Below are 60,948 nucleotides of genomic sequence, written 5' to 3'. Positions count from 1 at the left end.
TCTGAGGGCTGTCTTTTCACCTTACTTATAGTTTCCTTTGTTGTGCAAAAGCTTTTAAGTTTCATTAGGTCTCATTTGTTTATTTTTGCTTTTATTTCCAATATTCTGGGAGGTGGGTCATAGAGGATCTTGCTGTGATTTATGTCAGAGAGTGTTTTGCCTATGTTCTCCTCTAGGAGGTTTATAGTCTCTGGTCTTACATTTAGATCTTTAATCCATTTTGAGTTTATTTTTGTGTATGGTGTTAGAAAGTGTTCTAGTTTCATTCTTTTACAAGTGGTTGACCAGTTTCCAAGCACCACTTGTTAAAGAGGTTGTCTTTATCCTTGCCTCCTTTGTCGAAGATAAGGTGTCCACAGGTTCATGGATTTATCTCTGGGCTTTCTATTCTGTTACATTGATTATATTATATTTCTGTCTTTGTGCCAGTACCATACTGTCTTGATGACTGTGGCTTTGTAGTAGAGACTGAAGTCAGGCAGGTTGATTCCTCCAGTTCCATTCTTCTTTCTCAAGATTACTTTGGCTATTCGAGGGTTTTTGTATTTCCATACAAATTGTGAAATTATTTGTTCTAGATCTGTGAAAAATACCGTTGGTAGCTTGATAGGGATTGCATTGAATCTATAGATTGCTTTGGGTAGAATAGCCATTTTGACAATATTGATTCTTCCAATCCATGAACACAGTATGTTTCTCCCTCTGTTTGTGTCCTCTTTGATTTCTTTCATCAGTGTTTTATAGTTTTCTATGTATAGGTCTTTTGTTTCTTTAGGTAGATATACTCCTAAGTATTTTATTCTTTTTGTTGCAATGGTGAATGGTATTGTTTCCTTAATTTCTCTTTCTGTTTCCTCATTGTTAGTGTATAGGAATGCAAGGGATTTCTGTGTGTCAATTTTATATCCTGCAATTTTACTATATTCATTGATTAGCTCTAGTAATTTTCTGGTAGAGTCTTTAGGGTTTTCTATGTAGAGGATCATGTCATCTGCAAACAGTGAGAGTTTCACTTCTTCTTTTCCTATCTGGATTCCTTTTACTTCTTTTTCTGCTCTGATTGCTGTGGCCAAAACTTCCAAAACTATGTTGAATAGTAGTGGTGAGTGTGGGCACCTTTGTCTTCTTCCTGATTTCAGGGGAAATGCTTTCAATTTTTCACCATTGAGGGTAATGCTTGCTGTGGCTTTGTCACATATAGCTTTTATTATGTTGAGGTATGTTCCTTCTATTCCTGCTTTCTGGAGAGTTTTTACTTCTGCATAGTTTCTTTTCTCTCTAATATCATCTTCCTCACAAGTTGGACTTACCATGATTACCTCTCAAGTCCTCAACATTAAGGACTTTGATTTTTTCCTTTTGCTTATTTTCCTTTTTGGTTCCCAACATCAATAGCCTGATTATCTCCACTATACCTACTCTTGGGCTTCCCTAATAGCTCAGTTGGTAAAGAATCCGCCTGCAATACAGGAGACCCAGGTTCCATTCCTGGATCAGGAAGATCCTCTAGAGAAGGGATAAGCTACCCACTCCAGTATTCTTGGGCTTCTCTTGTGGCTCAGCTGGTAAAGAATCCGCCTGCAATATCAGAGACCTGGGTTTGATCCCTGGGTTGGGAAAAATCCCCTGAAGAAGGGAAAGGCTATCCACTCCAGTATTCTGACCTGGAGAATTCCATGGACTGTATAGCCCATGGGGTTTCAAAGAGTCAGACACGACTGAGCCACTTTCACCTTCACTTCACTTCACCTCATACCCAGTTTCATTCAGTGTGAGGGAAAACATGTCTCTCTTTAGAAGAACCAATTGGATTGGAATTCACTACTATTAAAATATCTTTAAAAATTACATTATTTTTAAATTATATTTAAGAAAATAGGTGGCCGTTTCAATCACTGCTTTAATGGATTTATTATTTGTTTTATGAGATGCTGAGAGCACTGGTTCTGGACCCAACATTTTGAGCTATATCTTGACTTTACAACTTACTAGTTGTACAATTTTAGGTAATTTGCTTAATCACTATGTGTCTCAACTTCTTCCCATGTAAAATGGGTACATTGATAGTACAGCCCTCACAGATTTCTTCTGAGGAATGGATTGATTAGTACCTGTAAATAGCTGAAGACACTGTCTCAAATATGGTACACACTAAAAGTAGTGCTATGTTATGAATATTGGATTAGTATCATAATTTTTTGTGTAGTCCAAATTAACCTGATGACATATTCAGAATTGCTTTAATGGCAATAATATCATAACTGCACAAGAAAATTAAAATCTAAAAGCCTGACACTGAAATAAATAACAGAAAAATTACATTTTATTACACATCCATTTCCATATGTCATTATTGGTGAATTCCTTTATGACTTTTTCTACTTTTATATGCACATTCCCGTATATATTTTATACCTTAGCTTTTTTTTATTATTAGAGTATCTGCAACATACACCATTTATTCAGAAATACCTTTTTAAGAAAAATAAACTGATCACATAACATATATTTTATGATGTATCCCAATGTGAGAAATGTTGAAATTTTAAAAAAATTGATCCTAACATAGAATAAGACAATTTAGGTCATATGATATATGCAGTTAGGATCTCTGGCATTTTGATGCCTTTCTCTAGGCACGTTTGTATTCCATATAATTGTATTTCCACCATACTTCTGGTGGTTCTCAGGTGTTAGTGTGCATTAAAATCTCTCAGAGGAGCATGATAATAATGTGTGTTTTGGGGCCCAGTTGGAAGTGGATTTGACTCATGAAATCTGGACAGTACCAAAGTCTGTATTATTAGCAAGATTCTGAAGCAAGTAGTCTTTGGGAAATGCTTCAAAAAATTACTGATACATACTGACAAGGACTCCCTCTTGGACCAAAATTTTACTCAGGCTTCTCTGGCTTTGTCTTCAATGAGGCCTTGTCCTTGGTTCTGGTTTTGGCCTGCTAAGTCCAGTTTTAGCAAGAAATTCTGGTTAGGCAATTTATCAAGAATTCTCCCAACCTTGATATCTAATCAAGCTTGATACATAACCAAGTTCCTTTTCATAATTTTTCATCCTTTCCTGCACCTTTCCCATTGACCATAAATCCCTACCTGTCCCTGTCGTACTTACAGCTGAGTTTAATTTCTCTCCCCTATTGCAATAGTTTTGATCCTTATTACAATAATCTTGAGTAAAGTATTTCTTGCTGTTTTTAATAGGTAAAAGGAAGTTTTCTTTTACAATATAACAGAAAATTTTTGTTCATGTTTTAATTTGCTGTGTCATACTACCCCTGCTAGGCTCCTTGGGAAAGTCAAGTCTTTGACTCTAGAGAAATGAAGTGACTTGCCTGTTATTCTTTAGTCATGGGTAGAATTAGGCTAAGGACTTAAGAATCCACACAGTCATAATGGCTACTTTAAACATTTATTCAAGATATATCAGAATTTCTGCTCCTGACCAGGATAAAGTAACTTAGAGTGTTTCATTCTGAAACAAACAAATTGCCTTTCATTCTATGAATGAACTGTTCAAGACATTCTAAGAACTGTCCTGTTCAAGACACAGGACTTTAAGCAACAGAAGTCAGTGATCCCTAGAAGACTGGGAACAAATGAGATAATTCTTATGATTGCCCCAGCCTACTTCCTGAAGAAAGTTTTCAGGCCACAGTGTAGAAAGTGAGAATCCATGGAGAGCCTGGTGGTATCCTACAGATTAGGATAAGAAGGGAATCTGGGGAAGCCAAGGTGGCTAGAGATTGCAAGACAGAGTACCAAAAAGGAAACAGCCCACAGAGAAAAAGTTTTGGAGATTTACAGAGAGTCTCCCTTGACTACAGAGAAGGCAATGGCACCCCACTCCAGTACTCTTGCTGGGAAAATCCCATGGAAGGAGGAGCCTGGTGGGCTGCAATCCATGGGGTCGCTAAGAGTTGGACACAGCTGAGTGACTTCACTTTCACTTTTCACTTTTGTGTATTGGAGAAGGAAATGACAACCCACACTACTGTTCTTGCCTGGAGAATCCCAGGGACAGGGGAGCCTGGTGGGCTGCCGTCTATGGGATTGCACAGAGTCAGACGCGACTGAAGCCACTTAGCAGCAGCAGCAGCCCTTGACTATCTATCTGAGTACTAATTACACACCTGTGAGCAAATGATCCCAGATCAGGAAAAGAATCACCCAAAAGGATTAAAGAGAATAATTTCTTAAGTACACACAAGTTTGGACATAGTGCCTGCTCCTACCAGTCAGATTTGAAGATCTCATAATTCACAGGACATCAGAAAGAGTGTTTGGAAGAGTTTTTCATCATTAATGGGGTACAATTAATCCTAAACTAAACACTACTTTGTTTTCATCTTACAAAGGTTAAAATAAAAACCTAAAAAGATCAAACTGTTTACAAGTAACTTAGCTGTGTTCCAGAGTAAAAACCGTCATATTTACAGGGATACAAAACTATGTAGCACTCAAGAGGTAAAACTCACAATACCTGGTATCCAGTCAACAATTGCCAGGTCAGCAAAGAGTCAGGAAAATCTAACCCATCATGAGGAGAAAAGAAATCAATCGATCAAAACTGACCAAGAAAAGATAAAGATGGTACAATAGACAAAGACATTAAAATAGATATAACTGCACTATCTATGTTCAAGAAGCTGGAGGAAAGACTGAAGATGTTTAGTAGAGACATGGAATACAAAAAATATTAAAAAAAAAAAGACCCAAATTGAACATCTAGAGATTAAAAACTACAATGTCTGAAATGAAAAATATGTTAGATGGGGTTAATGGCAGATTAGATGTTACAGAAGAAAAGATTAGTGAGTTTGAAGACATAGGAATAAAAACAATTCAAAATGAAATGCAGAGAGAAAAGACTTTAAAAATGAATAGATCTCAATTCCATACCCCTATTTTTACAGCACAAAGAATTATAGCCATTACCTTATAATAACTTTGAATGGAGTATAATCTGTAAAAATACTGAATCACTATGCTGTGCACCTGAAGCTAACATAATATTGTAAATCAGTTGTGAAATGAAAGTCGCTCAGTCGTGTCTGACTCTTTGCAACCCCATGGACTATACAGTCCATGGAATTCTCCGGGCCAGAATACTGGAGTGGGTAGTCGTTCCCTTCTCCAGGGGATCTTCCCAACCCATGGATCAAACCCAGGTCCCCCGCATTTCAGGCAGATTCTTTACCAGCTGAGGCACAAATTGTACTTCAATTTAAGAAATGAACAAGCATTACTGAGTTGTGGGACAACTATATTGATAATCACTTTAAATGAAAATTGTCTAAGCTCTCTAATGACATGATAGAGATCGTCAGAGTGAATAAAAAGCAAGACTGAGCCCTTAATATCTGAATGTTATGGAGAAGAGAGGGCTTGTTGCACACACAACAAACCATAGACACATACTGAGAAAAAGAATTTTTTTTTTCTAAAAATATACAACATACCATGGTCCAAGCATCATTAAGATAGTACTCACCTAAGCTAGTACAATTCTAAGTCAGGTAGAGGATCTTTATGCACAACTCTGTAAGAGACAAACTGGGACACTGAGGTGTCCAGAGAAATCTGTAATAATGGAGGGTGGAGGTGGCTCACCACAGCAGAGGAATGGAGTGGGCTTTGTGACACTCAGTTTGGATGCTACTTCCAGCAATGGAGCGGAATCTGAGGGACTTGGATTCTGCCTGTGCCAGCTCACATGCTCTTTACCTATTTTGGTTCTGACAGCAGCCATGGAAATTATTATCTCCATTTTACTAATAAATAGAGTGAAATAACTGAGGCATTGTCATAGTAAAAACCACTGTTTATATTGCTAGCTTCTTCCCACGTGGCTCAGGGGTAAAGAATCTGCCTGCAATGCAGGAGATGCCTCTTGCACCGGATACACAGGTTCAATCCCTGGCTCAGGAAGATCCCTTGAGAAGGAAATGGCAACCCACTCCAGATTTCTTGCCTGGGGAATCCCATGGACAGAGATGCCTGGCAGGCTACAATCCATGGAGTCCCAAAAGAGCTGGACACAACTTAGTGACTAAACAACATATTGCTAACTAAATGATTCAAAAGTATTTTGAAATTCATTATTCTTGTTTGTTGATGCTTTTTCAACAAGTTTTTCACTGTCTTTAAGTTGACTGATACATTTAGTTTGCTTCCTCTTGTTTTTTTTTTTTTTGGCCATGCAGCATGTGAGATCTTAGTTCCGGACCAGAGATCAAACCTGTGCCCTCTGTGGTGGAAGTGCAGAATCTTAAGCATTAGACAACCCAGGAATTCCTGCTTCCTCTTTTAAAAATCAGACTTTAATCAGAGATTAAGTAATACTTGCTAATTTAGGAAAACTAGATAAAAACTTTACACATGTAATTTCAGTAAAGGAAACATGGTGTTGAAAGCAAGATTTAAAATTTGTCTTCTTAATATAGTTTATCTTCTGTTCCAAAGCAACAACAACAAAACCACTTTAGGAGGCATATTTTACAATCAGAAACATAATAATGCTCTTTCCATTTGTGGGAACTAAATGGAAAATATTTTCCATTGGCTACATGGGAAAGAGTAAATTTCTAAACAGGCTAATCATAACTTTTAAAACAATGTTTGAGCAAAAATTAAAAATACAAATAAATGTTAAGATTTTCAAATTTATAGAGATGCCTTATTTATTTAGTTATGTATGTTTATATTACTTAGAAAGCATTTTGACTGGTTACACAAGACAGCAACTACATTTCATGCTATATGCATGAAAATTTTAAAATGAGATCATTCTAAACAAAATCAGCACATTTATTATATGAAATACGTGATATTAGGGAAGGAGACAGGGAATAGACACAGGATTTTGTCCATTTCATTCCTGTAATCAGTCCTTTTTCTACTCACAAGACAACTTTTAAATTTCATATAGAAATAAATTAGTTCTATTAACTAAATGTATTCATGTAATGTTCCCAAATTTGCCCACTGAGAGTGGACCTGCTGAAACATGACTGTTATTTTCAGTTTTGAAAAACAGGAGCTAATTGAAAGTTTTTATTTTCTTGGGCTCCAAAATCACTGCAGATGGTGACTGCAGCCATGAAATTAAAAGATGCTTGCTCCTTGGAAGAAAAGCATGATAAACCTAGACAGTGTATTAAAAAGTGGAGATATCACTCTGCTGGCAAAGGTCCATATAATCAAAGGTATAATTTTTCCAGTAGTCATGTACAGATGTCGGAGTTGGACCATAAAGAAGGCTGAGCACCAAAGAATTGATGTTTTCAAACTGTGGTTCTGAAGAAGACCCTTGAGAGTCCCTAGGACTGCAAGGAGATCAAACCACTCAATCCTAAAGGAAATCAAGCCTGAATATTCATTGGAAGGACTGATGCTGAAGCTCCAATACTTTGGCCACCTAATGCAAAGAGTGGACTTGTTGGAAAAGACACTGATGCTGGGAAAGATTGAAGGCAGGAGGAAAAGGGAGTGACAGGCATGAGGTGGTTGGATGGCATCATCAATTTATGGACATGAGTTTGAGCAAACTCTGGGAGATTAGTGAAGGACAGGGAAGCCTAGCATGCTGGAGTGCTGCAGTCCATGGTTTTGCAGAGTCAGACATGACTGAGTGACTGAACAACAACTGAAAGTAGGTCAAATATGATCCAATTAGCTTTGAAGAGTGGTGAGAAGACATAAAAAATAAACATAACAAGTTAAACGTGTCTCCTTGGCAGGGGCTGTGAAAGAGGCAATATTTCTCTTAAGAGATCTAATTGTGATTAAGTTTAATCATGAGTGGTTTAATTATGACTAAACCTGGTTTAATCATGACTAGCATAGGATGATAATAAAAAATTTTACAATTTTTGTAAATTGTACTTTCTTTGGATAGTTGGATTATGGTTTTGTTTATATTTTTCTTTATATTTCTGCATAATCCAAATATGTCTAATCACCTTGTATTACACAAATAATTATAGAAAGTATTTCATCTTCAAATGTTTCTCATAGAAACTTTTAAAACGAGTGTAAAGAAATAAACAACTCACAAAGACCCAATGTTAATTGTTGTTATAAAAAAATTGCTAAAAGCTTTAATAATAATAAAGTGCATTATTATGTTATTAAATATCTACATCAGACACTGCTGGAAATTGAGCTCCAGGGTAATTAAGACAAAAGCATTGTTACAAAAGGGCACAGGCTTGCACAGAAAAGATAATGCCTAATTTATTTAATAGTTATATAATTATTATTAATAATAAACTATAATAGTGCATTAACTTAACAGGATATTTGGAAAGGTAAAAAAAAAAACAGTACTGGTTTAGCAACAAGGTCCTTCTGAACAGCGCAGGGAACTATATTCAATATCTTGTGATAAACCATAATGGAAAAAGAATATGAAAAAAGAATGTAAAAAAAGGTACTGGTTTAAATATAGACATACATTGTTTGATGCAATTCCAATTTTGGAAAGATTAAAATTTGGAAAGGTACATTCCTTGTGAAATTAAATAAGCAAATCAGATCACAATGTTTGTAAAATGGTGTCACCACTGTCAGTGTTTCTCCATGCCTATGCTGGCAAAACTCAGATGCATCAGAATCACCTGCATGTGTGCTCAATCGTGTCCAACTTTTTGTGGCCCCATGGACTATAGCCCACCAGGCTCCTCTGTCCATGGAATTCTCCAGGCAAGACTACTGGAGTGGGTTGGTTGCCATTTCCTTCTCCAGGGAATATGCCCAACCCAGGGATCAATCCCACAGCTCCTCCATTAGCAGGCGGGTTCTTTTACTGTTGAGCCACCAGGGAAGCAGAATCACCCGAGGAACTGTCAAAACAGTAGTTAATGATCAGGTGATTCAAGGAATGACAAGGGGTTGGGACTGGGAAGGCACCCAAGTGAAAGCATTTTTTAACATTTCCTTCAGGTGATTGAGCTTCCCTGATAGCTCAGTTGAAAAAGAATCCGCCTGCAATGCAAGAGACCCTGGTTCAATTCCAGGGTTGGGAAGATCTACTGGAGAAGGGATAGGCTACCCACTCCAGTATTCTTGGGCTTCCCTTGTGGCTCAGCTGGTAAAGAATCTGCCTGCAATTGGGAGACCTGGGTTCGATCCCTGGGCTTGGAAGATCCACTGAAGGAAAAGGCTACCCACTCCAGTATTCTGGCCTGGAGAATTCCATGGACTGTGTAGTCCATGGGGTCACAGAGAGTTGGACATGACTGAGCCACTTTCACTTTTCACTAGGCCACTTAATTAAGGACAGTCACTTAGGAACAATGTTGAGCCAGTTTCTGAACTCTATTAATGAATCAGTTAAAATAATTAAATATCTGTTGGAGCTTTCCATGTGGCGCTAGTGGTAAGAACCTGCTTGCCAATGCAAAAGACGTAAGAGTTGTGGGTTCGATCCCTGGGTCAGGAAGATTCCCTGAAGAAGGGCATGGCAACCCACTCCAGTATTCTTGCCTAGAGAAACCCATGGACAGAGTAAAACCAAAAGGGTCTTGTTCAGAACCAACGTTAAGAACAAGAACTATGGGAATGGTACTCACTGGTAAATGTAACTCCAAAGTGTGGGAGCCTTCTCCCACAACTTTTATAGAAGTCAAAGGGGGGATTTATCTCACCAGGGACTACAGAGAGATCAGTGGGCTTTTGTTAGCTTGTGGACTCCAGCATATCGGCAACATGAACTGAACAGTGACAGTGATGACACAATTTTACAAACATTGTGATCTGATTTGCTTATTTAATTTCACAAGGAATGTACCTTTCCAAATTTTAATCTTTCCAAAATTGGAATTGCATCAAACAATGTATGTCTGTATTTAAACCAGTACCTTTTTTTACATTCTTTTTTCATATTCTTTTTCCATTATGGTTTATCACAGGATATTGAAATAGGAGCCAGCAGAAGGGGAAAAATGCCCAACTGACATGCCAGTAATCAGGAACGTAGGGGTACTGCAAATATGACTGGAATGACAGAGTGGAACCCACCTATTTTTCCTCTTGTGAGCCTGGGTGAAAACTCCCCTTAGTAGTGCCCAAGGATCTGATGAGAGTCAGAGTCCTGTTAAATACTGAGGAGTTGCATAGGAGGCAGGCCAACAGTTCCACACCTTATGTATTTCATTTGGCAGCCCTCTAAGGCAGACATTATTTATCCCATTTCACAGAAGAGAAGACTGACTCTTTACAGGAATGTATCTGTAATAAAGGGAGGGTTTACTTTCAATTAAGACTGGAAGATACTTAAAGTTCACTTTTCTTTAAGTTTGCTGAACCAGTAATTATGTTCATTCACAGATTCATTGAAAAACTGTTCTCAATGCTTCTAAAAATCCCAGATAATAAATGAAAAGAAGTCACGTATTATCCAACCCAGAGAAATGTGCTCCAATTACCATCCTGGGATATGTGATTTCAGATTTTTGAAGGGTTCATGTATTTTTTTTTCTTTAATGAGACAATGATAAATGTGTAAATTGCTTTTTAATTACTTTATTAACTTTACATTTTTCCATGCAAATGGGTGAAACTTTACTGTTGACAGAAACTTAGATTGGGTGCCAAGGCAATCTGCAGTTAGAAGCTGGTAACACAGAACCCACCTGACACACTGAAATTACATAAGGTTCACAGCAAACGGATCAGTAAAGGCATTATCAGGAAAATGCAAGGAAAAACAGAACAACAGTGGAAATCACAGTATTAATCTCATGGAAATGGCAGGAGTCAAGGCATAAGGCAAAATTCGTCATGATGGTCATGGTGATTAGAGAGCTCCCCCATAAGGATACGCAGACAATTCCTCAACTGCAGCTCCCTAAGTTTTCTCCTGATTTCTCTCATCTCCTCCATGAATATTTCCATATCGTCTCCCTCTCCACCCATCCCATCATTGACCTGCCTATTGGGTATGACCCATCGGAAATTAGGGGCAAGTCGGCGAGCCTGTCCCCGTCTATGATTTCTTTCTGGCTGGTGGCCTTCGCCCCCTCCCAAAGGGCGGTCTTCCTCTCCGTTCTGCACGGGTTGCTCCATTTCTTCGTTTTCCTGGTGGATATTAGCCATGATGAGATTTTTTCCCCCCTGTTATTTTTCTTTGAACAACAAGTAAGACAAAGGCAAGGTGAGAGACTGAATGCTTGGTGCACTGACCAGCAGGATTCAGAGTCCTGATAGCAAAGATTAAAAAAAAAATTTTTTTTCCCACAACAGGCGCTTCGTGCGCCTTCTGGGGAGCCTTCAATTTGACCTCTTTCCCAGCTCTCTCCTTTTTCCTCCCTCCCTCACACCCAAAGCCCACCATTTTTCTTTTCCCAGGATTCTTTCCCAGAGCGCAGCAGGCACCAAAATGGAGGACGGGGCATGGGGTCTGGGTGAATTAGCAAGGAATCTCAGGCTGGGCTATGGACCAGTCCCTTCCTCCCCTGCACAGTTCCCGGCACTGACCTGGGCCTATCCTCGCTGTCTCCTGCTCCTTCCGATCCTCGCCACGAGTGCGCAGCCGCCACACTTAGTTCGGCAGACCTGCAAAGGGCCAGGGTGGGGGCAGGAGGCTGCTGCAGCTGGGCTCTTGGCACCTTCCCGACCCCGCGTCCCCCACTCCCACCAACCCCCCTTTCCGCGCCTGGCCGCCCCGAGCCCCCCGCCCCCACCCTCAGGTGCCCCCATCCCCGCCCCGCTCCCAGGTTCACTATTGCCTTGCAGGAACTCAGGGATGATTTCCCATCGCTCTGAGTTGCTTTCCTGCCTTCCCTGGAACCCTGCACCCCTGCACCCCCCCACCCCAGGGGGCCACTATTTCTGTTCCCAGGAAAGCCGGGGTGTGGAGAAGGCTGGCCCGGACTCGTCGCGCTGAACCCCTGTGCTGGCCTTTGGGGTTGGCTGGCAGCTGCCTCCCTGGCGTCAGCGCGCGGCCCCGGAGCCCTTACCTGCTCCGCTTGCCGCGGGCCCGATGCCAACCCGCCGTGCGCGGGGGAGCGGGAAGCTGGTACCCAGACAGAAGTGACGACTGCACCGAAGGCTGCGTCGCTCTGCAGCTCTAGATCACGTGAGCACCCCCACGTCACCGCCGAGCTCGCCCCCAACTCCGGCGGCCAGTGCAGCAGGAGCGCCCCACTTCCGCCTCGTGCACCGGCACGGACAACCACCTCCGCCTGTTTGTGCGCTGGGTCACAGCGCGCACCTCCCTGTCAATCAATCATCTCGTTCTTCTCCAATCTGACTGCCCACGAGTGGCATCACTTCCCTGGTGTTGGAGTTTGCATTTCTCTGGTTATAAGGGAGGGTCTACAACACCTTCTACCCGCTCTCCGCCCCTAGGCCTTGGCGTTGGTTTTTTTGCTCTCTTTCCTCTTCTCACTGACCAAAGCCTTTCCCCACCCCGCCCCGCCATTGCCCACCAAGTGCCCGGAATTCATACTCTTATAGGACATTTAGGTTGAAGGTTAGGGTGGGGAGGGAGCAAGAAACTTGTCAGACAGAGAGGCGAGAAGGTAGAGTGGGTTGTATATATCCTTCCTAATAATTTCTCTTTATTTCTTTTTTTAAAAAAGTCAGCATGCCATCAAAAAATTAAAAATTACAAGGTTTCATTTTTTAAAGAAATGCTGCATCCTGTGGAAAGAAAAAGCCTAATTGTTTGATTTTGTTTGTTCACCGGTACCACTCAGAAAATATTTTCTTTGGACTCCACCACACAACATCAACAACATTTTGGAAACATTTTATTTTGAAATCTTCTTTTGAAAAAATACAAGTATCTTCCTGAATACAGTTGTTTTCAAAATGATCTGTAAAGTAAATCTTGAGGTTGAAGTCCAGTTGTCAGACCTTGACCATTTTATGTAAATTTATGTGATGTTTTTGATACCATAGTCTTTGGAGGAAAGGAGCCTTTAAAAAAAAAGGAGGCTGTTTATTTTCTGCTTTCCTTTCCAAACTTGGGAAGGCATTCCTACACATACTTCCTTAGAGTGATCTCAGAAATTAAGTATACAACTGGTAAAAGTTAGTTCCAAAGACATGTTTTTTTGTAATGTGAATGTTTCCAAAAAATATTAGAAATAGGCATGGGGTATGTGAAGCAATTAAACTTGAAACTCATTTTGAGTATAACTGTTCATTTTTTCAACTTGAAATAACTGAAAACTATTTTTAAAAATCATGGTTACAAAATAGAGATGCCTTTAGGAAAATGGCATTATTATTTAAAAATATTAAGTGTTGGTTGTGTCCAAGGAACCAAAAGAGTTATATGTACTGAGGCCAGACGGGCCAGGCAAATGCTAACTGCTTCTAGTTTTGCTCAGGGGCTTCAGTTGTGTCTGACTCTTCGAGACCTCTTGAACTGTAGCCTGCCAGGCTCCTCTGTCCATGGGATTATCCGGGCAAGAATACTGGAGTGTGTTGCTATTTCCTCCTCCAGGGAATCTTCTCAACCCAGGGACTGAACCTGTCTCTCTTGCGTCACCTACATTGGCAAGTGGATTCTTTACCACTATGCCATCTGGGAAGCCCTTTGGCTCCAAAAGCCTATGTAATCTCCCACCCTGCTAAACTAGCTGGGACACTGAATAAAGGAAGAGTATATGCCTACTGCATATGTAGTTTGAAATATATAAAATTATGTATATATGCATGCATGCTCAGTCATGTCTGACTCTTTTTGACCTCATGGACATGTCGAAACAATGACAACCTCATGGACTTCTCATGGAGCCTGCCAGGCTCCTCAGTCCATGGGGTTTTCCAGGCAAGAATACTGGAGTGGGTTGCCTTGCCCTCCTTCCTCCAGGGGATCTTTTTGACCCAGGGATAGAACCCATATCTCCTGCATTACAGGTGGATTCTTTACTGCTGAGCCACTGGGGAAGCCCATGTATCTATCTATCTATCTGACATATATGTGTGTTATATATATATATATACACACATATATATTTCACATATATATATACTAATTTTAGAGATATAAAGAAATATTGATATATTGCTCCAAAAGCTCAAATTAAAAGTAATTGTCTTTTAAAGGAATGCTAGTGATTCCTGAATTCTCTCTCACAATTAACAACTCTTCATATAGGTAGCTCTATTAATGATACCCATTGGAATCATGCCGATTAGAGGCATGAGTTGTGGTATCAGACATGTCTGGATTTAAATCATGTTTCTGCTACTTGTACTGATGTATGACTTTGGGTCAGTTACTTATCAGGGTCTCTGTGCTTCCTCTGTGAAACAGGGATTATTAGAAGTAAATCACATATTTCAAGTAAGTACCATAGAGCCTAAAGAATCATCAGTGAAAGTTGATTCATTACTTTTTTTTTTTTTTTTTTACTATTATTAGATGGTTTCTAACAAGGTTTAAAGAGTGGGCAAAGCATAGTTCTGTTCTTAGCTAGATACACTTGTCTTTAAAATCTGTGAGGGTCCCAAACTCATCTGCTGTCTTCTACTTTGCAAAGTCAGTGACTTACAGAATTCTTTGTACCAAGTAGGTGATTGGTGAATGTCGGGAGCCATTATGGGAGGTCCCGCCCGTGACGAGGTCATGAAGAAAATACCTGGCAGGCAAGGCCGTCCGGGACCCCATCCATGACGAGGTCACGAGGAAAATACCTGACAGGCAAGGCTGTCTAGGATAAGGGACCCTCCAGTTGGCCTCAGCCTCTACCCTACCCTATATCCTCCCCCCTTTTTTGCTGTTGTTCTTGTTTGCCCTGCTGCGGATTCTTGTGTTGCCTGCCGAGAGCTCTCCTGCTCCTCTTTCACTGAATGAAGACCAACTTAAAACCTTAATTAATAAATCTCCTGGACACTGGTACCCTATGAAGGAGCCAGGGATGAAGGAAATGCTTCAATTCAAACCCTTTTGCTGGCATTCTGGCTTATTTCATAAATGTGTGCTCTCATTGCACAAAATGTTCATGATTGTTCTAAACATCCTAAGCACAGTACGCTAACAAAAGAAACTATTAAGCATAGGTCCCTCTGCGGGGTGAAAAAAGCCCCACAAATATTATAGCCACATATACACCTAATAGAAAATAGTTTAGATAGAGATCAGCTGGTGACTTCTTGCAGGTAATTAACTTTTAGACTAAGAGCCTGTTTTGTGCCATATCTGCTGTTTTTGCAATCCTTTGCATTTCTGTTCCATGAAAATGTAATCCTATCTAGTTCCCTTGGAGATGACACCTAATAGAAAGAATATAGATTAACCACAAAAAAGACAGGGTCGGCTACTGAAGTTGCTTAAAGTTGCACCAGGTGCAAACCATAAATTGTCAACAGGCCTGAAAGCCAAAAGATATTATACATAGAGATTAACCTTAAAAAAGGCCCTAATAGGCACAGAGCCCTTTGGGGGGTGAGGAAGCCCTATTAGAAAATACAAAAAATATTGTTTTATTTATTTATTTATTTATTATTAGTTGGAGGCTAATTACTTCACAACATTTCAGTGGGTTTTGTCATACATTGATATGAATAAGCCATGGATTTACACGTATTCCCCATCCCGATCCCTGCTCCCACCTCACTCTCCACCCGATTCCTCTGGGTCTTCCCAGTGCACCAGGCCCAAGCACTTGTCTCATGCATCCCACCTGGGCTGGTGATCTGTTTCACCATAGATAGTATACATGCTGTTCTTTGAAATATGCCACCCTCACATTCTCCCACAGAGTTCAAAAGTTTGTTCTGTATTTCTGTGTCTCTTTTTCTGTTTTGCATATAGGGTTATCGTTACCATCTTTCTAAATTCCATATATATGTGTTAGTATGCTGTAATGGTCTTTATCTTTCTGGCTTACTTCACTCTGTATAAGGGGCTCCAGCTTCATCCATCTCATTAGGACTGGTTCAAATGAATTCTTTTTAATGGCTGAGTAATATTCCATGGTGTATATGTACCACAGCTTCCTTATCCATTCATCTGCTGATGGGCATCTAGGTTGCTTCCATGTCCTGGCTATTATAAACAGTGCTGCGATGAACATTGGGGTGCACGTGTCTCTTTCAGATCTGGTTTCCTCAGTGTGTATGCCCAGAAGTGGGATTGCTGGGTCATATGGCAGTTCTATTTCCAGTTTTTTAAGAAATCTCCACACTGTTTTCCATAGGGGCTGTACTAGTTTGCATTCCCACCAACAGTGTAAGAGGGTTCCGTTTTCTCCACACCCTCTCCAGCATTTATTGCTTGTAGACTTTTGGATAGCAGCCATCCTGACTGGCGTGTAATGGTACCTCAGTGTGGTTTTGATTTGCATTTCTCTAATAATGAGTGATGTTGAGCATCTTTTCATGTGTTTGCTAGCCATCTGTATGTCTTCTTTGGAGAAATGTCTGTTTAGTTCTTTGGCCCATTTTTTGATTGGGTCATTTATTTTTCTGGAATTGAGCTTCAGGAGTTGCTTGTATATTTTTGAGATTAATCCTTTGTCTGTTTCTTCATTTGCTATTATTTTCTCCCAATCTGAGGGCTGTCTTTTCACCTTACTTATAGTTTCCTTTGTAGTGCAAAAGCTTTTAAGTTTCATTAGGTCCCATTTGTTTATTTTTGCTTTTATTTCCAATATTCTGGGAGGTGGGTCATAGAGGATCTTGCTGTGATTTATGTCGGAGAGTGTTTTGCCTATGTTCTCCTCTAGGAGTTTTATAGTCTCTGGTCTTACATTTAGATCTTTAATCCATTTTGAGTTTATTTTTGTGTATGGTGTTAGAAAGTGTTCTAGTTTCATTCTTTTACAAGTGGTTGACCAGTTTTCCCAGCCCCACTTGTTAAAGAGGTTGTCTTTTTTCCATTGTATATCCTTGCCTCCTTTGTCAAAGATAAGGTGTCCATAGGTTCGTGGATTTATCTCTGGGCTTTCTATTCTGTTCCATTGATCTATATTTCTGTCTTTGTGCCAGTACCATACTGTCTTGATGACTGTGGCTTTGTAGTAGAGTCTGAAGTCAGGCAGGTTGATTCCTCCAGCTCCATTCTTCTTTCTCAAGATTACTTTGGCTATTCGAGGTTTTTTGTATTTCCATACAAATTGTGAAATTATTTGGTCTAGTTCTGTGAAAAATACCATTGGTAGCTTGATAGGGATTGCATTGAATCTATAGATTGCTTTGGGTAGAATAGCCATTTTGACAATATTGATTCTTCCAATCCATGAACACGGTATGTTTCTCCATCTGTTTGTGTCCTCTTTGATTTCTTTCATCAGTGTTTTATAGTTTTCTATGTATAGGTCTTTTGTTTCTTTAGGTAGATATACTCCTAAGTATTTTATTCTTTTTGTTGCAATGGTGAATGGTATTGTTTCCTTAATTTCTCTTTCTGTTTTTTCATTGTTAGTATATAGGAATGCAAGGGATTTCTGTGTGTTAATTTTATATCCTGCAACTTTACTATATTCATTGATTAGCTCTAGTAATTTTCTGGTAGAGTCTTTAGGGTTTTCTATGTAGAGGATCATGTCATCTGCAAACAGTGAGAGTTTCACTTCTTCTTTTCCTATCTGGATTCCTTTTACTTCTTTTTCTGCTCTGATTGCTGTGGCCAAAACTTCCAACACTATGTTGAATAGTAGTGGTGAGAGTGGGCACCCTTGTCTTGTTCCTGATGTCAGGGGAAATGCTTTCAACTTTTCACCATTGAGGGTGATGCTTGCTGTGGGTTTGTCATATATAGCTTTTATTATGTTGAGGTATGTTCCTTCTATTCCTGCTTTTTGGAGAGTTTTAATCGTAAATGAGTGTTGAATTTTGTCAAAGGCTTTCTCTGCATCTATTGAGATAATCGTATGGTTTTTATCTTTCAATTTGTTAATGTGGTGTATTACATTGATTGATTTGCGGATATTAAAGAATCCTTGCATTCCTGGGATAAAGCCCACTTGGTTGTTTTAAAAGTGGTTATTAGATCAACGTTTGATTGATGTTAATGTGCTGAGGTTGTGCAGTGGAAACTATTGTTAATATAGTTAAAGATAGAATAAAATAAGAGTTTAGCCCTAGTGTAAAAACAATAAAATAATTGTTAATTTTACCCGGGAGTGCTAAACAGGGGCTGCCTCACCGGAGCTGCAGAGTCTTTGTGTGCTAAACTTTTTAGATAAATTTAGCTAAGAATTTCTGCAAAAAGACTGACTTTTATGTTAACAAGATTGTATTTCTATTATGTTGCAACCTGCTGTACCATGAGACTGCCACTTTTCTGTTTTCTGCTAACCTCAAGGCCAGAAGATAAGGTACAAAAAATCTATGGGAAAAGACTCTCGTAAATAAAAAATATACAGAGAACACCTGGTTTCGTGAGGGACAAGCTGATGTAATGTTAAACTGAGTCTGTATGCTTATCTGCCCCTTAGAAATGTACCAACTTAGGGTATAAAGGCTACGGTGAAAAATAAAACAACTGCCAGACTCTGCTGCATATTCCTGGTTTGGTCTCTTTCTTTCTCTCTCTCTCCCCCTCGCAGACTTAGCCCTATCAAGGCCAGTCCTACGTGTCTCTCTCTCGCCGACACCGTTCATCCTGAGGGTTCCCCTGGATCCTGCTGGGGCTGGACCCCGGTAGTTGAATATTTGTTGACTGATATATCCACTATTGAGTTAATGGGGCTTCCCAGGTGGCACTAGTGGTAAAGAATCCGCCAGCTAGTGCAGGAAACATGAGACAATCCCTGAGTCAGGAAGATCCCCTGGAGAAGGAAATGGCAACCCACTCCCATGGACAGAGGAATCCCATGGACAGAGGAGCTTGGCGGTTACAGTCCATAGGGTCACAAGGAGTCCAACACAACTGAAACGACTTAGCATGCAGCATGCATACTGAGGCTAATAGGTTGCTCTTCATTCAGGGGACTATATTTACAGCAATATAGAAAAACTTTTATGAAAATTAGAAATTACCTAGAAAGAATCCCCTGAAAGTAGGCAAATTGCTATGACATAACCATTGAATGGCCTCCTCAGATGATGCTTGTGGTAAAGAACCCGCCTGCCAATGCAGGAGATGTAAGAGATGCAGGTTCAATCCCCGGGTTGTGAAGATCCCTGGAGGAGGGCATGGCAACTCAATCCAGTATCCTTGCCTGGAGAATCCCATGGACAGAGGATCCTGGTGGGCTGTAGTTTATGGGGTCACAAAGAGTCAGACATGACTGAGAGACTGAGCACACATGCAACCATTGAATACAAAATTTGAAAAGTAGATTTTTGGTTCTCTCAGTGGCTCAATTTTTTGCTATTATCTTTTTGATCCATCTTGGATTAGTCTTTTGCTTGAAACCACCAAATTTTCTTGGATGAAAACATGCTTTTGTGTATTTTTCCAAGATTAGAGTTTATGCTACATGGGATGTTGGTTGTAATGAAGTGATGTTTTACAGATAGGTGAACTATGGCTGATTCATGTTGATGTTTGACAGAAAGAAAACAAAATTCTGTAAAACAATTATGCTTCAATTAAAATAAATTAGTTAAAAATAATAAAGATAGGTGAAATTTGTCCTTGTAATGATGTTGTCTTCACTAAGGTGTTGAGGTGTTGATTGAGATCTTTTCTTGTCCTTGGTGTTTTCTGAGGAGTTGAAAGTAGATAACAACCTGTTGAGAACAAAATTTTTTTAAATTTCTAAGGCTGAGTTGGAAGGATGTAAGAGTCTTAGTTTGGAACTCATGTGCCCTGAAAGACAGAGAGGGTGAAGAGTAGTGTAGTACTGGGAAGGAGGAACCTGTGTTCATGTTTGGGGAAGTGCAGTATTTGTGAAAAGAACCTATTTCCTTTCCTTATCTCCTATAATTATAGTGGAACCAGCCACTTGATCGGTTTCCTTCACCAAAGCCAAGGAGATGGGACCCCAAAAGAATAGTACATAAAGTTTAGGGATATCTACAAGATGTTCAGTTCAGTTCAGTCCCTCAGTCATGTCCAACTCTTTGCAACTCCATGGACTGGCACACCAGGCTTCCCTGTCCATCACCAATTCCCAGAGGTTGCTCAAACTTATGTCCATGGAGTCAATGATGCCATCCAACCATCTCATCTTCTGTTGTCCCCTTCTCCTGCCTTCAATCTTTCCTAGCATCAGGGTCTTTTCCAATGAGTCAATTCTTCCCATCACTTGTTAAGGTTCACTTATTCCTCTGCTGGATATCTGCATTACCATTGGGATTTTGAGCTACCTAGATGCCATGGGAGCCTGGAAAGAACATTTTTGAAAGATGATGTTGTGGTGTGGCCAGGTAGAGAAAGGGCTAAGATTAATCCCCTACCAAAGTTCCCAATTCTGGATAAGCATGAAAAATAAATCCTACCATGCTTACAAGTTCTAGAGTTGGAAAGAGGGGAGTTATTGAGATATAGATTTACCAGAAACTGATACAGACTAGGACAAAGAGACCTATGAATTATAGGAATTCCATGTGAGGGTTATGAGGTAAGAGTCACATACAAGATATGGCCCAGTCTTCCAAGGAAACACTTGAAAGGGAGATGCTTGGATGTGAGTCCTTAGCAGCAGGTTCTCTAGAAATCAAGCTTGAGCTTCAGTGATGATTAATTATGTGGGATAGCAATCTTACCCTCGGTATTCACATAAAGAGTTGTCTTTATATCCCTCTTCTTCAAACTGTCAAGTCATTTGCGTAAACCAGGGAAAAGGGTGTGATTGTTAATTTTATGTATCCAAAAGGCCATTGGATGCCCATATATCTGACTGAATAATATTTCTGAGTGTGTCTGTGAGGATGTTTCTAGAAAAGTTTAGCATTTGAATTGGTAAACTGAGTAAAGCAGATGGTCTTCCCCAATGCAGGTAGACATCATCTAATACCACTGAGGGCCTAAATAAAACAGAAAAGCAGAAGGTCGAATTCACTCTCTGTCTGATTGCTTGAGCCGGTACTTTGATCTTCTCCTGCCTTTGGTGTTCCTGGTTCTCAGGACTTCTAATTCAGACTGGCACCTACATGTTAGCTCTCCAACACTCAGGCTTTTAAAGTACACCACTGGCTTTCTTGGCTCTCCAGCTTGTAGACAGCACATCATGGAACTTCCCAGGCTACATAATCATGTAAGCTTATAGGCTTACAGTCAGTCTATAGACCTTATAATTGGTAACTGATAGATAGATAGACTCTAGATAGAAAATTAGGTCTCCTAGAGGGATGAGGAGGATTCTGAATCAAAAGTGATATCAGTGTTTTAAAATACATAGAACCAAGATGCAAATTGGTATATATAGAATGAATAAGCAATAAGGCCTTGCTGTACAGCACAGGGAACTATATTCAATACCTTGTGATAAACCACAATGGAAAAGAATATGCAAAAGAATGTATGTAATATATATGTATAGCTGAGCCACTTTGTTTCACATCAGTAATTAACACAACATTGTAATTCAACTATATTTCAAGAAAAAATAAACTTTAAAAAGACATAGACCAAACCTTTAACAGTTTAACTGAAATATTTTAATAAGCAAAAATAACTGAAAAGTTGGGGAACAGGACTGAGCTACAATTAAAGAAGCTTATTATCCAGTAGAAAGTGGAGGGTGGGGATAATAGAGCACTGTTGAGGAGCTATTGGAAAAATAAGACTCTTTTGTGATTTTGCCTCAACTAGCTACCTTTCAATCAAACTGTGGTGATATCAGGTTAATATTCTATCAGAGGCAACTCATTTTTGCTGAGATCTTTTTGCATATTGCCATGATATATAGCTCACATGTATTTGGCTGGAAAGGTACCCAGTTGGATTGTAGTTATTGTCCTGTTTTCCTCTCATTGTACTCTCATGGGTGAGTGCAAGGATTGAAAGCAGATAGTCTGGCACATGGTGGGCTCTGTGGGTGTGGATATCTCTGTTCCTGCCTAGAATGGTTCTCTATGGGTCATTCCAATGCTTCAGTGCTTCAGTCTTATTGTGCTTCTCTCTTTTTTCCTAAATGTAAGCACATATTAACAAATTGAAGCCAGATATTAAAAATCTAGGAAATTATGCCTACTTTAGCTTCCCAATAAGCTATGGCCATTATAATTTTGATGCCAAGAACTTTGAAGAACTGAGAACAGACGTGATAAAATTTTAAAGATGTTACTTTAAGAATTTGGAACATTTGAAAGATAATGTATTCAATATTTCATTCAAGAAATCTTGTATTATATAATTACAAAGCCATAAGGCTAAGACATCTGAGTGTGAAATCAACAAATATTCAGGACCTCACTATCTATTAAAGATCCACGGGATTTCCCAGGCAAGAATACTAGAGTGGGTTGCTGTTTCCTTCTCTAGGGCATCTCCCTGATCCAGGGATCAAACCCACATCTCCTGCTTGGCAGGTGGTTTCTTTACCACTGAACCATGAGGGAAACCCCAAGTTTATCTATAACTAAACAGTAAGCTAACACATACTCTGTCTCACACACACACACACACTCACACACTCCTCCCTTCCTCCGTTCCTCCTCTCCGTGTTACACCCCTGCCCCAGTTCCTGAGTCAGGGGCTACTTTTCCCACCATGAATCTAGGACTTAGGCATTGTAGCATGACAGTATCTTGAGCCATATTTTACACTTAGAGACTTACGTCTGGTGACTTGATGACCCCTTCCTGCACTCCCACTCCTCCCTCATCCCTTCCCATTTATTGTACTTGTCCTCATATTTGAGATTAAAAATGTTTTTCTAATGCTGGACATCAAGTGGTGATTACCTCTATCTTCTAAATTATCTCAGAGGACAAGGTATTCTTTTTGTAAGTAGAAGGGAAAAATCATTAATTATTTTTCTTTTAAATTCAGGCTATGAAATAGTATATATAGAATTATCCTAGTTTCCTTAAAAATACATAGTGATGAAAATGAAATAAAACAGCACTTACATAAATGCTGGTATATATCAAAAAGTGTTGTATATGTATATTCATTATTCATTTTATTCTCCTCCAAATTCTATGAGGTAGGTGCTAATATCATCCCCTATTTTACAAATAATAGTATTGTAGGACAGCAAGGCTATGCAACAGATAAGAAGTGGTAGAACAGGAATTCAAACACATACAGTTTAGTTCTTAGAGTCCATGTTCTTGCCCTCTACTCAGTTTCATTTATTAATAAGTCCCAGACTTCCCTGGTGGTCTAGTAGTTGAGAATCTGCCAGCCAGTGCCAGGGACAGAGGTTTGATCCCTGATCCAGGAAGATCTCACACACCATGAAGCAGTTAAGCCCATGTACCACAACTACTGAACCTGCATGCTGCAACTACTGAGGCTCATGCACCTAGAGCTTATGCTCTGCAGTAAGAGAAGCCACTGTAATGAGAAGCCCATGCACCACAATGAAGAGTAGCCCCTGCTCTCTGTAGCTAGAGAAAGCCCACGTGCAGCAACAAAGACCCAATGCAGCCAAAACATAATAAATTAAATAAATAAATAATTTTTAAAAGTCCCAAATCTATTTCTCATTCTTTCTTTTATCCATCTATTATTTGAGGCCTTTTCTGTGGCAGGCACTGCCTGCCCATTTCACATCTCAATCTCAGTACTGTATTTACATTTCTGATTTCTAGGACACAGTTCTTTCCATTTAATTAAAATGTCAGAAATATACCTTTCATTCAATCATAATTTATTAAGCATCTACTATGCTCTAGGCCCTGGAGATATAAAAAGCAATAAGACAGATACAACCTTCATATTGCTATGTAGCACATAGTTTAGTGAGAGGAAACAAGGAGAGTGCGATAAGTACTGAAGGGGAGATTACAGCACTGAGTAAGAGGACCTAACTCAGTTGCCAGTGAAGTCTTCCAGGAAGAAGGAATGTCTAGGAGGTCAATTTCTGCTATGACAATGTGAGGATCTCTGTGGATCTGCTTTCCTGTGAAACTAGTGAAATTCATTAAAAAAAAAAAAAACAAGCAAAACAATTTAAAGGCTTTAGAAAGGTTTTAAGGGAAACCATTAAGTGGAAAACTATTCAAGAAAATCTATAAAAACTTCACAAGAAATATGAGTCTGTGGTATTTGAACCTAGACCTCTCCCTTTTCCCTTTACATTACATTTGTAATATAATGTAAATGTAAATAAAGGAAGCAAAATTGCACTCCTAACTATCAGCCAAGAACACAGGATATCCTCTTCCTGCAGCTCACAGCCATGGTGATTTCTTTCTCAGAAGAGGAGTATATCAGTATTTCTTATCCTGTTTCAACTACTGAGATTGTGAGGTTAGGCTCCAGGTGAGTGCAATTGAGAGGAACCAGCCCTCACTAATAGAATGGAAATTGTCCTGTGGGTATGGTACCACTGAGAATACTGGGGTCCTTATCACTCTTGGTTTGGCTGTAAGGTGTGGTTCCACACTATGAGAAGCAAGGTGAGAGAACATCAGGCTGTTGTTTCCTTTCTGCCTACTTTAACACATCAGGTACTAAAGCACAAGTGTCATTCAAAGATAAAAGTGCTGTTGTCTCCACCCCCAGATCCAGAGCCCTGGCTCAGAGATTTTGCCTGGGGAGAGAAGAAAGTCATGAATCATATAGGTGCTAAAATTTCCCCAATGGAACTTACTTTATTTGCAACAAAGCATGGAGGCATTCAAGCCAAAGTTGCTCTAAAAACAGAATGGTTGTTGTGGAGGCAATTGGGAAGTGATTCAGGGGTTTGGTGAAGATACCAGGTAGCCGTAAGCTGGCTAGATTGTTTTAAAAAGTCAGGTAACATTCTTTTAAAGGGAAAGACAGTACCCTTCAGAGAACTACGAGGAAAAACATCTTCCCTAGCAGAAGGCAAATTAAAAAGTTTGCAGTTGTTCATTTCACTGGGTAATAGTTTGCATTTGGAGAGTGAGGGCTCAAAGCCTGTCTTTTCCACTTCCAGGCTTAGGCAAATAAATACCATGAAGTATTTTTATACACGAAGTCTCTTTATCTCTACTTCTTTAGTTGGGACAGGATGATGAGAGAGGTGTTGGGATTGCATATTGTCCTTCCCGCAGGTCAGCTAGGCTCTGATAAAACTCAATTCAGTTCAGTTCAGTCACTCAGTCATGTCCGACTCTTTGCGACCCCATGAATTGCAGCACGCCAGGCCTCCCTGTCCATCACCACCTCCTGGAGTTTATTCAAACTCATGTCCAACGAGTCAGTGATGCCATCCAGCCATCTCATCCTCTGTCGGCCCCTTCTCCTCCTGCCCCCAATCCCTCCCAGCATCAGGGTCTTTTCCAATGAGTCAACTCTTCGCATAAGGTGGCCAAAGTATTGGAGTTTCAGCTTCAGCATCAGTCCTTCCAATGAACACCCAGGACTGATCTCCCCTAGGATGGACTGGTTGGATCTCCTTGCAGTCCAAGGGACTCTCAAGAGTCTTCTCCAACACCATAGCTCAAAAACATCAATTTTTCAGCACTCAGCTTTCTTCACAGTCCAACTCTCACATCCATACATGACCACTGGAAAAACCATAGCCTTGACTAGATGGACCTTTGTTGGCCAAGTAATGTCTCTGCTTTTTAATATGCTATCTAGGTTGGTCATAACTTTCCTTCCAAGGAATAAGCGTCTTTTAATTTCATGGCTGCAATCACCATCTGCAGTGATTTTGGAGCCCCCAAAAATAAAGTCTGACACTGTTTCCACTGTTTCCCCATCTATTTGCCATGAAGTGATGAGACCAGATGCCATGATCTTAGTTTTCTGAATGTTGAACTTTAAGCCAACTTTTTCACTCTCCTCTTTCACTTTCATCAAGAGGCTTTTTAGTTCCTCTTCACTTTCTGCCATAAGGGTGGTGTCATCTGCATATCTGAGGTTATTGATATTTCTCCCCACAATCTTGATTCCAGCTTGTGCTTCTTCCAGCCCAGCGTTTCTCATGATGTACTCTGCATAGAAGTTAAACAAGCAGGGTGACAATATACAGCCTTGACATACTCCTTTTTCTATTTGGAACCAGTCTGTTGTTCCATGTCCGTTCTAACTGTTGCTTCCTGACCTGCATATAGGTTCCTCAAGAGGCAAGTCAGGTGGTCTGGTATTCCCATCTCTTTCAGAATTTTCTACAGCTTATTGTGATCCACACAAAGATTTTGATATAGTCAATAAAGCAGAAATAGATGTTTTTCTGGAACTCTCTTGCTTTTTCGATGATCCAGCAGATGTTGGCAATTTGATCTCTGGTTCCTCTGCCTTTTCTAAAACCACCTTGAACATCTGGAAGTTCACAGTTCATGTATTGCTGAAGCCTGGCTTGGAGAATTTTGACCGGGAGCTGACTGTGGCTCAGATCATGAACTCCTTATTGCCAAATTCAGACTTAAATTGAAGAAAGTAGGGAAAACCACTAGACCATTCAGGTATGACCTAAATCAAATCCCTTATGACTATACAGTGGAAGTGAGAAATAGATATAAGGGACTAGATATGATAGGCAGAGTGCCTGATGAACTATGAACGGAGGTTCATGACATTGTACAGGAGACAGGGATCAAGACCATCCCCATGGAAAAGAAATGCAAAAAGGCAAAATGGTTGTCTGAGGAGGCCTTACAAATAGCTGTGAAAAGAAAAGAAGTGAAAGGCGAAGGAGAAAATTCTAATTAGACTCTGGTAAAAAATAGTTCTTCTTGACTATTAAGAAGAATAGAACACTCTGGGTACACTTAAAAATGCCTACTTTCCCTTTCCCCTTCCAGAAGGACAAAGAGGTTTTCTCTAATATTCACTGTGAAAAGCTCATAGGTCTCTAAAAGTGTGAGCGCACCCCTTAAATTGGGCCTCTCTGGAGTTTTAAATCTCAGACTTGTCCACATTGAGCTTCTAGCAATTCGTAAACTATAGTTTAGGTTTTCCTATATCAGTACTGGTTCCTGGGGAAGTTTCTGTTTATAGATTTTACTCTAGCAAATTGTGATTCTGTGTATCTGCCTGTCTGCCACCTGTCTGGAGCAGGGATTTGCTTTGTGACTTCAATCATTTAATGGATCTAAGAGGAGTTCTTGATTCTCAGTTTATTCACCTCTTTACTTATTGTTACAATAGAGTAACTACTTCTAAGTTTTTTCCATGCCAAACAAAAAACTGGAAGCAAGAGGGAATTTAATGATAAAAGAGTTAACATATAAGTAATATATGACAATTATAAATATATATGCCCCTAATAACAGAGGACCAAAATGTATGAAGCAGAAACTGACAATAAAAAAGGGAGAAATAGATAATTCAATAGTAATAGTTGGAGACTTTAATAACCCACTTTTCATAATAAATAGATCAATTTGGCAGAAGATCAACCAGGAAATAGAAGATGTTAGAACACCATGCACCAACTAGACCTAATAGACGTATAGAATACGCCACCCAACAACAGCAAAATACATATTTTTCTCAAGTGCACATTGAACATTCTCCATGGTAGACCATGTAATAGGCCATAAAACAACCCTCAATAAATTTAAATGATTAGAAGTTAGTTATAGAAGATATGTTCTCTGACCACACTGAAATAAAATTTCATATCAACAACAGAAAAAAATTTAGGAAATTCACAAATATCTGGAAATTAAGCAAAACACTCCTAAATAGCCAATGCATTAAAGAACATTTGTTCTTTGGATATCTGAAAATGCTTTGAAATTAAAGAAAAATGAAACATAGAATACAGCATACCAGAACTTATGGTGTGGAACTTTGGTATTTAGAAACACAATGTACTCAAAATGATGGGATAGAGCTAAACTTGTATAAAGGGAAATATATAGCTTTAAATGCCTGTATTTAAAAAAGAAGAAAGATCTCAAATCAACATCCTAACTTTCCACCTTAAGATACTGGGAAAGAAGAGCAAACTAAGCATAAAGCAAGCAAAAGGAAGGAAATAATAATAATTAGAGCAGAAATTGATGTAATGGAAAATAGAGAATAGAGAAAACTAATGAAACCAAAGCAGATTCTTTGAAAAGATCAACAATGTTGACAAATCTTCAGCTAGACTGATGAGACAGAGGGTGAGAGGGAAAGAGAGAAATGTGTGTCAAGTTACTAGAATTGGAAATGAAAGAGGGGTTGGTATTACTGACCTTATAGATATGAAAAAAGATTATAAATGAATAATATGAAATATTACATGCCCTTATATTAGATAACAGAAGAAATGGACAAATTCCTAGAAAAACACAAACTACCAAAACTATCTCAAGAATAAATAAACCATCTGAATACACCTATAACAAATGAAGAGATTGAATTAGTAATACATTTTTTAAAACTACCCACGAATAAAATTCTAGGCCACATGGCTTCACTGCTGAATTCTATCAAATATTTAAGGAAGAATCCTTCACAAATTCTTCAAAACAAACAAAAACAAACAAACAAACAAAACAGAAAAGGAAACACTTATCCTCTTATTTTGTGAGACCAGTATTACCCTGATACAAAATCCAGACAAAGATATGACAAGAAAAAACTACAAACCAGTATTGCTTATGAATATGGATGCAAAAATCCCCCAACAAGATACTAGGAAAACAAATCTAGAAACATATAAAAACAATTATACATTATGACCAAAAGAGGTTTATCCCAAAATGCAAGCATGATTTAACATCCCCAAACCAGGAATTCCCTAAGCATAATAAAAGTTATTACAAAAACCCTCCATGGACATTATGTGCTGTGCTGTGCTTAGCCTCTCAGTCATGTCTGACTCTTTGCAACTGCATGGAGTGTATGTAGCCTGCCAGGCTCCTCTGTCCATGGGGATTCTCCAGGCAAGAATACTGAAATAGGTTGCCATGCCTTCCTCCAGGGTATCTTCCTAACCCAGGGATCAAACTCAGGTCTCCCACACTGCAGGCAGATTCTTTACCATCTGAGCCACCAGGGAAGTCCAAGAATACTGAAGTGGGCAGCCTCTCCCTTCTCCAGGGGATCTTTCTGACCCAGGTATCGAACCAGGGTCTCCTGCATTGCAGGTGGATTCTTTACCAGCTGAGCTACCAGGGAAGCCCCCCACTGACATTACACTTAATGCTAAAACAATGAATATCTTTTCCCTATTATTAGGAGCAAAAACAAAGATATGTGCTGTCACCATTTCTATCCAACATTACAACTGGAGGTTCTAGCCAAGAGAGTTAGGCAAGAAAAAGAAATAAAAGGCATCCAGATCGAAAAATAAGAATTAGAACTATATTTCCAGATGACATAATCTGATGTATAGAAAGTCTTATGGAATCCACTGATAAACTAACAAAACAAACAATTCAGCAAGGTTGCAAGATGTAAGATGAATATACAAAGATATTTCAATACAACCATATTTCTATACACTTATAATGAACAATCAGAACAAGATAATTAAGAAAACAATTCTACTTATAAAAGTATCAAAAAGACTGAGATATTTAGAAATACATTTAATAAGGGAAGCACAAAATCGATACTCTGAAAACTGCAAACTACTATTGAAATTAAAGAAGAAAATTAAATGATGCCATTAAGAAATTAAAGAAGATGCAATTAAATGGGAAAAAAATCCCATGTTCATGAATTGAAAATTTTAATAGTGTTAAAATGGTAATGCTTCCCAAATTGATATATAGATTCAATGCAATCCCCTTCATAATCCCAGCTGATTTCTTTGTAGAAATTGACAAGCTTATTCTAAAATTCATATGCATTGCAAGGGACCCTAAATAGCCAAAACAACCTTGGAAATGAATAAAATAGGAGGACTCATGTTTCCTGGTTGCAGAATTGCTTCAAAGCAATGGTAATCAAAGCAGTGTCATCCTGTCACATGATAGACATATAGGTCAATAGGACTGAATTGAGAGTCCAGAAATAAAATTATGTTTCAGCTGATTTTTGACAAGGATGCCAAGACCATTCAATGGGAAAAAATAGTCCTTTCACAAATAGTCCTGGACCAACTAGACAGCCATTTGCAAACTAATGAAATGAGACCCTTATCTCATACCATATACAAAAAATTAACTAGAAATAGATTAGAGATTTCTAATCTAATCTATTTCTAAATGTAAGATTTAAAATGATACAACTCTTAGGGGAAAAATATATAGGGACAAATCTTCACGATCTTGACACCAAAAGAATGAGCAGAAAAATAAAAAATATATATTACTCTTCATCTAAACTAAAATTTGGAGGGCATCAAAGTATACCATCAGGACTTCCCTGGTGGCACAGTGGATAAGAATCTGCCTGCCAATCAGGGGACACAGGCTCAATCCCTCCTCTGGGAAGATTCTACATGCCACAGAGCAACTAGGCCTGGCACCAGGACTACTGAGCCCATGCTCTAGAGCCTGCAAGCTACACCTTCTGAGCCTGCTTCCTGCAACTACTTAAGCCTGTGCACATAGAGCCGGTGCTCCACAATAAAAGAAACCACTGCAGTGAGAAGCCTGTGCACTGCAACCGAGAGTGGCCCCCACTCACTACAACTAGATAAAGTCCACCCAAAGCAACAAAGACCCAGCTCAGCCAAAACTAAATACATAAAATAAATAATTTTCTAAAAGTATACCATCAGGAAAGTAAAAAGATAACCCACAGAATGGGAAAAAATATGTACAAATCATGTATCCATGGGATTTATATTCAGAGTATATAAAAACTCTTACAGCCAGACTCATCAAGAAACAAAGGGAGAAAAATCAAATCAACAAAATTAGAAATGAAAACGGAGAGATCACAACAGACAACACAGAAATACAAAGGATCATAAGAAACTATATCATATATATATATCAGCACTATATGCAAATAAAATGGACAAATTGGAAGAAATGGATAAATTCTTAGATAAGTACAACTTTCCAAAAATGAACCAGGAAGAAATAGAAAACCTTAACAGACCCATCACAAGCACGGAAATTGAAACTGTAATCAGAAACCTTCGAACAAACAAAAGCCCAGGACAAGATGGCTTCACAGCTGAATTCTACCAAAAATTTAGAGAAGAGCTAAACCTATCTTACTCAAACTCTTCCAGAAAATTGCAGATGAAGGTAAGCTTACAAACTCATTCTATGAGGCCACCGTCACCCTAATACCAAAACCTGACAAAGATGCCACAAAAAAAGAAAACCACAGGCCAATATCACTGATGAACATAGACGCAAATACCCATAACAAAATTCTAGCAAACAGAATCCAACAACATATTTAAAAGATCATACATCATGACCAAGTAGGCTTTATCCCAGGGATGCAAGGATTCTTCAATATCTGCAAATCAATCAATGTCATACACCACATTAACAAATTGAAACATAAAAACCATATGATTATCTCAATAGATGCAGAGAAAGCCTTTGACAAAATTCAACATCCATTTATGATAAAAACCCTCCAGAAAGCAGGAATAGAAGGAACATACCTCAACATAATAAAAGCTATATATGACAAACCCTCAGCAAACATTATCCTCAATAGTGAAAAATTGAAAGCATTTCCCCTAAAGTCAGGAACAAGGCAAGGGTGCCCACTCTCACCACTACTATTCAAAATAGTTTTGGAAGTTTTGGCCACAGCAATCAGAGCAGAAAAAGAAATAAAAGGAATCCAGATTGGAAAAGAAGAAGTAAAACTCTCACTGTTTGCAGATGACATGATCCTCAACATAGAAAATCCTGAAGACTCCACCAGAAAATTATTAGAGCTAATCAATGAATATAGTAAAGTTGCAGGATATAAAATTAACACACAGAAATCCCTTGCATTCCTATGCACTAACAATGAGAAAACAGAGAAATTAAGGAAACAATTCCATTCACCATTGCAACAAAAAGAATAAAATACTTAGGAGTATATCTACCTAAAGAAACAAAAGACCTACATATAGAAAACTATAAAACACTCATGAAAGAAATCAAAGAGGACACAAATAGATGGAGAAATATACCATGTTCATGGACCAGAAGAATCAATATAGTGAAAATGACTATTCTACCAAAAGCAATCTATAGATTCAATGCAATCCTTATCAAGCTACCAATGGTATTTTTCACAGAACTAGAACAAATAATTTCACAATTTGTATGGAAATACAAAAACCCTCGAATAGCCAAAGCAATCTTGAGAAAGAAGAATGGAACTGGAGGAATCAACCTGCCTGACTTCAGTCTCTACTACAAAGCCACAGTCATCAAGACAGTGTGCTACTGGCACAAAGACAGAAATATAGATCAATGGAACAAAATAGAAAGCCCAGAGATAAATCCACGCACCTATGGACAACTTGTCTTTGACAAAGGAGGCAAGACTATACAATGGAGAAAAGGCAATCTCTTTAACAAGTGGTGCTGGGAAAACTGGTCAACCACTTGTAAAAGAATGAAACTAGAACACTTTCTAACACCATACACAAAAATAAACTCAAAATGGATTAAAGATCTAAATGTAAGACAAGAAACTACTAAACTCCTAGATGAAAACATAGGCAAAACACTCTCCTACATAAACCACAGCAGGATCCTCTATCACCCACCTCCTGGAATATTGGAAATAAAAGCAAAAATAAACAAATGGGACCTAGTTAAAATTAAAAGCTTAAAAATAAATAAATAAATAAATAAATAAAATTAAAAGCTTTTGCACAACAACGGAAACTATAGGCAAGGTGAAAAGACAGCCTTCATAATGGGAGAAAATAATAGCAAATGAAGCAATGGACAAAGAATTAATCTCACAAATATACAAGCAACTCCTGCAGCTCAATTCCAGAAAAATAAAAGACCCATTCAAAAAGCGGGCCAAAGAACTAAACAGACATTTCTCTAAAGAAGACATACAGATGGCTAACAAACACATGAAAAAATGCTCAACATCACTCATTATCAGAGAAATGCAAATCAAAACCTCAATGAGGTACCATTACACGCCAGTCAGAATGGCTGCTATCCAAAAGTCTACAAGCAATAAATGCTGGAGAGGGTGTGGAGAAAAGGGAACCCTCTTACACTGTTGGTGGGAATGCAAACTAGTACAGCCACTGTGGAGAACAGTGTGGAGATTCCTTAAAAAACTGGACATAGAACTGCCATATGACCCAATCCCGCTGCTGGGCATACACACTGAGGAAACCAGAATTGAAAGAGACACGTGTACCCCAATGTTCATCGCAGCACTGTTTATAATAGCCAGGACATGGAAGCAACCTAGATGTCCATCAGCAGATGAATGGATAAGAAAGTTGTGGTACATATACACAATGGACTATTACTCAACCATTAAAAAGAATACATTTGAATCAGTTCTAATGAGGTGGATGAAACTGGAGCCTATTATACAGAGTGTAATAAGCCAGAAAGAAAAACACCAATACAGTATATTAACGCATATATATGGAATTTAGAAAGAAGGTAACGATAACCCTGTATGCGAGACAGCAAGAGAGACACAGATGTATTGAACAGTCTTTTGGACTCTGTGGGAGAGAGCGAGGATGGGATGATATGGGAGAATGGCATTGAAACATGTAAAATATCATATGCGAAACGAATCACAATTCTAGGTTTGATGCATGATACAGGGTGCTCAGGGCTGGTGCAATGGGATGACCCAGAGGGATGGGATGGGGAGGGAGGTGGGAGGGGCGTTCAGGATGGGGAATACATGTACACTCATGGCAGATTCAAGTCAGTGTATGGCAAAACCAATATAATATTGTAAAGTAAAATTAATTAATTAATTTAAAAAATCAATTGGTAAAAAAAAAAAACAAAACTCTTACAACTCAATAATAAAAAGGCAAATATCCCAATTAAAAATGGGCAAAGGATCTGAATAGACATTTCTCCTAGTAATATATACTAGTTGCCAATAAGCACATGGAGAGATGCTCAATATCATCAACCATCAGAGAAATGTAAATCCAAACCACAATAAGATATCACTCACCTCTGCTAAAGTGGCTACAGTCAAAAAGTCAGAAAATAAAGTGTTGTCAAGGATATGGGCAAATTGGAACCCTTACACACTGCTGGTAAGTATACAGCAGTATACACAATGAAGGTAAAATGGTCAGCCAGTTTAGAAAACAATATGGCAGTTCCTGAAACAAATAAGCATAGGGTTACTGTATGACACAGCAATTCAATTGCTAGATATCTACCCTAGAGAAATAAGTACATTATGTCTGCACAAAACTTGTACATAAATCTATATAGCAACATTATCCATAACAAGCAAAAGATGAAAACAGCCCATATATCCATCAATGGACTAATGGATAAACAAAATGTTCATATCCATACAACAGAATATTGTTCAGCCATAAAAAGAAATTAATACATGGCGCACAATGGACTAACCTTGAAAACATATGCTAAGTGAGAAAAGCCAATAATAAAAGACCACATTTTATGAGTCCATTCTTATGAAATGTCCAGGAAAAGGAAATCTATAGAGACAGAGAATAGGTTAATGTTTACTTCCCTTGTGGCTCAGCTAGTAAAGAATTTGCCTGCAATTTGGGAGACCTGGGTTCGATCCCTGGGTTGGGAAGATCCCCTGGAGAAGGGAATGACTACCCACTCCAGTTTTCTGGTCTGGAGAATTCCATGGATTGTATAGTCCATGGTGTCACAAAGAGTTGGACACAACTGAGTGACTTTCACTTTCACTTACTTTCACTTAGGGCTGAAGGGATAGAGGCGTGGGGGCAGGATCATTGCTAAGGTATGGTATTTCTCTTTGATATGAAAATGTACACTAAAAACTATTGACTTGTACACTTAATTGTATGGTGTGTGAATTATATCTCAATAAAAACTGTTTTAAAAGAAGTAACATCTATTCTGGGATAACGAGTAGGAGCTTTAAGGAAATGATGGGAATCCATTTAGCAGTGTTGCTGTTGTTGTTGTTAGTATTTATTAAATACCAACTGTTGCAGAGTAGAGATATTAGGAGTGAGGGCTTTGACCTTAGGCAGGTGTTCCATTTAATAGCTGGGTGACCTTGGCTGAGACACATAATCTCTCTAAGCCTTGCTTCCTTTTCTGTTAAATAGTAGGTTAATAGCATAACATCTGGAAAAGGACTCAGAATTCGTGGAAGGGAAGGACTTTGTGTAAGTACAAGAAACTATTTTGACATGCAAGGATACATGCAAGGATACATGTTACAATGCAAGGATAATAGAATGGTCTATTAGGAGAAATTTTTAAAAAGTTCCTTAAACAATGAGGTAGCAAGAGGCCTGATGAGATATCAAGATATCACTTTGAAAGACACAATCCCTCCCTTTAGTGAGCTGAAGGGCTTTATGTTGGCATTTGTGAGTATGTGTATGTATGTGTGTGCTGTGCTAAGTTGCTTCAGTTGTGTCTGACTCTTTGCGATACCATCGGCTGTAGCCTATCAGGCTCCTCTGTCCAAGGGATTCTCCAGGCAAGAATACTGGAATGGGCTGCCATTTCCTTCTCCAGGGGATCTTCCTGACCCAGGGATCAAACCTGCGTCTCTTACATCTCCTGCACTGGCAAGCAGGTTCTTTGCCACTAGCGCCACCTGTATATATTATACTTAACCTCCTGTCCTTCATTTTTCTTTTAATAATGCATGGTGAACATATAGTACATATGGAGCTACCTCATCCTTGCAAATGGATTCTTTACCTATAGTGTACTGAAAATATTAAGGGGATGTTTAAGCAAAATATTTGAATGGACATTTCTCAAAGTAAGATGTTTAAATGACCAATAGTACATGAAAAGATGTTCCATACTCAAGTAAATTATCTAGCAAATGATGCAGCTGTTTTTTTCTGAAGCTCTTGCAAAACACTGGTGTCAAAATATCAAATGATTGATTTGGGATACCATTATGTGCAAAAGTTTCCTTCTCCCTCAAAACTTTCCCTATAGAGGGAACAGACCAGCTTTTCTCCTAGCTTTTGGCTTTTCCTTTTATAGAGACAGTAACGATTATATATGTAAAGGATCTGGGGCTGACTTACAAATACACACACACACTCCTGTCAATTTCTCAGTGAAAAATTTTGCAGAATATTTTTCCTGTCATTAGCATCTTGATAAATCCATGGTTTTTGCTCCTTTATTTCTTTAATTTTGTGTGTCACAGTAGCTATGTCTTACTGTAACTTTAAAGTTCCTCATAGATTATTTACTTGTGGTTTCTTAGGTGATGCTCTTTTCATTCAGTTAATTAGGATTCATTCAAAGTCCTATGTATTTAAGTAAAAATTAGAATTACAAATTTCCTGTTTATAGTATATAGTATTATAATGCATTATCTGCTTTAACTTGGAATTATAAATCAAAATTTGTGATGTTAGGAAAGGCTTACCATTCACATTAAGATTTTTTGCACAGAGAAAAGTGTTACTGGGAGAGGCAATCTGCCTTGAGTCCTGAGCATCCTTGTATGTTCTTAAGGCCCTGACCACTCTTTATGCAGGCAGGCCATTTCTCAGAGTTTATTTGCAGCAAGCAATTTGAGGCATGAAGTAATATGTTTCCCTTTCTGTGGACACAGCAGGCTTGCTTTTGCTTACTATGAAAGCAGTGAATTCTCCAAACTGTGGGCATCTTTCCTAGAACACGGTGCATTGCATGTGCCATCATCCATGATGGGCTGTGTGAGCTCGTGGGACTTGAGGATCATGGGGAACTAGTACAAACCAAAATGAAGCCAAGGCTACTGCTTTTACCATGGGTAATAATGTCCTTAGGACTGGGATTCTAGTGCCATTTGCAATAGCAAAAGCAGGTGAAACAGCAGCAGGTTAATATTAACTTGTTAATTTGTAGATAAGGTAAAATCTCAGATTGCACCCCTCTTGACAGGTGTTTCCAGATATTATTCTCTAAATCAATTATACTGGGGCAATATTTCCAGTCTTCTCAGGTGCCTCAGTGGTAAAGAATCCACCTGCCAATGCAGGAGACCTGGGTTCAATCCCTGGGTTGGGAAGATCTCCTGGAGAAGGGAATGGCTATCTACTCCAGTATTCTTGCCTGGAGAATTCCATGGACAGAGGAACCTGGCAGGCTACATTCCATGGGGTTGCAAAAGAGTGACAACAGCATTACCCACTAGGATAACTTTTGCCGTATCTATGTATCATCTTTGCTATTAACATAGTATTCTACTTCATGTTTGTCTTCAAACTGACTCACTTATTTAATTTGAATATTTTTTGCAAAGGAAATTTGGGTACTTTTTTGAAAAGGAAACTTTATAGCACTGCCTTAATCTAAACTATCATCATTTGCCTTAAAGATTTATTAATATACACTCAAATAAATACATGAATATGTGTGTGCATGCTAAGTTGCTTCAGTAGTGTCTGACTCTTTGTGACCCCATGGACTCCAGCCCACCAGGCTCCTCTGTCCATGGCATTCTCCAGGCAAGAATACTGGACTGGGTTGCCATTCTCTCCTCCAGGATCTTCCCAACCCAGGAATTGAACCCACATCTCTTATGTCTCCTGCATTGGCAAGCAGGTTCTTTATCACTAATGCCACCTGGGAAGCCCTAAATACATGGATATTACAACTTAAAATAATTGTGTTATTATCTGAAATCATCTCCAGTAGGCCCTTCTACCTTAATCCCAAGTTATCTGATTACCTCCAGAGTAGTCATTGTTGGGACAAAGACTATCACAACCAATGTTTTTAGTTAGTGACTTTTGAAATTTTACATTTTTCCTTTAAAAAGTTCCCATCAAGCCCTTTTGTGAGGGAAAAAAAAGGAATAAAGGAAGTCTAGTGCTCTGACCTGCAATGGGACGGACAGTTATCCTCCAGGTATGCATGTCCAGGACAGCCTGGAGAGTTGGTGCCTGCTGCAGGCTGGAGCAGAGAAACCAATGTCATATCATCTTGGAGAGGGGTGTGCCTTGGGGGAGTCCTTCCATGTCCTGCCACAGTGCCACTCCTCAGTGCCAAGGGGCTGGATTCAACCAGTCTTATAATGTTGGCAAGTGAGTTCCTGGACCTTCACCTTCATCCATCAAGCTGCCGTAACCTTGAAGAATGGTCTGAAGTGATTAACTGCTCCCAAAATGAGCATCACAGAGGAAAAATAATACACTGTTGGTAAAACTGTGATCCACAGATACACATATAGTTATGAAAATCTGGATGCAGATATAAATAAACAGTAAGTCTTACCCAGCACTTTCATACATTTCCAATAAAGAATGGGAATATCACAAAATCTGACTTGAGCCTCCCTTTAAAACTTACACAAGTCTAAGGGTATCTTTTGAGTTGGTGAGGAGGCCTGCCACCAGTTTTTTGGGAGAGATCACTCACCCTAAGGAAATGAAACTCAGGAAGATAAACCAATCTTTAGACTCAGAAGCAACCCTGACTAAAGCATAATGTCTCTTATTCAGACTTATTTTCTGGTCCCACCCCTAAACAGACCCATTGTGTCTGAGTCCTATAGGGAAGAGGGGTTCTTTGATTCAAATCCCAAAGTTGCCATGGTATCAGTAAGATATCACAGCCCAAGTGGCCTTGCATAAACATCTATCTAAACTGAAGAGATGGGCATTCTCCCCACTTCTGTAGAGCTCAGACTGGAGAATCAAGCGGGTTCCAAAGAAATATGTTGGGCTTCACTATTTGAGATTTCTAGCACATTAGCAGTGTTAGGGGGCTGAGAGGTACAGAATCTGAATGAAGGGGCAGAAATATCCAGTACACGTGGTAGTATCAAGGGGAGGGGCATAGAAGGTTGGGCAGGCACAGGAGAGAAAAACAAAGGTGGTACCCACCTAACAGCTGTCTGGATTTTTTCTTAAGCACAGGTGAGGACTAACCTTCTCCCTCCAAAATACCTAAAACAAATCTCTTAGGATTTGGCATCCTACATGGGCATATGGGAATAAAAGCTTGTCAAATATAGCTCACAGTCAGTACCTTATTTGGTCCTTATGAGATCCCAGAAAGATCATTATTATCTCCATACTGCAAATGAGAAAAGATATAAAATTTATTTTTCTAGCTAAGAGGTCTGGTGGTAATTTGGAGTTCACATTTACTTCTAAAATTCTGCTAATAAATATTATGTCTCAATGCCTTTAGAAACATACTAACTACTGTTGGTTACTCCTTTTTTTGTTATAAAACTTTTATTATTTTTAACAATAATGTGTGTACATTCTAGGAATAAGGAAAAATACAAATAAGCTGAATTTAAAAAATCACTCATAATCCTACCACTGACTATATTTTTTGTCTTTCATCCTTCACATATTCTTCTGTGTATATATGGAATATACAAATGTACCTTTCCCTTTCAAAAATATGATATTCACATATTACTTAGTAACTTTTTTACATTTTATATCCTGTCAGGAATCTCTTTTTGTACAAATGAGTAAAGCTCTCCTATTAAAAGGCAAAGACTTGTAGATTGGTTTGAAATAAACAATGAGATGCATCTAAAACCACTAATAGCAACAAGTTAAAAGCAGAAAGATGGACAGAGATATACAGGACAACAAAAAAAGAAAGTAATGTCAACATCAGAAAAAATAGAAATCAAGGTAAACTACATTAAATAGGGGTAAGGATGGTTTCGATTAACCTTCCAACGCATCACTGTAAGTTTGTTTCTGACTCTCCTTATCTCATCAATTTCATTCACATTTCTAAACACATCTTCCTTGCTTAAATGCCTGTTGTGTATATCTTCTTTAAATTCCTGGAGAGACTGAATCAGTCTTTCTCTAAAAGTTTCTTCTGTTTTTTCCTCCTCCTCTTGCTTTTCCTCAGGCTTTGGTACTTCTTCAAGTTTTGGTTCATTCTCATTTTCTGTTTTTTCTTCAATTTTTTGACAGGGTTTCATCTTGTGTCTCCCTTTCTTTCCCTCTTCCTTTCTTTTCTTCTACTTATTCTTATTTGAAAACAACTACTTCTAGGAAGCAAGAAGGATATGTCAGCCATCAGGGTTTCCCTGAGCCTACCATTCTCACCTCCATTTCTACCTCTTCATCTCCCTTGTCCCTCCCTCCAGCCTTTTCCAAGGTTCTTCTCAACCATTTCTTCCACACAAGGCAGAACGCAAGACCTTCCTAGAACACAGTAAGCTGGGAGAAGATGGGTGTGGGGGAAGAACATAGGGGCCCGCGACCTCAGTCCCTCCTTTGCCCACCTCCACTCCAGGGGTCTTCATAATATTTCCCTCATCTTCTCATCCGATCACTTTTCTTCCCGGCCTTTTCAGAACAGCAGACCTGCAGACCAACGGGAAACGGGAAGGGGGGGGGGGGATAAGAGTAGGGGTGGGGCGAGCGCTCCGCGGACTGATCAACACCGCGCACTTTTCCTGTTAAGGTTCTCGGTTATGGAAACTTTTCCATCCTCTGTTTCCCTCATTTCTCTCCCTCTCAATAGTGCCAGTTAGCTCGAATTTTCCATCAGACAGGGAGTCGGAAAAGCAGATTTCCAAACTATCGCTAAAAATGGGGGTTGGGGGTGGGAGGAGGGGAGGTGTTGGGAAAGCGGTCTTAGGTGGCAGAGGATGATTATTTTTAAACTATCACAGGTGTCCTTGTCCTTCTCCAGGGACCCCTAGTCCCTTTCCCAAGGGTCATCATTTCCTGCAGACCTGGAGGTGGGAGGTGGAGAGATGGACTTTTCCAGGGCTTCCTTAAATCTCTGCTTCTAGGCCATCCCCACCCTCGAAATCCCCAGGCAGCATCTATTTTGCCACCAACCTGAAAAATTTCAGCCAGTAGACTCCTTCTCCTTCCCCACCGTTGGCCCCACCGGCTACCGCTGCTGAAGGAAGCTGGTACCCAAACAGGAACAAGGACCAGTCTAGCAGGACTTCTGCACACGTCGACTCGTGGTCACATGAGGTCTACGTCACCAGTGATCTCTGGCCCTCAATTTCCACTCCCACCAAAAGCGGGGCAGATATGGGCCAGTCCTCTGCTCCATCCCCACTTGTACATTTGGCCCTGTCCATCTTTTTTGCCTATCCCAGAGGGGGAAAATGTTATTTGCCTTTCTCTGATTACTAGGGAGGGGCTCCATTTTTTTCTGGAGCTACTAAACTTTTCTACTTTTCCAAGAATTCTTTTTTCTTGCCTTCTGCTCCCAGGATTAAGAACACTAACCTACATCCATTGCCCCTGCCCCAGTCTCCATTTCATCTGCAATCTGGTCCTTGGCTGTTGTGGAATAGGCTTGGTTTGGCAGTGGGTTGTTTCTTAAAAAAAAAAAAAAAAGAGCTGAGTGGGGGATGCCTGGGACAGAAGTATTATTTTTAATGTAGTTTTAATTTTAGTACTTTTCTGTTGGGGTATAGCCCCAAATCCTTTCTTTTATTATGCTAATAGCTCCCTTGCCCTACTTGCCAGCCTATAGAAAACTTCCATTTTATACAACCCCTGACAGTGCCCCGGTAGCTGCTAGAGGGGTTGCTGCCCTATTCTTGAATTGTTGTATAAAGACAATTAGTTCCTCACATTTATTCAGCTGAGTTTTGTTTTTCCAGTTACTTTTAAAAAAATATAGAACAGTATTAAGTAAAGTGAAAAACTACATTAAAAATATTGCTAAAAGGTTTTGGTGTTAAAAAAGTAAAGATAAATTTTTAAATAAATAAATAAAAGGATTATTTTTAGATAAGGATAATTTTTTGGGAGGGAAGAGGAAGGGATGAGCTTCCCAGGTGGCCCAGTGGTCAAGAATTTGCCTGCTATATATATGGAATCTAGAAAAATGGTACTGAAGAATTTATTTATAGGGCAGCAATGGAGAAACAGACATAGAGAATAGACTTATGGACATGGGGAGAGGGGAGGAGAGGGTGAGATGTATGGAAAGAGTAACATGGAAACTTACATTACCATACGTAAAATAGATAGCCAATGTGAATTTGCTGTATGGTTCAGGAAACTAAAATGGGCTCTGTATCAACCTAAAGAGATGGGATGGGGAGGGAGATGGGAGGGAGCTTCAAGAGGGAGGGATCATATGCATACCCTAGGCTGATTCATGTTGAGGTTTGACAAAATAACAAAATTCTGTACAGCAATTATCTGTCAGGAAGCATTTAACAAGAGGCTTCCTGTGTGCTGTTTTGGATCTGTCAGGAACTCTCTGGCCCTTATTAATTCCTAATTAAGAGGAGAGGCACGCCTTTCCCGGGGCTGAGGAAGCCAGGCATTTCTCATTACGGTGGTAAGTACCCTCTTCCTTTTTATGAGTCATACGGTAAAAGGTGACTGCAACTCTCTCTTTGATAGGGATGTCTTGCGTTTTCTAAGTCTGGAATTTTAATCTTTATCTTTGCTGAGAATAATCACCTTGTAAAACAGTAAATATGTACACACCATGTTGATTAAAACACCTTTGCTCCATCAGAGCTTGGGTCCCCATGTCTTTCTTTCTATTCTTTCTTTCTTTCCTTCTCTCTCTCTTTCAGGCTAATTCCTTGGAGCGCGGAGGCCCGCTGAGCTCACTTTCTTGCCTGGGCTTCTAAGACCCTCTCGAGAAAGCGCACTGCGCCTCCACCCACTGGAGAGGGCGCTGGGTGCCTACGTGCAGCAGCGCGAGCCCTAAGAATAGGGCTTTCTGCATAAATCAGGGGATATCAACCTCTTTCTCTCTCTTACTTTCTTATCGTCGACTCTGGACCACCAGGTTCCGGTCCATTAAAGGACCAACAATTATCCTTCAATAATAAAATAAAATAAAAAAGAATCTTCCTGCCAATGCAGGAGATGCAAGAGAGGTGGGTTTGATCCCTCAGTTGGAAATGACAACCCACTATAGTATTCTTGCCTAGAAAATCCCATGGACAGAGGACCCTGGTGGGCTACAGTCCATGGATTTGTATAGAGTCTGGCATGAGCAGAGGAAGGGAGCAGCGAAGGTTTTATGAAGCAGATTACTTCTCTTTTAGGGTGATGGAGAGGGCATATGTGACATTACCTTACTGTTGCTTGACCAGAAAATTCCAGGCTGGTTGATTTAAGATTGCATTTCTGGGAAGAGGCTGAAACTGCAATTAGGTGAGATATTAAGTCTAGGTTTGGTGTCATTGGCTTTAGCACAAGAGATGAAGTTTGGGGTTTGTGGTTTTGTTTTGTTTTTTAACAAATTCATGTCTTTTTATAGTTGGAAAAAGCAAAGGCAGAATTACTTCAGTTAAACGAGTTAGTATGTGTACAGTCCTGAGAATAGTGCCTGGCATATGATAAGTGCTTTAGAAGTGCAAACTATTATTATATTTATATTTAAAAAAATAATTATATTAGGATTTCATTTGGGGAAGAGGATTCAAGATGAAAAAAAAATCATGTTTGACTCCAGAGTCTTGGTGGTGATATTTGCCAGGAAGTAGTCAGTTTGGTCCTCTGGATGCTGTCTTCCCCAGGTAGCGAAGAGCCAATGAGCAAGAAGATATACCAACCTGGAACCTTCACTTCTATCCTTCTAGACTATGTTCTAGATACCTAGGACCCTAGAGTATCCTGCCCAAAGGACCTGGAGTGGAAACGCAAGACTTGCTTATGCCTCTTCTTCAGGTCTATCTTCTTGAGAGTGAGCCCTATCCCCTGTGGGTTCACCCTAGGGTGAATACCCAAGAATGGATTTACAGGCTCAAAGGGAATGCATATTTAAGTACTTAGCAATTGCCTAGGAACAAAAGGGCTTCCCTGGAGGCTCAGACCATAAAGAATCTGTCTGCAGTGCTTGAGACCTGGGTTGATTCCTGGGCTGAGAAGGTTCCCTGGAGAATGAAATGACTACACATTTCAATATTCTTGCCTGGAGGATTCCATGGACAGAAGAGCCTGGTAGACTACTGTTCATGGGATCACAAAGAGTTGGACACGACCGAGCAACTAACACTTTCACTTTCAAGAACTATCCAGAAAGGTTGACCAATTCAGATTCTATAACCTGGAAATAAGTGAGAAAGTCCTTGGGGGTAGTGCAGAGCTTGTCAAAAAGTGCTTTCACTGAACCTGCTTTCAGACAATAGCGACTGTCAATAGACATAAATACCCAGAAAGAGTATTTATGAACAATGAGCCTGACCCAGCAAGGAAACTTAAAACAGGCCAGGGTAACAGTAAGGACATGGGGTCAGGATACAATCAGACTAGTCTCTTTCCTTCCCACCCTCCGTCTAGATCCTGCCAACCCTGTGAGGCCTAGGTCAAGGTCTTTTACTTCCATGAGGCTTCCTCTGACTATTTTGGGCTAACTGGCCTTTGCCTTCTCTGAGCTCCTATTGACCTGGCAGTCAACCCTTTCCATAAGCCCTTTCTCTGAAAGGTCTCATATGATGGGGATTCTGCTTTTCCAGCCATATCATCTATTCACAGGTGTTTTTGAAACTATAGAATAGTGTATGAATGTGAACTAGATTTATCGTGGTGATCACTTTGCCATATATACAAATATTGAATCACCATGTTTTACACCTGAAACTAATATAGTGTTATATGTCATTTATGTGCTCAGTTGTGCTCAGTTGCTTCAGTCTTGTACAGCTGCTTGCAATCCTAAAAGATGATGCTGTGAAAGTGCTTCACTCAATATGCCAGCAAATTTGGAAAACTCAGCAGTGGCCACAGGAATGGAAAAGGTCAGTTTTCATTCCAATCCCAAAGAAAGGCAATGCCAAAGAATGCTCAAACTACCACACAATTGCACTCATCTTACATGCTAGCAAAGTAATGCTCAAAATTCTCCAAGCCAGGCTTCAAAAGTATGTGAACTATGAACTTCCAGATGTTCAAGCTGGATTTATAAAGGCAGAGGAACCAGAGATCAAATTGCCAACATCCACTGGAGTATCGTGAATGTGATATTCAGATGAAAGTGAAAGAGGAGAGTGAAAAAGTTAACTTAAAGCTCAACGTTCAGAAAATTAAGATCATGGCATCTTAATTTGCCATCACTTCATGGCAAATAGATGGGGAAACATAGAAACAGTGGCTGACTTTATTTTTCTGGGCTCCAAAATCACTCCAGATGGTGACTGCAGCCACGAAATTAAAAGATACTTAAGCCTTGGAAGGAAAGTTATGACCAACCTAGGCAGCATATTAAAAAGCAGAGACATTACTTTGCCAACAAAGGTCCGTCTAGTCAAGGCTATGTTTTTTCCAGTGGTCATGTATGGATGTGAGAGTTGGACTATAAGCAAAGCTGAGCACTGAAGAATTGATGCTTTTGAACTGTGGTGTTGGAGAAGATTCTTGAGAGAGTCCCTTGGACTGTAAGGAGATCCAACCAGTCTATCCGAAAGGAGATCAGTCCTGGGTGTTCATTGGAAGGACTTGATGTTGAAGCTGAAACTCCAATACTTTGGCCACCTGATGTGAAGAGCTGACTCATTTGAGAAGACTCTGATGCTGGGAAATATAGAGGGCAGAATGAGAAGGGGATGACAAAGGATGATATGGTATCACTGACTCGATGGACATGGGTTTGGGTGGACTCCGGGAGTTGGTGATGGACAGGGAGGCCTGGCGTGCTGTGGTTCATGGGGTTGCAAAGAGTCGGACATGACTGAGTGACTGAACTGCACTGAACTGGATTACTGAAAAAGCAAGAGAGTTCCAGAAAAACATCTACTTCTGCTTTATTGACTCTGCCAAAACCTTTGACTATGTGGATCACAACAAACTGTGGAACATTCTTAAAGAGATGGGAATACCAGACCACCTGATCTGCCTCCTGAGAAGTACGGAGGTCAAGAAGCAACAGTTAGAACTGGGCATGGAACAACATACTGGTTCCAAATTGGGAAAGGAGTACATCAAGGTTGTATATTGTCATCCTGATTATTTAACTTATATGCAGGGTACATCATACAAACTGCTGGGCTGGATGAAGGACAAGCTGGAATCAAGATTTCCAGGAGAAATATCAATAACCTTAAATATGCAGATGACACCACCCTCATGGCAGAAAGTAAAGAGGAACTAAAGAGCCTCTTGATGAAAGTGAAAGACGAGAGTGAAAAAGTTGTCTTAAAACTCAACATTCAAAAAATAAACATCATGGCATCCGGTCCCATCACTTCATGGCAAATATATGGGAAAACAATGGAAACACTGACAGACTTTATTTTCTTGGGCTCCAGAATGACTGCAGATGGTGACTGCAGCCATGAAATTAAAAGATGCTCCTTGGAAGATAAACTATGACCAACCTAGACAGATTACAAAAAGTAGAGACATTACTCTGCCAACAAAGATCCATCTAGTCAAGGCTATGTTTTTTTTTTCCCAGTAGTCATGTATGGATGTGAGAGTTGGACTGTAAAGAAAGCTGAATGCTGAAAAATTGATGGTTTTGAACTCTGGTGTTGGAGAAGACTCTTGGGAGCCCCTTGGACTTGCAAGATCAAACCAATCAATCCTAAAGGAAATCAACCCTGAATGTTCACTGGAAGGACTGGTGCTGAAGCTGAAACTCCAATACTTTGGCCACCTGATGCGAAGAACTGACTCATTGGCAAAGACCCTGATGCTGGGAAAGATTGAAGGCAGGAAGAGAAGGGGACGACAGAGGATAAGATGGTTGGGTGGCATCACCGACTTGATGGACATGAGTTTGAGGAAGCTCTGGGAGTTGGTGATGGACAGGGAAGCCTGGCGTGCTGCAGTTCCATGGGGTCGCAAAGAATTGGACATGATTGAGCGACTGAACTGAAGTGAGAGAAGACTAGGATCCTAAGGGGATCTGAGAATTGACAGCCAGTTTTGAATGGAACTCTGGGAGCCAGGACCTGAGCACTATAGTGTTTTACTATTAACTTGGCTCAGCTTTGGACTCAGTCTCTTCTCCCTCCCCCTCATATCTCCTTCTCCTCCTTTGTCTTGTCTCTACTTCATAGCTTCATTTTCCCCATCATGTTGCCCTGCTAATGTATAGGCTTTCTCAGGTTCCTAAGGTACAAACCATCTTCCCACAAAAGTGCATGTGCCCCACTAGCCCAGACTTGTACAAATTTGCACAGAATTTCAGGTAGTCCACAGACTTCCCTTCTTGAGAGCACCTGATCTAAGTTAATTAATATGGTTAGTGGGTGAGAGTTCTTTGGAAGTCTGGCTGAAGAGCCACCTAGGTGGGGATGGACTGGCAGGCAGCAACCCTTCTGCAAGGCTAGACTTCTTCTGGGTTTCCTGGAGGTAAAGAGGCCAGAGGTGAGAGGCCTAGCAGGCTGCATCCCTCTGACAAGACACAACTGAACTAACTCACATTTATAAAGATTAAAACTCCTCAAAGTGGAAGAGAGAGATCATTTTTCTAAAACAAACAAAAATAAGACATTTACTAGGCTCTACATGGGTTAATTTGCTGAACCTCTAAAATGTGGATTTCTTTTAGAAAAAGTTAGGTTTAAAAATTTCAAACTAATTCACCTGATTTTTAAAAACTATTTGAGAAGTATCACCAGAATTATTCTTTTTTTGTCTTTTTTTTTTATTAGTTGGAGGCTAATTACTTCACAACATTTCAGTGGGTTTTGTCATACATTGATATGAATCAGCCATGGATTTACACGTATTCCCCATCCCGATCCCCGCTCCCACCTCCCTCTCCACCCGATTCCTCTGGGTCTTCCCAGTGCACCAGGCCAGAGCACTTGTCTCATGCATCCCACCTGGGCTGGTGATCTGTTTCACCATAGATAGTATACATGCTGTTCTTTTGAAATATCGCACCCTCACATTCTCCCACAGAGTTCAAAAGTCTGTTCTGTATTTCTGTGTCTCTTTTTCTGTTTTGCATATAGGGTTATCGTTACCATCTTTCTAAATTCCATATATATGTGTTAGTATGCTGTAATGGTCTTTATCTTTCTGGCTTACTTCACTCTGTATAAGGGGCTCCAGCTTCATCCATCTCATTAGGACTGGTTCAAATGAATTCTTTTTAATGGCTGAGTAATATTCCATGGTGTATATGTACCACAGCTTCCTTATCCATTCATCTGCTGATGGGCATCTAGGTTGCTTCCATGTCCTGGCTATTATAAACAGTGCTGCGATGAACATTGGGGTGCACGTGTCTCTTTCAGATCTGGTTTCCTCAATGTGTATGCCCAGAAGTGGGATTGCTGGGTCATATGGCAGTTCTATTTCCAGTTTTTTAAGAAATCTCCACACTGTTTTCCATAGGGGCTGTACTAGTTTGCATTCCCACCAACAGTGTAAGAGGGTTCCGTTTTCTCTACACCCTCTCCAGCATTTATTGCTTGTAGACTTTTGGATAGCAGCCATCCTGACTGGCGTGTAATGGTGCCTCATTGTGGTTTTGATTTGCATTTCTCTGATAATGAGAGATGTTGAGCATCTTTTCATGTGTTTGTTAGCCATCTGTATGTCTTCTTTGGAGAAATGTCTGTTTAGTTCTTTGGCCCATTTTTTGATTGGGTCATTTATTTTTCTGGAATTGAGCTTCAGGAGTTGCTTGTATATTTTTGAGATTAATCCTTTGTTTCTTCATTTGCTATTATTTTCTCCCAATCTGAGGGCTGTCTTTTCACCTTACTTATAGTTTCCTTTGTAGTGCAGAAGCTTTTAAGTTTCATTAGGTCCCATTTGTTTAGTTTTGCTTTTATTTCCAATATTCTGGGAGGTGTGTCATAGAGGATCTTGCTGTGATTTATGTCGGAGAGTGTTTTGCCTATGTTCTCCTCTAGGAGTTTTATAGTCTCTGGTCTTACATTTAGATCTTTAATCCATTTTGAGTTTATTTTTGTGTATGGTGTTAGAAAGTGTTCTAGTTTCATTCTTTTACAAGTGGTTGACCAGTTTTCCCAGCCCCACTTGTTAAAGAGGTTGTCTTTTTTCCATTGTATATCCTTGCCTCCTTTGTCAAAGATAAGGTGTCCATAGGTTCGTGGATTTATCTCTGGGCTTTCTATTCTGTTCCATTGATCTATATTTCTGTCTTTGTGCCAGTACCATACTGTCTTGATCACTGTGGCTTTGTAGTAGAGCCTGAAGTCAGGCAGGTTGATTCCTCCAGCTCCATTCTTCTTTCTCAAGATTACTTTGGCTATTCGAGGTTTTTTGTATTTCCATACAAATTGTGAAATTATTTGGTCTAGTTCTGTGAAAAATACCATTGGTAGCTTGATAGGGATTGCATTGAATCTATAAACTGCTTTGGGTAGAATAGCCATTTTGACAATATTGATTCTTCCAATCCATGAACACGGTATGTTTCTCCATCTGTTTGTGTCCTCTTTGATTTCTTTCATCAGTGTTTTATAGTTTTCTATGTATAGGTCTTCTGTTTCTTTAGGTAGATATACTCCTAAGTATTTTATTCTTTTTGTTGCAATGGTGAATGGTATTGTTTCCTTAATTTCTCTTTCTGTTTTTTCATTGTTAGTATATAGGAATGCAAGGGATTTCTGTGTGTTAATTTTATATCCTGCAACTTTACTATATTCATTGATTAGCTCTAGTAATTTTCTGGTAGAATCTTTAGGGTTTTCTATGTAGAGGATCATGTCATCTGCAAACAGTGAGAGTTTCACTTCTTCTTTTCCTATCTGGATTCCTTTTACTTCTTTTTCTGCTCTGATTGCTGTGGCCAAAACTTCCAACACTATGTTGAATAGTAGTGGTGAGAGTGGGCACCCTTGTCTTGTTCCTGATTTCAGGGGAAATGCTTTCAACTTTTCACCATTGAGGGTGATACTTGCTGTGGGTTTGTCATATATAGCTTTTATTATGTTGAGGTATGTTCCTTCTATTCCTGCTTTTTGGAGAGTTTTAATCATAAATGAGTGTTGAATTTTGTCAAAGGCTTTCTCTGCATCTATTGAGATAATCATATGGTTTTTATCTTTCAATTTGTTAATGTGGTGTATTACATTGATTGATTTGTGGATATTAAAGAATCCTTGCATTCCTGGGATAAAGCCCACTTGGTCATGGTGTATGATTTTTTTAATATGTTGTTGGATTCTGTTTGCTAGAATTTTGTTAAGGATTTTTGCATCTATGTTCATCAGTGATATTGGCCTGTAATTTTCTTTTTTTGTGGCATCTTTGTCTGGTTTTGAAATTAGGGTGGTGGTGGCCTCATAGAATGAGTTTGTAAGCTTACCTTCATCTGCAACTTTCTGGAAGAGTTTGAGTAAGATAGGTGTTAGCTCTTCTCTAAATTTTTGGTAGAATTCAGCTGTGAAGCCATCTGGCCCTGGGCTTTTGTTTGCTGGAAGATTTTTGATTACAGTTTCGATTTCCTTGCTTGTGATGGGTCTGTTAAGATCTTCTATTTCTTCCTGGTTCAGTTTTGGAAAGTTTTACTTTTCTAAGAATTTGTCCATTTCATCCAAGTTTTCCATTTTATTGGCATAGAGCTGCTGGTAGTAGTCTCTTATGATCCTTTGTATTTCAGTGTTGTTTGTTGTGATCTCTCCATTTTCATTTCTAATTTTGTTAATTTGGTTCTTCTCTCTTTGTTTCTTAATGAGTCTTGCTAATGGTTTGTCATTTTTGTTTATTTTTTCAAAAAACCAGCTTTTAGCTTTGTTGATTTTCGCTATGGTCTCTTTAGTTTCTTTTGCATTTATTTCTGCCCTGATTTTTAAGATTTCTTTCCTTCTGCTAACCCTGGGGTTCTTCATTTCTTCCTTCTCTAATTGCTTTAGGTGTAGAGTTAGGTTATTTATTTGGTTTTTTTCTTGTTTCTTGATGTAAGCCTGTAATTCTATGAACCTTCCCCTTAGCACTGCTTTTACAGTGTCCCATAGGTTTTGGGTTGTTGTGTTTTCATTTTCATTCATTTCTATACATATTTTGATTTCTTTTTTGATTTCTTCTATGATTTGTTGGTTATTCAGAAGCGTGTTATTTAGCCTCCATATGTTTGAAGTTTTAACAATTTTTTTCCTGTAATTGAGATCTATTCTTACTGCACTGTGGTCAGAAAAGATGACTGGAATGATTTCAATTTTTTTGAATTTTCCAAGACCAGATTTATGGCCCAGGATGTGATCTGTTCTGGAGAAGGTTCCGCGTGCACTTGAGAAAAAGTTGAAGTTGATTGTTTTGGGGTGAAATGTCCTATAGATATCAATTAGGTCTAGCTGGTCCATTGTGTCATTTAAGGTTTGTGTTTCCTTGTTAATTTTCTGTTTAGTTGATCTATCCATAGTTGTGAGTGGGGTATTAAAGTCTCCCACTATTATTGTGTTACTATTAATTTCCTCTTTCATACTCGTTAGTGTTTGCCATACATATTGCGGTGCTCCTACATTGGGTGCATATATATTTATAATTGTTATATCTTCTTCTTTGATTGATCCTTTGATCATTATGTAGTGTCCTTCTTTGTCTCTTTTCACATCCTTTATTTGAAAGTCTATTTTATCTGATATGAGTATTGCGACTCCTGCTTTCTTTTGGTCTCCGTTTGCATGAAATATCTTTTTCCAGCCCTTCACTTTTAGTCTGTATGTGTCTCTTGTTTTGAGGTGGGTCTCTTGTAGACAGCATACATAGGGGTCTTATTTTTGTATCTATTCAGCCAATCTTTGTCTTTTGGTTGGGGCATTCAACCCATTTACATTTAGGGTAATTATTGATAGGTGTGGTCCCGTTGCCATTTACTTTGTTGTTTTGGGTTCACGTTTATACAACCTTTCTGCATTTCCTGTCTAGAGAAGATCCTTTAGCATTTGTTGAAGTGCTGGTTTGGTGGTGCTGAATTCTCTCAGCTTTTGCTTATCTGTAAAGCTTTTAAATTCTCCTTCATATCTGAATGAGATCCTTGCTGGATACAGTAATCTAGGTTGTAGGTTATTCTCTTTCATTCCTTTCAGTACGTCCTGCCATTCCCTTCTGGCCTGGAGGGTTTCTATTGATAGATCAGCTGTTATCCTTATGGGAATCCCTTTGTGTGTTATTTGTTGTTTTTCCCTTGCTGCTTTTAATATTTGTTCTTTGTGTTTGATCTTTGTTAATTTGATTAATATGTGTCTTGGGGTGTTTCGCCTTGGGTTTATCCTGTTTGGGACTCTCTGGGTTTCTTGGACTTGGGTGGCTATTTCCTTCCCCATTTTAGGGAAGTTTTCAGCTATTATCTCCTCGAGTATTTTCTCATGCCCTTTCTTTTTGTCTTCTTCTTCTGGAACTCCAGTGATTCGAATGTTGGGGCGTTTCACAGTGTCCCAGAGGTCCCTGAGGTTGTCCTCATTTCTTTTGATCCTTTTTTCTTTTTTCCTCACTGTTTCATTTATTTCCACCATTTTATCTTCTACCTCACTTATCCTATCTTCTGTCTCCATTATTCTACTCTTGGTTCCCTCCAGAGTGTTTTTGATCTCATTTATTGCATTATTCATTTTTAATTGACTCTTTTTTATTTCTTCTAGGTCTTTATTAAACATTTCTTGTATCTTTTCAATCTTTGTCTCCAGGCTATTTATCTGTAACTCCATTTTGTTTTCAAGATTTTGGATCATTTTTATTATCATTATTCTAAATTCTTTTTCAGGTAGATTCCCTATCTTCTCCTCTTTTGTTTGACTTGGTGGGCATTTTTCATGTTCCTTTACCTGTTGGGTATTTCTTTGCCTTTTCATCTTGTTTAGATTGCTGTATCTGGAGTGGGCTTTCTGTATTCTGGAGGTCTGTGGTTCCTTTTTATTGTGGAGGATTTATCCAGTGGGTTGGGTTAGACGATTGGCTTGTCAAGGTTTCCTGGTTAGGGAAGCTTGCATCAGTGTTCTGGTGCGTGGAACTTGATTTCTTCTCTTTGGAGAGCAATGGAATGCCCAGTAATGAGCTCAGGCCTCTGCACACAGCACCAAGCTGAGGACTCCGTACAGACATTAGGCACCAGGAGCTCAGGTCTGAAGAGCCAGGCCAAGGCCTCTGCCTGGGCTGCCCCGTGAGCAAGAGAAACCAGACCAAGCACAAAGGAAAAGAAGAAAAGGGCTGTATAGTTGGAGAAGTCCTGAGACTACAGGAAGAATAAAACTGAAATCCAGAGGCAGGAGACTTAAGCCCAAAACCTGAGAACCCCAGAAAACTCCTGACTACATGGAACTTTAAGTAATAAGTGACTGTCCAAAAGCCTTCATACCTACACTGAAACCAACCACCACCCAAGAGCCAATAAGTTTTAGAGCAAGACATACCACGCAAATTCCCCAGCAACGCAGGAACATAGCCCTGAACATCAACATACAGGCTGCCCAAGGTCACACCTAACACATAGACCCATCTCAGAATCATTCTTTAAATGATAAACATGACCAAGTTATGAAGAATTTCCTATTTAGTAGAAAATCTTATTTTTATTGTGTTACTTTACTCTCCAAAGAGTATGTCTTAAAGATTGTGAATAATTAACATGTTTTTAAAAACTGCTCTTTCTTTTGTAGCTGATGGAAAATATTTTCTATTTGATACATGTTAATTTAGCCAAATAATAAAGCACTACAACGAAAAGAGAAATCTGAGGATAAATACCCATATTCTTCCTCCCCTGCAAATGTAAGTACTGTATTTCTGAAATGTAAAAACAAAGCATTTAAAATTAAAAAATTGTAATGTGAACATACACAGAAGAAAGATAATGTTCCATTTTCAACTTCCAGCACTCTTTCCTGATACCAGCTTTCTGGCCATTTAGGTGCAGGAAAGGGCTTCAGGGGAAAAGAATACCAGGAGAGGAGGTTCTGAGGAGCAGGTTGAGGAGAGGTTAGAACAAGGAAAGGGCTAATCTGACAGGAATTTTAAGTGGCCTCTCCCTTATGATTGTATGCTAAGTTACTTCAGTCATGTCTGATTCTTTGCATCCCTATAGACTATAGTTCGCCAAGCTCCTCTGGGATTCTCCAGTCAAGAATACAGGAGTGGGTTGCCATGCCTTCATGCAGGGGATCTTCCCTACTGAGGGATCGAACCCTCTTCTCTTAAGCCACCCATGTCAGCTTACATTGGTAGGTGGGTTCTTTACTGCTAGGGCCACCTGGGAAGTGCCCCCTCGCCCATTATTGGAGAAAGCCAAATAGTACATCTGGCTTCTTGAAATGCTGAGGTGGAAAAATAGACATTCCAGATCCATGGTGACAGGAGGATCAGGGGATGAGGGTTCCTGCTGCCCAGTTTGAATGGGAAGGAGGATCAGGAACCTGAACTCTTTTGGTGTTTTAGGGGAAGGACACTGACTGAAACTGCCCATCCTGGCCAGGCACCATAGTAACCATTTGCATGTTGTTTTAGGACAGGAGGTCCTGGTAAGGAACATGGAACTAATAAGCCACCAACAACTGAAAGAGTTTGGGAAAGATCAAAAGGAGACACCACATGTCCAACCACCTCCCAGAATCCTCTCTGGCATCCATCTTGGTTGAACAAGGCTTGCACCACCAGGAAGGACTCTCAGTCAGAATGATTGGTTAAAGACAACCCGGAAACTAATCCCATCACCATAAAACCTGAGACTGCCAGCCAGAACTGGCAGAGCAGTTCTCCTGGGTTCCCTTACCCTACTGCTCTCCACCCCAGCGCCCTTTCCAATAAAACCTCTTGCTTTGTCAGCAAGTGTGTCTCCTCGGACAACTCATTTCTGAGTGTTAGAACCAGAGCCCACTTTCAGGCCCTGGAAGGAGTGCCCTTTACTGCAACAGTGTCACTAGAGGGAGTCTACCTGGGCCCAAATCTCTTTTTTCCTGTCTCTTGTATCCTCTGAGTCGAGATTCCTCTTGGCAGAGGAGGAAAAGCTTCTGGTCAAGGAATGCGGGGCAGGGAAGGGGAGGGACGAGGGCATGGGGGAAGCAATGGTCCAGGAACACTGTAAGTTTGTGTTCTGACTGAAGCTTCCTGGGGTAACCCTGGCACCAGGATGGCTGGGGACTGAGGGCCGAATCCTTAAATGGATCAGAGTCTGCTTTCTGGTCACAGCTTCCTTACCCAAAGTCTATTTTGGGTGATACTGGGGGCAAGTAGTTTCAGTTCAGTTCAGTTCAGTAACTCAGTTGTGTCTGACTCTTTGCGACCCCATGGACTGCAGCACGCCAGGCCTCCCTGTCCATCACCAACTCCAGAGCTTCCTCAAACTCATGCCCATTGAGTCGGTGATGCCATCCAACCAACTCATCCTCTGTCATCCCCTTCTCCTCCAGCCTTCAATCTTTCCCAGCATCAGGGTTTTTTCCCGAGGAGTCAGTTCTTTGCATCAGATGGCCAAAGTATTGGAGTTTCAGCTTCAGCATCGGTCCTTCCAGTGAACACTCAGGACTGATCTCCTTTCGGTTGGACTGGTTGGATCTCCTTGCAGTCCAAGGGACTCTCAAGAATCTTCTCCAACACAGCAGTTCAAAAGCATCAATTCTTCCATGCTCAGGTTTCTTTATAGTCCAACTCTCACATCCATACATGACTACTGGAAAAACCATAGCTTTGACTAGATGGACCTTTGTTGGCAAAGTAATGTCTCTGCTTTTTGTATGCTAAGTTGGTCATAGCTTTTCTTCTTATGAGTACATAAGTATGGGAATATGCTGGAAAGGGTTCCACTCAACCCCTGCTCCCCGTGTCCCATGCCCATTTTGGAGTGCGGAAATGAATCACAGGAGGAGGAAACAAAGACACACAGAGAGTGAGTTTTATTTTAAATAGTCACCCCTCTTCCACCATTGGGGGTATTTAAGAGGAGGTGTACCAAAAGTTGAGGATGGCTATGGATAAGGAGGGACAAAGTTGGGAAATACAGTGCTGGGAGAGGCCGGGAAGGGCCCGGCAGGGGCAGATCCACACTGAGTTTTTGCTATGGCACCTACCGCTTCCCCGACCCCAACCATCAGGTGCGAGGGTCCTCGAGTCAGGACCAAGCACCTCGCGCGCCTGGCAGCGAGAATGCGGAGGCGGCAGAGACAGCAAAGATAGGCTCAATCTATGCGGGGGACAGTGGGGGGAGGTGCGGGAACAGAGCTCAATCTGAGGCTCCCCTACGGAGCTTCCCTTTTTGTGCCTTCAGAAGCCTGGGGAAGGATCTACGTAAAGGAAAAAAATGGTGAGTTTAAAAGGGCGTAGGGAAGAGAAGCGAGCGGGAAGACGGAGCTCCATCTGGAGGCCTCCTGGAGGGCGCACTAGTTCTCTCATGTGGGAAAAACAGAATTTCAGAAACCACAGAAATCTAAACCTTGAAAGGCCTATAGTAGGACCTCTGTCCTCGGTGCTGATCTTTGTCTCAAGCATTCAGTTCTTTCTTTTGCCTTTTGTCTCCTACAAGTAATGGAGTCCAAAGAGGAATAAGGGCGGGGGTGGGGTGGGGTGGGATCTCAACACGGAAAAGGATCCCTTGGGGGGAAAAAGACACAAAAGGAAGGGATCCTGCCCCTGTGCTGAATGGAGAGGAAGCTCTGGGAGGGAATGAAAGCCAGAAGCCTGAAGGCAATATTAGGGGGACTTGGGCTCTGCTTTCCCAGGATTTTAGGCTTGTAAATAACGTGATAGGGATGCAGATGATACGGAAATATTCACGGAAGAGATGAGAGAGTTTAACTCAGGGCCCTGAAGTTTAAGTACAGTCCATCTAGGTTTAATAGGACCACCGTGGAGGGCTTCTCAGGTGGTGCTAGTAGTAAAGAACCCACCTGCCAATGTGGGAGATAAGAGATGCAGGTTCGATCCCTAAGTTGGGAAGATCTCCTGGAGAAGAAAGTGGTAACCCACTCCAGTATTCTTGCCTGGAGAATCCCATGAGCAGAGGAGCCTGGAGGGCTATGGTCCATAGGGTCATGAAGAGTTGGATGCTACTGAAGCTACTTAGCATGGGTGCAGGACCACCCTCATCATCATGATGAATTTTTCCTTATGCCTTGAATACTGAGGTTTTCTCTGAGGTTAATACTTTTCAATCTTGTTTTCTGTTTATTTGCCTTTTCTTGGTGTAATTTTACTTATTCAGTTGCTTCAAAAACCACTACAATATTGTAAAGTAATTAGCCTCCAACTAATAAAAATAAATGGAAAAAAAAGAATAGATGGTAAAAAAAACTTTGAATACTATCAGCATCTATTTGAATTCTATTTGAATTCAAACCAAATCAACAAGCTTTTCTTTGTCAGCAGAGGTGTTTTCACTCATTTGAATAGAAACATGTTCATTGTGTGTTTCAAAAGTGAAAAAAAGTTAGAAAGCAGTGAGTAAATTTATCACTTTCATTTTAATGCTTATATATTTATGTATTACATATATTAACAATGAGGCAAATATATATACTAAAATGTGAGTGTTTATCTTTAGATGGCATAATTGTGAATGATTTAATTTCTTTCTCTGTGATAACTGTATTTTCCCCAAATTTGTATTTATCACTTGTGCCCTTAAGTGTAATAAAAGTAATTAAAGTAATGTGTCAATTAGCTTTTTAAACTTGTTAAAAGAACAAAATAAAATACATTTCAAGGGTGTATTTTTTTTAGAATTTCTTTTTTAGCAATAAAACCCTGGTATTTATTACCCTGACATTCCCTTAAAGGGTATCATCTTTGAAAAGGGAATACTCTTTGCATCCCAAGGCCTCTGAGTGGATCAGATGAGGTACTGTATGTGTGATCTTTGTTGGTTTGGGCCCTACCCAACTCCCTTGCTCTTTCCAAACCCCAAATTCCAGTGATATTTAGGGAGGGCTGAGGGATATCTTACCTATGCCCAAGAACAATTTAAGGCAACTGAGAAGTAGGTTCCACCCTCCTCTGGATACTGCCATGTCTTCTAGACCCTACTGTCATTTCTTCTTTGTTTTGTTTTTTTTCCCCTTCTGCTGACAGTGGTTGAGGTGTTGGATTCCTCAAGATGACAAAGCCTTCCTGATTTCTAGGAGATCATTGTTACACTTATGAAGGTGGATACTACACAAATGTGCCTCAGCAGATAAAATCTTAACTGAGGTTTTAGTAAAAACAGGCTTTCCTATTTTATTTATAGGTCCTCTGCTCTCTAGGGACTCAGACATGATTCTGTTTGGGTGGAGAGCTCTGGGTTAAAACATGAATATGAGATTTCATTAATAACATAAATGATGAATGAAATAAAATGATGAATTGAACACTTAGAGTCAGCCACTTATTATCTTAATTATAATAAGGACTGTATTTATTTTCTACTAGTGAAATTTTGTAAGAATAATCTCCAGATGGTGACAACATTGACTTTTTCTGCCTGCCACAATATTTCCAGAGATGACTTCTCTCTCAGGATGCTCTACAGTCTCTCACAGAAAAAAGTCTGGGCAGACCCGTTCACTAGGGCAACAGATATATAAATTACAGAGATATTCACCTTTTTGATCAAAACTATGTAACATTCCCCAAAGCTGATATTATCACTACATGAAAAGAGTTTAAAATATTTTGTAAGATTAAAAAAAAAATCCTAAAAGTGTTAGCAATAACTCCTCTGCAGGACTGTGCCATTCTCTTAGCACATACAGTTTCTTTATCACTCATATTCTGAATGTCTATTACAATGTTTGCCATATTGTAAATGTTGAATAAATGTTTAATATAGCCATTTTGACTCTGTGGGGATCCTCAAGTCCTTTACCTAAAGGTAAAGAACTTGCTGTTCTTGACTAAAGAACAGCAAGTAAGTTATTTCATTTCTCTAGAGGCAAAGACATGCATTTCTTAAGGAGCCTAGTAGAGACTGACATGATGCATGCTCAGTGTCTGACTCTTTGCAACCCTGTGGGGCTATAGCCCATTAGGCTTCTCTGTCCATAGGATTCTTCAGGTAACAATACTGAAGTGGTTTGCCATGCCCTCCTCCAGGGGATCTTCCCAACCCAGGGATCGAACCCACATCTGCCTGCATTGCAGGCAGATTCTTTACCCACTGAGTCACCAGGAAGCCCAGTAGAGACCAGATGACATGCTAAATCAAAACACAAATAATTTCTCACACAGACTACATGCTTTAAAATTTCCTATTTTAACAGAGAAGAACAAACCTGACTCAATATTGGATCTGTTCCTTTACCTCTAACTTTTGTCCTCTGTTGCTTGTGCTTAGTCATGCTTGCTCCGAACCTTTGTAAAGGAATGTTGCCTGTAGCCTGAAATATACATTACCGTTCTTTCTCAAGTCTCTGCCTCCCAGGCTTGACCTTTAAAGGTCTAACACTTTCTATTCATATAGAAATAAAAGTTGTAGAACAGAGAATAACATTTGTCTTGTTGGAGGTTTACAGGAATATTGTGACCAGACCTACCTGGATAGCTGCAAGAACAAAGTATTATTACATCCCCTCTGGGGTCTGGTGGGCACCAATAAGTTTGAAACAAACAACCACAACCTCTCTCCTCTTTGTATAAAGGAAGTCTGAATTCTAACTCTGGTAAGAGGGTTCTTTGGGACACTAGTCGACCATCTTATTGGTCTGCTGGCTTTCCAAATAAGGTCGCTATTCTTTGCCCCAATACCTTGTCTCTTAATTTATTGACCTGGTCTGTGGAAGCAGTAAGAGCTTGGACTTGATAACACTCTGTCTTGCTAATAATGTAAATTTTGGCACCCTCCCCTGGATTACATGAATCAAACACATATTTCAGCTGGGCCCCAGAACATGTATTATTAACATGATTTTGATCATGTACTAACACTGGAGAACCACTGGTAGTATAGTGGAAACAATTATATTAAGCACTGCCTTAGTTCATTTGGGCTACAATAACAATACCACAGAATGGATGGATTAAATAACAGAAATTTATTTTTCCCTGTTCAGGGGCAAGAAGTCCAGGGTCAAGACACTGGCAGGTTTGGTTTTTGGAAAGGGCCAACTTCCTGATTCATAGACTGCAATATCCTTTGTGTGTTCTCATATTTTGGAAAAAGCAAGGGAGATTTCTGGAGTGTTTTTTTTTTTTATAGTAGCACTAATCCCATTCATAAAAGCTCCATCAACCTCCATTTAACATCACAGCGGGGATATATTTCAACATATGAATTTCAAGGGGATACAAAAAGACTTGTAGAAAAAGACTACAAGGAAGTACATCAAAATATCAAGGATTATAGCAATGCATATATCATATGACCTAAATTGTTTTATTCTATGTTAGGATCAATGTTCTTAGAATCTTTCAACATTTCTCACATTGGAATATATCATAAAATACATGTGTAGGTTTTATGTGATAATGTTATTTTTTCTTAAAAAAAGGTGTTACTGAATCAATAGTGTATGTTGCTAATGCTGTAATCTAATAATCAAGAAAGTAAGGTGCATAAATATATATTGGAATGTACATAACATACACAATAGAAAAGATCATAAAGAAATTCACCACAAAAGACATTTGGGAATGGATGTGTGATAAAAGGTAATTTTTCTATTGTTATTTACTTCAACATCAAAGTTTTAGATGTTAATTTTTTGTACAGTTATAATATTATTACCATTAAAGCAATTCTAAATATATATATATATATATATACACATATATATATATGTCATCATGTTAATTTAGACTACACAGAAAATGATGGTAATAATAAAAATATTCATAACATACTTTTAATGTACACCATATTCAAGACAGTGTTATCAGCTATTTACAGGTACTAATCAATCCATTTCTCATAAGGAATCTGTGAGGGCTGTACTATCAATGTACCCATTTTACATAGGAGGAAATTGAAGCATATAGACATTAAGCAAATTACTTAAAATTGTACAGCTAGTAAGTTGTAAACCCAGGATATAGCCCAGAATCAGTGCTCTCAGTTTCTCAATAAAACACATAATAAATCCATTAAAGCAATGATTGGAACTGCTGCCTATTTTCTTAAATATAATTTCAAAATTATATATTTTTTAGATATTTTAGTACTGGCAAATTCCAAT

At 39.5% G+C, this 60,948-nt stretch overlaps 2 protein-coding genes and 1 long non-coding RNA gene across 8 annotated transcripts; 1 reads left to right on the top strand and 2 right to left on the bottom strand.

The window, feature by feature from the left end:
• Positions 1-10,522: 10,522 nt before the first annotated feature.
• BEX3 (brain expressed X-linked 3) lies at positions 10,523-12,035 on the bottom strand. 2 transcript variants are annotated; one of them, XM_061138046.1, is made up of 3 exons: positions 11,975-12,035; positions 11,493-11,570; positions 10,523-11,140 (listed from the first exon to the last, which is right to left on the bottom strand). In XM_061138046.1, the coding sequence occupies exon 3, from the start codon at positions 11,109-11,111 to the stop codon at positions 10,773-10,775; it is 339 nt and encodes a 112-aa protein (XP_060994029.1). In that variant the 5' UTR covers positions 11,112-11,140; positions 11,493-11,570; positions 11,975-12,035; the 3' UTR covers positions 10,523-10,772. The 2 variants fall into 2 exon arrangements, with proteins under 2 accessions (XP_060994029.1, XP_060994030.1); XM_061138047.1 differs by having other exon boundaries at positions 10,523-11,093.
• Positions 12,036-17,592: 5,557 nt separating this feature from the next.
• TCEAL9 (transcription elongation factor A like 9) lies at positions 17,593-40,924 on the bottom strand. Of its 5 annotated transcripts, none has more exons than XR_009691929.1 (6): positions 40,796-40,924; positions 40,231-40,312; positions 38,994-39,041; positions 37,843-38,117; positions 33,991-34,144; positions 17,593-19,652 (listed from the first exon to the last, which is right to left on the bottom strand). XR_009691929.1 is itself a non-coding variant. In XM_061136496.1 (3 exons), exon 3 carries the CDS (start codon positions 39,922-39,924, stop codon positions 39,628-39,630), a length of 297 nt encoding a protein of 98 aa, XP_060992479.1. In that variant the 5' UTR covers positions 39,925-39,993; positions 40,231-40,312; positions 40,796-40,924; the 3' UTR covers positions 39,199-39,627. The 5 variants fall into 5 exon arrangements, 1 of the variants encoding a protein (XP_060992479.1); XR_009691926.1 differs by having other exon boundaries at positions 37,843-38,091; XR_009691928.1 differs by lacking the exon at positions 17,593-19,652 and adding an exon at positions 21,555-21,996 and having other exon boundaries at positions 37,843-38,091.
• Positions 40,925-42,220: 1,296 nt separating this feature from the next.
• LOC133051940 (uncharacterized) lies at positions 42,221-54,593 on the top strand. The gene is made up of 3 exons (XR_009691944.1): positions 42,221-42,269; positions 53,470-53,581; positions 54,314-54,593. It is a non-coding gene; the product is annotated as an uncharacterized LOC133051940 (long non-coding RNA).
• The last annotated feature ends 6,355 nt before the right edge of the window (positions 54,594-60,948 follow it).

This window comes from Dama dama, chromosome X (assembly GCF_033118175.1).
Source record: "Dama dama isolate Ldn47 chromosome X, ASM3311817v1, whole genome shotgun sequence".
Classification (NCBI taxonomy): domain Eukaryota; kingdom Metazoa; phylum Chordata; class Mammalia; order Artiodactyla; family Cervidae; genus Dama; species Dama dama.
This window is presented reverse-complemented; position numbering and strand designations above follow the sequence as displayed.

Coding starts and splice junctions, on each gene's coding strand:
- TCEAL9 (XM_061136496.1), bottom strand. CDS start 39,924: ATGAAACCCTGTCAAAAAATTGAAGAAAAAACAGAAAATGAGAATGAA.
- BEX3 (XM_061138046.1), bottom strand. CDS start 11,111: ATGGCTAATATCCACCAGGAAAACGAAGAAATGGAGCAACCCGTGCAG.